The sequence below is a fragment of the Myodes glareolus genome, chromosome 1 (genome assembly GCF_982192425.1).
Source record: "Myodes glareolus chromosome 1, mMyoGla1.1, whole genome shotgun sequence".
In the NCBI taxonomy this organism is placed as follows: domain Eukaryota; kingdom Metazoa; phylum Chordata; class Mammalia; order Rodentia; family Cricetidae; genus Myodes; species Myodes glareolus.
In genome coordinates, this window is record NC_142026.1 from 139,632,905 (window position 1) to 139,699,858 (window position 66,954).

The 66,954-nt window shown below is 48.4% G+C and overlaps 2 protein-coding genes and 1 non-coding gene across 6 annotated transcripts; all 3 read right to left on the minus strand.

The window, feature by feature from the left end:
• Positions 1-358: 358 nt before the first annotated feature.
• Mpc1 (mitochondrial pyruvate carrier 1) lies at positions 359-13,589 on the minus strand. The gene is made up of 5 exons (XM_085687431.2): positions 13,417-13,589; positions 10,843-10,846; positions 1,810-1,906; positions 1,103-1,235; positions 359-863 (listed from the first exon to the last, which is right to left on the minus strand). Exons 1-5 carry the CDS (start codon positions 13,485-13,487, stop codon positions 839-841), a joined length of 330 nt encoding a protein of 109 aa, XP_085543557.1. The 5' UTR covers positions 13,488-13,589; the 3' UTR covers positions 359-838.
• Positions 13,590-28,979: 15,390 nt separating this feature from the next.
• Positions 28,980-29,086, minus strand: LOC125392437 (U6 spliceosomal RNA). The gene has a single exon (XR_007229516.3). It is a non-coding gene; the product is annotated as a U6 spliceosomal RNA (small nuclear RNA).
• A 4,915-nt stretch (positions 29,087-34,001) lies between these two features.
• On the minus strand, positions 34,002-56,851 carry Ccr6 (C-C motif chemokine receptor 6). Of its 4 annotated transcripts, none has more exons than XM_048421046.3 (3): positions 56,561-56,851; positions 36,857-36,976; positions 34,002-36,759 (listed from the first exon to the last, which is right to left on the minus strand). In XM_048421046.3, exon 3 carries the CDS (start codon positions 36,751-36,753, stop codon positions 35,632-35,634), a length of 1,122 nt encoding a protein of 373 aa, XP_048277003.3. In that variant the 5' UTR covers positions 36,754-36,759; positions 36,857-36,976; positions 56,561-56,851; the 3' UTR covers positions 34,002-35,631. The 4 variants fall into 4 exon arrangements, with proteins under 4 accessions (XP_048277003.3, XP_087752045.1, XP_048276970.3 ...); XM_087895919.1 differs by lacking the exon at positions 56,561-56,851 and adding an exon at positions 48,455-48,624; XM_048421013.3 differs by lacking the exon at positions 36,857-36,976.
• Positions 56,852-66,954: the final 10,103 nt, after the last annotated feature.

Below are 66,954 nucleotides of genomic sequence, written 5' to 3' on the forward strand. Positions count from 1 at the left end.
TCATGACAGCCATGCACTGGTCCATTCCCAGGGGGCTGCCTGGGCTGTGGCAGCAGATGCAGCTTAGCAGGGGAGAGCCTAGCATGAGGCCTCTGGTCCTGCCAGGTTATCAGTGATTCGCAACGTCTGATCCACCATCACCCACCCCACCCTCGCCAATTCAGAAGACTGAGAATAACGGCTCAGGCGTGAGCAGTGGACGGCTGGGCTGGACTCCAAAGGAACAGCCCTCCGGGGCTCCATTTCGTGAAGCCACAGCAACAGCTCTCAGAGAATGCTATCTCTCCTCTGAAACTATCCCTTTAGATGGTTTCCGTGCAGTTTCCTAACCACAGCAAGATACACAGCCACACTCGAATAGCAAATATTTAAATCATTTATTGCCATTAAGTTACAGATCTGAACCTGCACACTATGGGAAACACTTGTTACCACTGGAAAGAATGTGTAGACGTGTGGCCAACTGAGGGATACACTATAATCATTAAAGAAAAGTCAAGAATGTGAGTAAGTGCTTATAGTTATAAAACTTTGTTCCTTAGATTTTTATTACACAAATCCCAATAGATAATATACACATTACTACAGATAAAATCATCATTCAAAATTATTAAATTAGTTGCATATTTTGAACTACTCTTGATGAAGACAAATTTTAGCATTGATAAGGCAGCAGAGAGTTGGTTGAGGGACTCTCGGCTTTTCTATAATGTTGGCGTGGTAATTAAAGATAGCATTCCGTGTTTTCCCCTCAGCAAGATCATCGATGCCGATGCGACCTGTGGCGTGGCAGCAGTGGCTGGGGCTCTGTCCCTTTCCAGAGCAGATCCTCGCACTGCTACGCAGATGCCTTCTTACTCATCCTGGAAATAGAGAGAATTTCAATAGAAACAAAAGCCTGCCAGTCTCAGAGGCCCTGCATGCTTCAAGAGATATATGTCTGTAACATGGTTTTCTAACAATGGCACATGCATGCTTCGAGAGATACATGTCTGTAACATGGTTTTCTAACAATGGCACATTCCATTTCACATTAGTTTTCATGTTTTGTTAATCAAGTTTTTCACTAATTCCTCAAAGCAATGTATTAAAATTTGCTTACTGGTAGTTGATGAGCCGTCCTCCCTGAATGAGCTGGGCCACTTCGTTTGTTACATGGCATGCAAATAGAAGCCAGTTTCGAGGCTGTACCTTGTAGGCAAATCTCATGAATGTCAAAGAATAGCAACAGAGGGCTGTAAAAACACCAAAACAAAAGAGCGTGAATATCTCCGAGAGCAGGCTGAAGGCTGCCCAGTGAAGAAAAGAAGCTCTTCCACACACTCCTCAGGTTGTGAACCTAAGGCTGGGGCTCGTGGAGAGTGCACTGTATCGCAGGCACGTCTGCTGTTACTACCGACACATTCAGGAACATGTATTAGCAGAAACAAGTGGAATTCAGTTCTTGCCATTTTCGCTGTGTGTCAGACCTTTTTATAGCAATCCTTTGAAAGAACTGCTATCTACACTTTCCCCTTTATCTGTATGTTCAAATATTGGCGTCACGTAAACATGTGACACCTTGCCAGATCAAGTTTATAATAAAACCTGTTGGCTATGAGGATGACGAAAAGGACGCAGACTTGAACTAGGCAGACTAAATCTGAAGCAAATAGCTTTCCCATTCCCCAACACTTCAAGTGACTATCTCAGAGCAGCACTCTTCCACGCCCTCACACTCCTCATGTGACTTCCTCAGACCACAACATGTGGTGACACGTGCAGGACCTACATCCCGTCACAGCCTCCTTCACCTCCGCGTGTTCTTACCGAAGGTCATCGGTCCACTGATGATCTCCGGAGACTTCTTCATGTCATTGATAGCAGCAATGGGGAGACCCCAATTGGCAACTGGACCCCAGAAGTGCTGCAATAAACAAGAGGGAGAAAGGAGGAGTCAGAGTGAAGCTGTGAACACCCACCTTCCCACCACCTCTGCCCAGTCACAGTCCACGGCCTTGGATTGTTCATTGTTTCCCTGGTCAGTTCTTCAGGGTGAGCCCAGAACTAAGAGCGGCCCGGCTGTTTATTCAAGCTACTCCCCAGTTTCCACACTACAAGTCAGTGATCTCTGAATATCCAGCTAGAGAAGGGAGATGATACTTCTGACAGAGTCTATCCTTATACAGAACGTAAGCCTTGTTACAACCACTGTTAACATCCATAATATTTAAATCTATCAAAATGTTTTCCCTCAAATTTTCATTAAGTTATCTACTAATAAAATGCAGAACATAAACTGGACACTTTTTCTAAAGAAAGGTTAATAGTACGAAGGAAAGAATAACTTTTTTAAAGATTGACTTTTTTGTTTTTTTAAGACAGAGTTTCTCTGTGTGGCCCTGGTTGTCCTGGAACTTACTCTCTAGACCAGGCTGGCCTTGAACTCGGAGATCTGCCCGCATCTGCCCCTGAGTGCTGGATTAAAGGCGTGCACCACCACTGGCTTCATTTTGGTTTTTTGAGATATAGTCTCACTATGTAGTACAAAAGACAACTCATAGAGATCTGTCTACTTCTGCTGGGGTTAAAGGAATGCACGACCATGCCTGGCTTAAAAGATTTTTTAAATTATGTGTATATGTGTTAGTGTATTTATGTGTGTGGGGGGTTATCTACAGGTCTAAGTATAGGTGATCCTGGAGTTCAGAAGAGGGCACCAGATACCTTGGAAACGAGTTACAAGTGGTTGTGGACCATCCAATCCATCATGGGTATTGGGAACAGAGCTCAGGTTCTTTGCAAGAACAGTACTTATACTTAACTGCTGAGCTATCTCTTCAGCTCAAGTAAAGAAATATTTTCCAGCCTGTACATGAACCATATTAAGATCAAAGAACTTGAAAATCTACAGAGTCCTCCACCTTAGGAAATGACATCTGTTTGAAAATACTTTTGAAGTAATTTAAAAAAAGCAGATAATCTGATAATCTTTCATTCTAAAACTATATCTAAAGTAACCAAAATTAAACTGTTCAATAGCAGCCATGTCTAATTTATTTTAATTTCTGAGGCAAAAAAATGTACTAAGCCCAATATTTTTGTCACCCGAATTACAACTGTGCATAGAGTCTGAACACACTAACTGGTGAAAGTGGCTCTCACTGGACTCCCAGCTGAACGGCCATGGTGAGGAACAGAGACTTAAATTCTAGACTCTGCTTTGAGAAGAGGTCATTACAATCTTAAAATATTCCAGGAAAACAAGGGCAACACAAGAAAAATAATCTAGGTCCACATTTGGCATGCTAGGAGAATACGCTGGAATGCTAACCCAATAAGCCTAAATGTAAGTACTGAGGTTCATGCTTTAATAATTATGATAAAATTTCTATTCAGCCAGCATAAGGACTGCCCAACTTAACGTGAGTTATAATCTCTATGGTCAGGCCTTGTTGGTTTCTCTGGGTGAATCTCTGGATGTCTGTGTCGAACAACCAGTCTTCATGCAGTCAAACTCCTATTACCTAGGTAAGCTGTTCACTGCTCGTGTCTTAGACACTAACTCTCATTTCCCTACACCCCCAGACCTTCGTAAGGGGAAGTACTCACTCCTTGATTAGCCTTTGGATTTCTTTCCTACCTGTCTCCTTATTAGATGTTGCTTCATCCTCAACTCTATTGCTCCACAATAATGTTGCTTTTCCTCCTTTCTTTCTCCACTTGGTCTATTTCCATCTCTTTCCCGTTAATCTCTTCCCACTGCTTTGCACTGGATGGTTGTCTTGATTTGATATCTACATTATGACGCACAGATTGTTATGTCCGTAACAAAGCCTGGAGCATTACTCTATGAGGGACGTACAGCCCTCTCTACCAGATATAACCTGCCTTCTGCCCAAGGGGGACAGACAGTGGAATACATCCAAAGCTGTCCAGGTGCCTGAAAGATTTCTAGTTAAGCTAAGAAACACACAGAGAACTATGGCACTGAGCTACATTTAATATATTCCTTAAAACACAGGATGCTAGATGTGATGACTCAGTCTACGTCCCAACACTTCGCATCTATGGCAGGAAGACACTGAGTTCAATTTGACCTAGCCAGGTATGGCAGTACACACATTTAGTCCCAGCTTTGGGTGGTAGAGGTAGGGGAGTCAGTTTGAGGTTAGCCTGGTTTAACATATCAAGCTCCAGACCAGCCAAGGCTACTTGGAGAGACCCTGTCTCACAAACAAAGGAATGAATGAAAGGTAAGTTAGCCTGGTCTACAAGGCAAGTCTCTGTTACTAACAGACAGACAAACATACATACAGCACAAATCATTTCAACAAAGAAAGCTTTCAATGCATATTCTTTATCTGGTATGAAACTGTAATTCTCTCTTCCCTGCTCTGAAATGTGTGTCTGGTTTAAGTTGCCAGAAATTGCAGTTAATTTATAGAAAAACAAGGAATTTTGTGATTAACATTTATCAATTATATGCAAAAATGTTAAAAGGAACAAGCTCATGTTGTGGGATCTGTCACATGGAAAGCAAGCCATGGAGACCACCTCAGTCTGCCTCCCCACCCCCTTGTCAACAGCTGCCAGTTCTAAAGGGACTCTAGGTACTGAAGCATTGCAGGCTGTGGTCTAGAGAGGCGGGCCCAGGAGAATGCTTCACTACAGCTTACCATCGAGCGTGGGAGTCAGGCCACCCCAACATGCCTGGTGTCTGTAACTCTATTAAGCAGAAAGTCCACAAGTGCCCAGAATGGATACAATTTTCTTACCGTACTATTTTGTGTAGTCACCAAGGTTCAGACAGAGAAGACATGGAGGGAACAAAACAAAGAGAAAAAGAATCAGATACTTCCAAACAGTTCTAGTCCATTCAACTCACATGCATTTAAGTTTTAGTCACATGCTAGCAACACAGTGTAAGTTGGGGCTGGCCAGATGGCCCAGGAAGTGGTGCCTGTCACCAAGTCTAACAACTGAGCTTGATTCTCAGGACCTACATTGTAAGGAGGGAGTGAGTGAATCCCATGTTGTTCTCTGACCTTCACAAGTGAGCTATGACAATCGAACCTCCTCACATAGAGTAAGTGAAAAATAACTTTTTAAGGAATCATATGTAATAACAAGTGAAATAAAAATCTTTGCTCTATGAAAATAAGTTTCATCTTTAGCACTGAGCTGCCCAATAGAAATACAATGTGAATGCTGAGCAGCGGTGGTGCACGCCTTTCCTGCCTCGAGAAGTAGAGGCAGGAAGATCTCTGTGAATTTGAGGCAATCTAGTCTACAGAATGAGTTCCAGAACAGTTAGGACTAAATAGAAAGAAACCCTGTCTCAAAACAAAACAGTCTGGGTGGTAGTGGCAGACACATTTAATCCCAGCACTCAGGAGGCAGAGGCAGGAGGATCTCTGTGAGTTGGAGGCCAGCCTGGTCTACAAAAGCTAGTTCCAGAACAGGCTCCAAAACTACAGAGAAACCCTGTCTCGAAACCACCCCACATACACAGAAAAACCCCCACAAAACAAAAAAGACTTTTAAAATAAAAGTTTTGTGGGGCTGGAGCAGAGATGGTTTACTTAGGAGCATCTAACAGAGCTCTGTCTTGCAAAGGACCTAGGCTCCATTCCCAGCACACACGGCGGCTTACAACTATCTATACATTCAGTTCCATAGGCTGCTATGCCTTTTCTTTGCCTCCGTGGGCAACTGCATGCAGGTGGTGCAGATATGCAGGTTCACAAAAATACACATTAAAAACAAAACACAAAAATCTGCAAAGTGAGGGCTAGAGAGATAGATCAGCTATTCTTCTAGAGAACTTGAGCTCTCTTGCGTTGGGCAGCTCATAACTGCTGATAATTCTAGTTCCAGGGGATCTAACACCCTCTTCCGCCCTCCACAAGCACCCACACATTTAATATACACCCATACAAGCCCATATGTAATAAAACAATGTAAAAAGCAATGCTTCATGCCTTAGGCACATGCATTCTATGTGTTTAAAAATATATGAAAAGCACACTTGTGCAGAGCCACACTAGAAAGAACTGTGTTCCCCATTATGTAACAGTACATGCTCCAAACAAAGGTAAATTTACAAGCAACATACAAGTTACAGCTTGACACCGATGGCAAGTGTGGCTATTTTCAACTGTAACTTGGGGGCAGTAATGTAATGTTTCATTTTCTCTTTATTTGGTCATCTGCTGTATTTCAGTTGACTATGAAAACATTACATTTGGGTTGACATGGGGGACTCCAGCTGTCGCGTTGGGCTGGGTGGCACATGCCACATACTGACATACCAGACAAGGCCACCGGAGTCCCACTGCCCTAAAAACCCTTGCACTCTGCCTTGTCATCCTTCTCTTGCTCTTTGTCTTTTCCAGAATGTCACATGGTTAGAATTTGTCTCCATTTGCTTTCTGTTGCTGTGATAAAGACCACAGCCAAAAGCAACTTGAAGAGGAAAGGGTTTGTTTTATCTTATGGCCTACAGCCCATCATGAAGGGAAGTCAGAGCAAAAACTCAAGGCAGGAACTGAGGCAGACAGAACAATGGAACACTAGTTACTGGCTAACCTTCCATGGCTTGCTCAGCCTAGGACTATGTGCCCAGGGGTAGCACTGCCCACACTGGGCTGAGCCTATTGTATCATCAAAAGTAGTAAGAAAATCAGGGCAGTCTGATGAGAGAATTCTTCAAATGATATTCTCTTTTCCCAGATAACCCTAGTTTGTGTCAAGTTAGGCCTGACTCAGAGTCCCAGCAGACCAGATTTGGCTATTCATGGTACTATTAGGAGGTGAGGCAATGTGGAATAGGTGTAGTCTTGTTGGAGGAAGTGTGTCATTGTAGGGGCAGGCTTTGAAGTCTCTTGTGCTCAAGCTTTACTCAGTGTGATATTCAGGTCACTTACTGTTGCCTTCTGATTAAAGTGTAGCCAGCACCATGATAGCCTGCATGCCACCATGTTTCCTGCCATGCTGATAATGGACATTACTTTTGAACTGTAAGCTGCCACCTCAATTAGATGTTTTTCCTTTATAAGAGCTGCCATGGTCACGGTATCTCTTCTCTTCACAGCAATAGAAATCCTAACTAAGGCACAGCTCCAAGAGTCCAATCAAAGACATAGCCATGAAGCAGTTTGTTCAATATGGTCACAAAATGGGAACAGGGGAATAATATTCTAAGAGCTACCTTTAAGGTACTGGCAACAGCTGGAAGATTACAGTAGGGAAGGAACAAAAGCAGAGACAAGAAGTATGCATAGTAAGCAGTGGTGGTCAGTGCGTTCTGGTTGGTCATTTCTCAGGTCTGCTTCTGTGTAGTCTTGCTGTGGAAAATTACTGTGTGTGTGAATGTGGGTGGATGAGTGGGTAGACGAGGGGCGGGGTGCTTCTCATGAAATAATTTTTCCCACTTAAGGGGAGCCTCAGTCCCATCACTGGGTGATCTGCCTCCAAGTCTCATTGTTCCTGGATTTTGAAAATACCTTAGCTACCCTCATGGTGGTATCCTCGGACTTCAGAGGGGAAGAAGATGACTAGGTCACTTTAGGATGGAGCAGCTTTGCATTACCAGTTTTAGACTAATGCTCCTTAAATAATTAACATGTTTACTTGCAGAACTGGGCAGGAATCTGACCTCAAGTTTAAGGCAGCAGAGAAGACGGATGCAGAATGAAGGCAAAGATGCTTTTCTGTGTGTCCATACTGATGTGCACATAAATGATGGAGGCCAGAAGACAACCTCAGCTGTTATTCTTTTCAGGAGATACCCAGCTTAGTTTTTGTTTGTTTGTATTGTCCTGGAGTTTGCAAATTAGATTAGGCATACTGGCCAGCAAACCCCAGGGATCTGCCTGTCTCCACTGCCCTGGTGCTGGGGTTACAGGTGCCACCACACCCAGTCCCTTCCCCCCTTTCAGACGGGGTCTCATTGTGTATCCCTGTCTGGTTAAAATTCACAGTTGCTATGTAGACCAGGCTAGCTCTGAACTTGAAGAGACGCACCTGCCTCTGTCTCCCAAGTGCCAGGTTTAAGGGAATATACCTCCACACCCGGCTTCATGTCAGCTCTTTTTAACATGTTCTAGACAGCAAATCCGTCTTAGTTAGCATTTCTATTTCTATATTAAGTGATAAAACACCAAGACCAAAAAGCAACTTGGGAAGGAAAGGATTTATTTGGAGTACACTTCAAGGTAATGGCCCAGCATCTGAGGTCGTCAGGACAGGAACTCAAGGGACGCGGGAACCTTTACACAAGGGAGGAACTAGGCTGTGCATTAGCTTGTATCCTGGTTTGCTCAGCCTGCTTCCCGTTAGAATCCAGGGCACCAAACAACGAGCTGGGCCTCCCGCATTATCACTAGTTAGGATGCTGTTGTACAGGACCGCCCACAGTCCAATTTTGTGGAGACATTTTCTCAATAAAGGTTCTCTCCTCTCAGAAGTCAGCACAAAACTGAATGCTCACCCCCAGGCAAATGTGAAGTTTTAATTCTGCTTTTAGTTGCCCACCAGAGATCCTTTTGCAGGCTCAGAGCTTTTGACAAAAGCCTGAATCCTGATTACAGCATCTTGAACTATATTTATTTTCAAGTTGACTTATTTCATTTAGTGATGTGAACTTAAGTTTCCTTTATATCTTTTTATGATTTTGTAACTGATTTTCTTTTGGCCCTAAACAATATTCTACTGTCTGGATATTCCACTAACCACTCGTTCACTGAAAGACAACTTGTTTGATGCCAAGTTTGAACAATTATGCATAGAGCTGCTATAAAAGGCCATATGTAGGACCCTGTGTGGAAATAAATTTAAGTCCTCTGTTTCTATCAGGAGTATGATTTCTGATATATAGCAGGAGGAGGTCAAGTTTTATAAGAAAGGCTGAACTGTACTCCAGAGTGGGTCCATTTGTATTTCTACCAGTAGTGAAGAGTTCCCATAGCTCCAAAGCAGCTCCGGAACTGTCAGAGATGCGTGTTTGGGTGACATGTTTCTGTGATTTTTCACTGACTTCTGTGCATTTCTTCCTATGATGACAGGGCTGAGGAGCAACTTTCATAGGCTGACTTGCCGTCTGGTGTCTTCATTCGATCTGTTATGATGCTCAGCCAGCTTCAGTTCAGTTATCTCAGGAACTTGGTATATTTCAGGTAACAGTGCTCAAATGCCTTTAGGTCTGTTTTCTGTTTCACACAGCAGACATTTTAGCATTGTTTTCTGAGGCAGGGTCTCCTTGTGTAGCCCAGGCTGGTTTGGAAGTCTCAATCCTCATGCCTCCACATCCTATGTACAGCACTTACAGGCATGAACCACCATGCTCAGCTGAAAATTTTAGTCTTAAAGAAGGTTAGTTCGCCCATTCTTTCTTTGATGGATCATGTCTTTGGTACTGTATCTAAAAAGTCATTGCCAACCCCAGGTAATTTAATTTTTCTCCCATAGTCTATAGTTTGCACTTTATGTTTAGATCTATAAATGTAAATTGAGAAAACATTTTGCTAAAGACATAGGACATGTCTAAATTTTTTTTTTTTAAAATGTGGATGGCCACTTGCTGGCATCATTTGTCGAAGACTGTCTTTGCTACATTATTTTGCCTTTGCTCCTTGGCCAAAGTTCAGTTGACTGTACTGTGTTTACTTATGGCCTGTCTAGGCGGTGCCACTGATCTGTTTGTTTAGCCCTGTGTTAGGAGCACAGGTTTGGTGACTGTAAAACTGGGCAGTGTCAGCCTCCCCACTCTGTTCTTCCGCAGTACGTATGGGTTACACTGGGGCTTCTGCCTCCTATATTAGCTACTCATCTACTAATTTACTGTTTTACCTCTTGGTGTTACTGGGCACCAAACTGTACATAAAGTCCAGAATCCGTTTGTTGGTTGGCAGTGCACTGATTCTGCAAATTAAGCTGGGAAGAACGGAATCTTGGACACCTAGCCTTTCCCTCTGTGGACTTGGGGTAGCTCCGCTCCATTACTTGTCTCTTTGGTTATCTTTCACAGCTGTTTTCTTAGATAGCTCTCATGTATAACTTTGCTAGATTTTTTATCTACATCTATTTCATTTAGGGCTAGGAATATGGCTTAGTGGTAGACTGTGTGTTTAATACACACAGGCCCTGGATCCAATCCCAGCACCCAACACCAATGAGGCTTCAGCATTTGAGTAAATGCTGATGATGTAAAGGACAGCACATTTTAATTGCAAGTTGCACTTATTAGTTGGAAGTAAATAGAAAAGCAACAGACCTTTAGATATTAATGTTGTACACTAACTATTATCTTATTACCTTGCTATTATCCCTTGTTAGTTCCATAGAGTTTTGGTCCTTTGGGATTGTCTATATAGACAATTATATCATCTTTACGTTCTGTTCCATTCTTCCCAGTATACACGGCTATTTTAGGGAACATAGTTAACTGTAAACTCATTTATAACTTAAATACTTTCATCATATGAAGAGGATCCAATCAACAGCCTAAAAGTCTTATTTATAACACTATTTAAATGGGATTTTTTTTTTAAAATAAAGTACACTTTTTCATTTATTTTATATCCCGACCACATGGGATGAGATTTTAAGGTTGTCTGGATTATAATTACGTATTTTGCTAAAAATGCTCACCTATATTTCAATTTTTAAAAATATTTTAGTTGTAATTTAACAATCAGAACCTGTGTAAAATGGTAAAGACCTCAGTAAACTGGATAAACTGGACTTTCCAGCTATCCAGACACTCTCTATGGCTAGGTCAACATTTTCATCGTCATTAATTCTGAAGGTCAATAATAGAACAAGAAAGTGCTGAGAGTCCAAAGGCCGAATGTGAGAAACAGTGCTGCATGCAGAAAGAAGGGTGGTACGGGCAGAAGGCACCAGGCTGGCTATGGTGGCACACACCTTTACTGCCAGCACTTGGGAGGCAGAGGCAGGCAGGTCTCTGGCCACACAATGAAAGCTTGCCTCAACCCCCAGTTCCCCTAAAGAACCCAAACCCTGCTCTCTTCCACGGCCATTTTTATGCCCCATTCTTCCTTCCATTCTGGCTTCACAAGCTGGGTGTTCAGAGGACCAAGTTTTCTGCTTGGTCTAAATATTAGTTTTCCCCAGTGGCAGGTGAAGTTCTGGGTTCTTTTCACTCTAACTCCATGTTTAGGACATGTTCTGCTATTTCCACCACAACTTTCTTAGGAAAATAATATAAACTCTTCTTTTTTTTGGTTTCTCTGTAATTTGGAGCCTGTCCTGGAACTAGCTCTTGTCTGGGATTAAAGGTGTGCACCACCACCGCCCAGCACCACCACTGCCCAGCTGATATAAAGCTTTCCAGGGAACACAAAAGTTAAAGTCAACTTAGAATATTCACTGCCAAGAGCTCATTAACCTCAGAGTTGTGAGCGTGTGAGTGGCTGTGTGTGTGTGGTGTGTGCGCACACGCGCATGTGTACAGTCACCTCTGTTCTAATATATAATAAACTCGAAAATAAACCTCTAATCTGTACATGTAGTCCTTAAACTACAAGTCTTACTCGCTCATTCTAATTTAACCAAAAATCTAAGAAGACTGAAAGAGAATAAAGGGCTGTTTTATTGTCAGTAAGGTACATAAGGAAATAGCTGCTTAAGAAAAAGACTTTGAAGCCAGGTATAGTGGTGGCACCCACCTTTAATCCCAGCACTCAGGAGGCAGAAGCAAATAAATCTCAGCCTAGTCTACATAGTAAATTCTGGGACAGCCAGAGATATGTAGAGACCTTGTCTCAAACACAAAACAGAACTAAAAATAAAAATAATAAGGGGTGGGGAGGTGACTCAGCAGTTTGAGTACAGCTGCTCTTACAGGCTGGGTGGTGGGGTGCACACAAGCCTGGTGGTAGGGCGCACACCTTTCATCCCAGCACCCAGGAGGCGGGGAAAGTAGGATCTCTGTGAGTTCCAGGCCAGCAAGGGCTACCATAGAAATTTGACTCATAAATAAATAAAATCATGTTTGTCCAGCATTGCAGCCACTAAAGCACACATACAACTTCACAAAGCGAGGAGGCACCAGGACTGGCTGGCCTAGCAGGGGAGGCAAAAGGATCACAAATTCAAGATCACCCCGAGCTATATAGCGAGCTGGGAGGCCAGCCTGCATTAAATGAGACCTGTCTCAAAAAATGAAAAAAAGTTTTTCGAATTCTAGAAGGGCTTCAGTCTAGACAATGTGAACCGTCGGCAGGCTGCAAACTCACGGGAGCTTTAGTTGGCGATGGCCGCAATGAAGTCATTCACAGAATACAAAGGACTAGAGTCGCATCTCCACACAGCACAGAGTCAGAATTAATTCTCTATTTATAATGTATTCTCCCTTCCTAAAGTCAAGCAAAGTCGTTGAGAGGGTGGCGTCTAGAAGAAATAACTGAGAATATATATATCACCAGGGTTAAGTTCTAGAAAGAAAAGTATTTTCCTAGGGAAAAAAAGAGCTAAAAGTTAAACAGCAGCCTTCCACTTAATGGAGGTTTAACAATCACAAGAAAATAAAATTATGCTTGGAAATATTTTAAACTGTTTCTAAGTCTTATGAAATACTTATAAATAGAAGCAGGCAGCAGAAGATTTTACGTGAAAATGAGTTCTAGAAAGTGCCCTCTTCAATCGCTCAATGTCAAGTCCCCCCGACACACAACTGCAAGGAAAAGCCCGCGGCTCTCAGGCTGCTTGGCTGCAGTTCACACACACTGGTCGGAAGGAAAAACGACCTGGATGCGGCGAATTCTAGCACCCATCACCCAGCTCGGCGCGTCCGGGAACATTCCAGCACCGCTTCCGCCAAGTCCCAGGCCCGTGACGATGGGGACACGAGGAAGGGGGTGGTGGCACCCAGTGTCCCCACGTCAACACACACAAGGGCACCTCGACTGCCTGCCCAGGGGCGGCGTTCGCCCGCCCGGTCACGAGCGGGAGCGGCGTCCCTACAGTCACCCTACGTCTTTCAACTCTTGTCTGCTGTCTGTCACCTGCCAGCCCCTAGGTCGCCCTGCCCGGGAGCGCCGTCCCCTCGGTCACCTGCAGTCGTCCCCTTGGTCAAGGGAGAGAGCAGAGTCCCTTCCTTTCCTTTGGTCACGGGTGGGAGCAGCGTCCCCTTGGTCACGGCTGGGGGCAGAGTCCCTTCCGTCCCTTTGGTCACGGGTGAAGCGGCGTCCTCCCGGTCACCTGCAGTCGTCCCCTTGGTCACGGCTGGGAGCAGAGTCCCTTCCGTCCCTTTGGTCACGGGTGAAGCGGCGTCCCCTCGGTCACCCGCAGTCAGCCCCCTGGTCACGGGTGGGCACACGGTTCGCGCGCGCGCGGCTCGCCCACCTCGGCACTGCGCCGCAGGGTTGTCCCGTGGCGCGCGGCTCTCCCATAGCCTACCCCGAGGCTCACCTCATGAGATAGTCCCGGAATTCCTTGCTCCGGACATAGTCGGCCGCTTTGCGCACCAGCGTCCCAGCCATGGCCCTGCGTTCGGCGGTGAAGCCGCTACCCACACGGATGACACTGGCGTCGACCCGGCAGGAGCCCTCGGCGTTCTCACCCTGCGCCCGCTTCACGACACCCGGGGACGCCTTACGGCCGTCCGGCGCTTCGTCAATCAGAACGCGCTACGCTAGAGCGCGCGGCCCGGATTGGCTGGCGCGGCCCACACACCTCCTGCCTGCCCCCCGGGCGGCGCGCGCCTGCGGCTGCGGTCGTAAAAGAGGCCGGCGGCGAGGGCTGGCTGACGGTTGCTAGGGACCGTGAAGTGACACTTCTCCGCCCGCCGGCCCGAGCCGGTCTGCGTGGGCCAAGGGGGTACAACGGGTAGGTCGGGTCCCCGTCCTCCTGCTCCTGTCTCTCTGCCCAGCCGGCGACCGCCGAGATCCTGCAAGGCGGCGGCGACCGGCTCGGGCTGGAGTCACAGAGAGCAGAGGAGGAAGGCAGTTAAAAATAGCACGAAGCCTCGGTCTCCAGCTGGGTGGCTGCCCACGTGTGCAAAAGGGAAGGTTACGTAAGTCTCTCCGTGTGCACACTGGATGAGCGTTGGCTGGGACACCCACCTTAGCCAGGCTTGGGGCTCAGGGCCACGCCCTAGTCATGGCAAGCGCCGGAGTGCAGAGCAATTGGGCTGAAGCAAATGGAAAGGCCTGGGGACGTTTGCTCCCGTCTCTCCCACCCTTCCTAACGTCAGGGAAGGCTCTCGAATCTCCTCTGCTTTAAACCGGGTCGCACAAAGAACACCACTGCCTTCAATCCTCGCCCAACAATCTCATTATCTCAGGTGGTAGGACCGCTCCCAGCCACACCTGACAGCCTCCCGGGTTCATTCAGTGTTTGTTTACTAAAAGCAGACTGAAGAGGACCTTCTTGTCCTCTCTAAAGAGGGCTGGGACTCTACATTCTTGCCTGGTACTTGTTGGAAACCTTGGCTGGGTTCCACCTCCAGCTTTGTTCGTGAACCAGGTGGGGTGGTGAATTAGGAAGGTGGAGGCAGGACTATCAGAAGTTCAAGGTCACCACTGCCTGGGTTCTCTAGGTAGGGAATTGGGTTGAATCCAGTCTTGAGATATTTCCTCAATTGCGGTTCCCTCCCTAGCCTGGGTTGTAGGCAAGCCTGTAGGACATTTTTTTAATTTGTGATTGGTGGGAGAAGGCCCAACTGCTTGTGGGAGGTGCCACCTCCCCCTGACCGGTGGCCCTGGGTTCTATAAGAAGGCAGGCTAAGCAGGTCCCCATGAGGAACAAGCCAGTAAGCAGCAACCTTCCATGGCCTCTGAGTCAGTTCCTGCCTCCAGGTTCCTGCCCTGCTCAAGTTCCTGCCCTGACTTCCTTCAGTGACGAGCAGTGATGTGGAAGAGTTGGCTGAATAAACCCTTTCCTCCCCAGTGAGTTTATATATAAGGTTGTGGTGTTTCATCACAGCAGTAGAATTCTAACAGACACAGAGGATTCGTAGGGAAAATGGCTGAGAGTCTTCTTTTATCACACGAGTGTGATCTGCCAGGTTCCAAACACTTGTATTTATGGCTACAGGTTACTACGGCCAGTTCCATTTGGATGTTTTCCACCCCTGCCCCTACTCCTTTTTATAATTAGACTACCTCTAGAACCACCAGAGATCATTGAGGGATCATGGAGAGGGCCGAGGGTACATACCCTGTTGGAAGTACAGGAGACTAGTTCAGCATCTGTGTACCCTTCCGAAGCTCGGGGAACATCAGGGGAAGGGGGTGGGACAGAAAGAATATAAGAACCGAAGGAAGGGGTGGGTGTTGTGGGGTACTGTCCTCCGAACAAAACAGCCACCGTTTTCATCTGATCAGCTGTGACTGCCTGCAAGGCAACATCACCTGCTGACTGGACCTGCTGACTGTGGACATTTCCTCAGAGGAGGATGGGGTCAAGAGGGTCACTGGACCCTCACCCGAGACTCCCCCTGCTCCTTCCTTCCTTCAGCCTTTTGTGTGCGGTCCTGCCTTCACTGGACTTGCTCTCCAGGTCTCAGAGGTGCTAGACTGTGCAGGCTGGAGAAAGGGGATTGGAAGAGGAACTCCGCCTCTGCCACTGTGGGAAAGCCGCCATCCCTGCCACTGCTCTGAGGTCTCCCACCCTGCTGTAAGCCAGCCTTCGCCCAGGCTTTGTAAATAAGCCCAACAAACTCCTTGATTTCCTAGGTTGAACTTCAGTGGGATTATCCTTTGGATTGTCTCGGGGCTCTCCCCAGGGAAGAGATTCTCATGGGCACTGACCTAATTTTCTTTTAACTGGGTCTCACCCCTAAAGAGTCTACCCCCTCCCGAAACATACACAGCAGAAAGTTGGGGTTCAAGCTGTCAGCATATGGACCTCTGGGACATTCCTGATCCATGCTATAGCACCAATTAACGCCAAAAACCAGGAGACAAAAGCTTAGTGACGTTACACATAGAAAACACATTTGAGAATAACTATAACAAGGGTTTGATGGGACCACATGCATTTTCTGTGACTTTAAGCTGTGAGCGTATATGGACACACAGTATAGCAAACTCATGGTGTGGGGGAGGGCAGGAATATGCAAACTATGAAACAAGGGTCCTTGATTAGTAGTAGTATTTTTGAGACAGGGTCTTGGGCTGACATCCAGCTCACTGTAACCAGGACAACCTGGAGCTCCTGTCTTCATCTGAACTACAGGTATTTACTGCTACGCCCAGATGACACAAAGCTGAGAACTAACGTAGGATTTTGTTCATGTCTAGCAAGCACACTACCCACTGAGACACCCCAGCTAGGCTTCCATCACCAATAACATTTAAACAGCTCTGGGTGCTCCCCAACACCGGGCATACATTATTTCTCCCCATCATGACATCTCAAAGATGGCCATAAACAAAAGTCATGGCCTCTTCAGTGAAACTGAACTTCTGTGAGGACCAGTGCAGAGTCTTCCCTGTGAGGGCTCTTGGACTGAAAGCTGCTCAGCCTTATCTTCTCTGGTTTCTTTTGCTAATGAGCAGGGCTTCCAAGTGAGCTGTGGGAGTAGCCTGCTGTGGAACAATGTTTCTACACACTAAGTATGTATTACTCTCACTGGCTCATAAAGAATTGACTGGCTGATAGGCAGAATTTTCATGGTGGAGAGAATGCTGGGAGGAAAAAGGGCAGAGGCACAGGAGTCTGAGGAGGCACCATGAGACGAAAAAGAACATGCCTTGCTGAAAGAAGGTGCCACTGTGTGGCAGAGGGTAGAAATATGGGTTAATTTAAATCATAAGAGCTATTTAGAAACAAGCATAAGCTATCAGGAGAGCATTTATAATTAAGTCTCTGTGTGGTTATTTGGGAATTGGCTGGCAGGACAGAAAAGTCTGCCTACACTGGCCCTCTACAGAGAGCCAAACTGGAGAGCTGGTGTGGGCCCCAGAACGTCTAGCTCCTGCCCCGCAGAGAATTTGAAGAGACTGCAGAGGCCTTTCTCCCGCTGTCTCATTGCCACCACCAGGGCAACGATAGGACGTGTTTCCTACTCAGGGTCACTTCTGGACGCGGAGCTTCCCATTAGCTCACGCCTGTGGAACAGAGTGACATGGTATGTCGAGGTAAAGGAGTAGTATCCCGAAGCCCCGCTCTACTAGGGAGCTTGCCTAGAATGTGAACCCAGCTTTCCTGCACACCGTAAGCCACACTTTCCCACTGACGACACTTTCCCACTGACGCATGTTGGGAAAAAACATCCCTGTGATGACATGCATCTGCCTGAAGGAGGATTTGGGCTGTTCAGGTCAAAGCCCAAGAGACTGTGACAGCAGGCACACTGTGCTGATGATCTCCTGGAAGTTTAGAAGGCCAACTCCACATGCTCGTGCATGTTTGGACAGTGTGTAGAACTGGCTACTTTGAGTCCACTGTGCAGGGCAAGTGTGAAGAGTCAGAAGGCAGCCCACCTCCCGAGCCCATGGATACCCTGAAGGACAGCCACAGGAGGGTCTACAGCCAGCTTCCTGCCCACTGGGAGGCTCAGCATCTGTGATGTGAGACACATGTCTAAGGCTCAGCATCTGTGACGTGGGACACATGTCTAAGGCTAGAGGCTTTCCTCGCGCAGCAGCCCCTCAGCCAGCACCTATAGGCAGCAGGTGATCTTAGACCTGCTCTGCGTCTGAGGCTCTGTTCCGCATGCAGGGGCATCTGAGTCCTATGCACAGAGCTTCAGCACCTACTGCATTTCAGGAGGGCTGCTGAGAGCACAGCCTCCTTCCCAATCCCTAATGCCAGGCAGCTGTGTGTCTGCCGCTGCCACCATGTCCACCTTCCACCAACACCCACCACCAATACTACCTCCCACCACCAACGCCACTTCCCACCAACACTACCACCTAACCCACCACGGCGCCAGCCTGAGCAGCTTCCTATTTCTTGCAGAGCCGTTGCTTCTTTCATCAATTAAGGAGATGGATGTTTAAGACAATTCTTTTCCTTTCCCATATTCTATATTAACTGACTTGGCCAATCTTGTTTTTTCATGGTGGAATTCATTATTTCATGGCCAATTTGATAAAACTTAAATAATGTTTTGATATTTTTACTTTTAATCAGTATATAATTGAACATTTTAATGAGTTGTAACTTTTTGGGGTTTTTTTTCTTTTGGTAGTTGGAATTGAATCCAGGACCTTGTGCATACTAAATATATACTGTTTCAGTAAGTTACATGCCATCCTCAGCATCTCCATATATGTATCTGATGTTTATTGATAAGATCGCTGGCATGTCCATCACTCAAACACTTTGTGCTGAGCCCTGAAAACAAGTGTCACGGTGCATTCCAGCACTGGGAAGGCAGAATCAGAACTCTGTAAAGCTGAGGTCAGTCTGGTCTTTACAGTGAGCTTTGGACCAGCCAATGTGGCATGAAATAAAGTGTTCATGGTGCTGAGCCATAGCTTGAAGTCTAGTGTATTACTTCTGCCGTTGCTGTGATAAAATACCTCACATGTTTTGGCTCATGATTTTGGGAGTTTTCATTCCATAGCAGCATAAACAGCACAGTGCGTGCATAGCCGGGGAGGCCTGGAGCAGGAGCTTCTCACATGGCTGTGGACTGGGATGCGGAGAGAGGAACTGGAACCAGGACCAGGCTGTAAGTCAAAGGCTTCCAAGCAGAGACTCACCTGTGGCGCCCAGGCCCTGCCTCCTGGTCGTTTTATAAATGCCACAACGCATCCCCATCACCAGCCCTGGAGACCAGGCTTCGAGCTCATGATCCTGTGGGAGACATTTGAATGTTTCCCACTCAAATCATAACAGCTCATGTGCAAGCTCTGGCTTTGATCTCTAGCACACACAGAAATGTTGGCTGAGGTCTCTGTCTCACCAGGTCCCAAAGCCGTTCAGTCCCAAATAAACACACAGAGGTCTACATTAGTTATAAACTGATTGGCCCATTAACTCAGGCTTTTTATTAACTCTTATAACTTATATTAGCCCATAATTCTTGTCAGTGTTAACCACATGGTTTGGTACCTTTATTGGCGAGGCAGTCACATCTTGCTTGCTCTGTATCTGGGTGACAACTGCAGAATGAAACTTCCCTCTTCCCAGAATTCTTGTCGCCCCGCCTCTACTTCCTGCCTGACTACTGGCCAATCAGCATTTTATTAAACTACAATTGACATGATACAGACCATTGTCCCACAACACAGAAAGAATGTTGAACTGGAAAGAAATAAAAATAACCTGTCAGGCACAGCCACAGGCCTGCCACTGCAGCACATGGGATGCCGACAGGGAAAGATGCCAAGTTTGAGGTCAGTATCAAGTTACATAGGAGTTCCAGCTCAGCTCGGCCATTACAGCAAAACCCTGTCCCAAACAAAGCAGGGACACCTCTGATGGCTTGCCTGCAGCCCCATGGTTATGATTTTCCTTTGTCTGCACAGCATATTCATAATGGTCTCGCTAATTTCTGCATCGTGTTGCTATGTCCCCACCCTTCGACCACGTGCACTCCATTCCCTTTCCCTTCATCTTTTTATTTTCAGGTTTTGATTCTTGAGACTTGTTCTTACTGAACAGCCAGCTTGAGACCTGCAATCCCGCTTCAGGGTCTGAGTGCTGGGGTTACAGACCTGAGCAACCATACCCTGTGCGTTTTCTGTCCTATCAGTCAGTGCGGGGTGGGGGGGGGGAAGGGATGAGGCCGAGGAGTTCTGCATCTGAGCTGAAATCCTTCACTCTCCAATCAGCTCTTATTCAAGTGTTGGGTGAACCCGGGGATGGTGGGAGTCAGCTGCCTCTTAGCAGTGATGTTGCACTGTGTCTGAGAACTAGGAATTCAGATCTTTCAGGACTACCGTGCTAGCCATGAAAACGGCCACCCTAGAGCCCTGGCCCAGGAGAAAGAGTTATCTACCGGAAGAAACCTCTCCTAGGCTGATAACTGGGACCCCCAGTTCATCTACACACAGCTTCTGCTTCAGCTCTGGTGTCAGTCACTACATAACTATAGCCACGCGCAGCAGAGAGCTTCTGAATCCAGTTTTGACCCAAAGTATAAATAAATCCTATCTCCCATCTCAGACCCAGTTCTCAGCTCTGAGTCCTGAGGTAATGTAGAAGAGGCAGTTTCCCAGACTCCTGACAGTGACATCACTTTCTAAATACATAGGTGCTGGTTTGGTCTAGGTGTGAGCTGTTCTTTGGGCTCAGTACCCACCCTTGCAGGCCCTGGTGATGCAGCACAAGTCGGTCTCATTGATTATAATAGAAAGAATGTGTGTGTATGTGTGTGTGTGTGTGTGTGTGTGTGTGTGTGTGTGACAGCCCTGGGTCCATCCTCCACACTGATAGTAAAACTGGGCCCCAAGCAAGCACCCTCTGCCCCAAACCAAACATGACTGCGAAATAATTTCTATACCTGATGAAATCCCTGTGCCAGTAGGGCTTGGTGTGTCCTGCATCTAAGCAGTGTCCCCTCTGGGTTCCTCTCTCAGTTCTAAACTATGCTAACAAAGGACTTTCTGTTGGCTTAGCAGTCTTCTCCAGGGGATGCCCCAGGGTACTCATTAGCCAGCACAATGGCCACATTTCCCCACAGCTCCCAGCACAGCCAGCAGTCAGCACTGGCCTCAGAGACCCCCACCCTTTAGTGTGCATCCTCACGGTCCTGTTTCAGGCAAGTCCAGAGTGTCTATGTTGTGGTGGAAGCCATCTGTCCACCTGCAGCTGACACATTGAAAGGTCCTGGAGTGCCTGTCCTACCTCTTCAGGTGTTAGGCTGTCATTGCAAGGTTTCTCTCCATGCCCGAGACACAGCATGTGCCCAGGGAGGGTCTAGCCCGAGTTTTCTTTATCCTCTTCAGATCTAATTAAGTGCTGTAGCTTAGGTGTGCTTGAGATCTTTGCATCTGCTTGATGCCCCAAGCAGACACAAGGTAACCTTCCATACTCCAAAGGCCTGGAGGCTTGACTCAGCCCCCTGCCGTGCTGTCTCCTTAGACCAAGGCTTTAGCCCCTGCCCAGCCATGCACCAGCTGTGTGCTGGTCTCTCTATAGTGCTCCCTAAGTTTGTGTTCTCAGATTTTGTTCTGTTTGAAACGGGTGTTACACAGCACAACTGGCCCCCAGCTCCCAGCCTCCTGCCCCCTCTCCCTAAGTGCAGGGACTATTACAGGTGTGCACCGCCACACCTGGGATTTTCCAGGGATACCTCCTTATTGCAATGGCTGTGTCTTCTTCCTCTTGCTCAGATTTGCCGTAGTTCAAGCCTGTGTCTCTGTGGCAGGAAGCCACAGGGCCAGCCTCAGTGGGACTGTTTTCTGAAGGTGGCAAAATCAAGGCGGTTGACGTTTGCCAGCGGAACTCTCTGATGTAGGAGGGTGACTGACCTGGCCAGTTGACCCCATGCCTGGAAGTTAAGGCTGGACTATTGCAGCACCGTCCACACTAGGTGACCCACTCACACGAGAACATGGCAGTCTTAGCCTGTTGTTCTCACTCAGAGAGCAGATTCAAGACCAACTGGGTTAGCTTTGCTTACTCAATCTCAGAGACACTGCCACGTGGACCGCGGCAACTAGCTCTGATGACCGGAGCAGCTTATCTGAAAGCCAATGTTTGTTGTATGCTCATCATCTATCCAAGGGGAAGCCGACAGACAGCAGCCACATTCCAACATTTCAGCAGCAGAGAAAGGAGTGGAGATAGCTATGTACCCGGCTGCTCGTGCCTTTCCCTTGTCCCCTGGTCCCCACAGTTTTGAGAAAGCCATGTGACTATGCCACAGCCCACCTCCCCAAAGCACCTAAGGCAAGATTTCATCCTTACAAACCCTAGGCTTTAGCCTGAGACACCTGCCCCAGCACACACGTTTTCTCTCAACATGGCGTTAGATTTCCCAGGGATTCTGGGGCGTGAGACAGGAGCTGAAGATGGCAAGGGGGTTTGCTCCCAGCACACTAACTTCAGATCAGAACCGCGGATGACTTGGGTCCTCATCCAATTTTTCTTATCTATCTCATTCATCTTTAGTTCTTCCTACAGGTGTCACCGAACACCAAAGACTGGTGTCAATTGGTGGTGCCCGGCGACAGATGAGGATTCTCCAGTGCTCACATTCCCACAGAAATGCAGAAACGGGATTGGTGCCTCTGTCCCAGGCTCTGCTGCATGCCAGGAGGGGGTGACCGAATAGATTCCTGGGAGACAGACAGGACGATTGTCATACTTCCTTGAGAAGGTGAGGCTCAAACCTTGAGGGATGCTGTGCTCAGAGACAGGGGAAGGTCAGCTAAATAGATGGCAGAGCCCTGGACCACAGGACCAGGCATCCCAGTATCAGGAGGGGGTTCTGGGAGGGTTCCAGTCAGGGATGCAGGGCAAGCAAGCACAGAACTAGCCGGCAGGGGCCCTGGCACCCACAGGACAACGGTGCTACTAGTATCCCCATGGGTCGGGTCCTAGAGGCCACACTCAACCCCTGAGGCTACAGAAAAATACAATGTTTCCTTCAGCAAACTGTTTTCTGTAAAAATAAAATAAAATAAGATTTATGGTGTATGTCTATTGTACATGATGCTATTACAAAAGGGAATTGCTTCTCTCTCTCTCTCTCTCTCTCTCTCTCTCTCTCTCTCTCTCTCTTTGTCTTTCAAGACAGGGTTCCTCTGGAACTTGCTCTGTAGACCAGGCTGGCCTCAAGCTCATTGAGAGTCATCCGCCTCTACCTCCCAGTGCTGGCGTGCACTAAAAAAGAACATTTTCATACAGGTCTCTATTGTATACCAGGCAGATTTCTTTCACGGCCCCTTCTTTCTTCTTTTTCTCTTTTTGAAAAAAAAAAATAGCTTCTGGGTTTCCCCTAGGTCCCAGTAGACTCTAAAAACCTGGTCCAACAAAGCCTGGCAGTTTACAGAAGACAGAGAGCACCCTTGGATTTGGATGTGCCTAGCAGGAGCACCTCACGACTTTGGCGTGGGTATCTTTTTATCGGGCTGGCCAGGTCCTCAAGCACAGTGACCTGCTGTGAGAAATAGCCTGTGCTTGGGAACCTTGCCTGCCCGAGGCCTCTGGAGGGGAGGGTGCTCTCTGACTAGCGAGTCTGATGCAGGCCAGCTCTGCACAGTGAGCACCTGAAGGTGCTGAGCTACACTCCGGGCTCTCCACCGTAGGGATGAGGAGAGGTCCCTCCCTGAACTGCCTGGCCTCATAGTAAGTTATTATCAGTGGCGTCCCCAGCACCGGGCACAGGTAACTGCCCAGGGCATGGGCAGGCAGGCACGGCTAGAAAATGGGAAATTCCAAGGAAAGTTTCTGCTGTTCTCTGGATCTGGAATTCCCTGCGGGCTGAAGTTCTAAAGGCCTTTAGTTCTTAGCTAGAAGCTTTAGGAGATAGGGTGGGGTGGAGGGGTTATTGGAGGCACGCCTTGAAATAGGGTGGCGAGACTCACAGCCTTTCGTTCCCCCATGTTCTAACCGTGAACTTTCCGTGTCCCAGGAACTCATGTGGGGGCTATGCTACCACAGAGCAGCGGGACTGTCATAGACCTCTACTGTTTTTAACACAACGATTTGTTCTTTTCTCACAGTAACAGAAAGCTAATACAAACAAGTGATAAGGGAAAAGGAACACGGCACACTAGATCGGGTGGGAAAACCAGCAGGCCCTACTTGGGGCGTAAGGACTACCTATGTTCGAGCTCCCTAGGGCTGCTACAGCCAACTCCTACAGTGAATGGCTGAAACAGACACAGTTGTCACAGTCGTGGGGGCTGCGTGTCCGTGACCGAGGTGTCAGTGGGAGTATAGTTACTTTTCAGTCAACCTGTTCATAATACCTAAAGGGAACAAAGGAGAAAGACCCCTCTCAGCTCATGGCTGAGTCCATCATGGCTGGGAAGGTGAAGTAGAAGGGTTCATGCACAGAGACTAGAGCGTGGAGCAGGGTGATCACAGATGACAGAGAGACAGCCCAGGTCCAGGACAAGGTGTCACTTTCAAAGACCTGCCTTTCCTGACCAACTTTAGCCAGGCAGCCCCCACCCCCCAAAGGCTTCAGGACTCCCACAGGGAACACAACACGAAACTGTGAAGGCCCATTCACAGCAGCAGGGTCAGTTCCTCAGAGACACCTTTTCTTTAGATTCCAGATGGTATCTGTCTTTGCAGTCCATATCCACACAGCATCTCCCTCTGTAGAGCGGCTGCTGTGTCCAAACCTCTGAAATGATTTAAACATTTATGCGTATGTGTGCACGTGCAGGTCTGGGTGCGTATGCACATGCGTGGAAGCCAGACGAGGGCCCAGAGCAGCCTCCTGTAACTCTGCTTACTCCCAGGAGGCAGGGGCTCTCCCTGAACGTAGGTGTGGGTTTCTTGTTATGCTCAGCTAATTCTCCTGTCTGCTCCCCTGCAGAGCTGGGGTTGCAAATGTGCACCTAATATCCGGTTTAGGTACATGTATGTATCCGGTACATGTGTGCTGGGATCCAGCTCCGTCCTTACTGCCAGCAAGTGCCCCCAAGCCTCCCCTTTAAATAAGGACACTGGTTATGCTTGATTAGAGCCACCCCCATATGACCTCATCTTGACTTGATGGCCTCTGTGAAGGCCCCATCTCCAACTACAGTCATACCCTTAGGTCCTGGGGGTCAGGACTTCAATAGGAGAGAATTTGGAAGGAGCCAGGGATGCGATCACACCAACAGTAGACATCTAGATTTTCCTCCTGGTTTGCTCCTCGGTCGTCCTCCCACCTCACCCCCGGTCATCCAGCATGCACTGACCATCACCAACTTTCCTAATGCGACTACATTGGAAGATGGAAGTCAGCAGCACCATTTGGAGAGGCTACTGAGCATGTGGTTCCTGCTGGGAATGGTGTGCACTTGGAAGTTTGTGTGGAGGGGCTGTGCTGTGCTAGGGGGCCCTGCTTTGCTGCTGTCATTAGGGCTGTGGTGGTAAGTGGGAGAGGAGGAAGGGGGACACTGTGAGGATGTCCAGAGGCTACAAAACAGACTTAGTGGCCTGTGACCAACAGGTCTTACACTTTTTTGTTTGTTTGTTTGTTTTTTGAGACAGAGTTCCTCTGTGTAGCCATAGCTGTCCTGGAACTTGCTTTGTAGAGCAGGCTGGCCTTGAACTCACAGAGATCAGCCTGCCTCTGCCTCACCAGTGTTGGTATTAAAGGTGTGCACCACCTTTTATACCTTTAATCCAAGAGTTTTCTAGCTGTGGTGTGGCTCAGCTCTAGCACACGACTTCAATCCAAGAGCTTTATACTTAAATATTGTAAACAGGATTAAATAAAGTCAACCATAGGTCAAGAGGCAGAACTAGCAGCCAGTTGGAAAGAAGTGAACATAGCTTGATTAAGGAAAAAACCATAGAGAGTAAGAGGGAGTCAGGAGGATGGATAGAGAGGCTCACAAGAAGTAGAATGGAGGAACGCTGCGCAGCAAGAGACTTGTTTGAGACTGTGGGAGAAGGAAGTTGTGGACAGCAGCTGAGGAAGAAGGTCAGCTGGTGCTCTCTCTGCTCTCTGAGCTAGCAGACTTTGGTCCCAGCATCTGGCTCTCAAGTCTATTGAAAAACCAAATGATTGAGATTTCATTAAAAACAATAGGGGGCAGCAGCCACACATGGGAATGCCATCTGCTTGCATTGGATAGAGATGATGGTTCTGTCAGAGGGCTGTAGCAGACATGACCACTGAGGCTCTGCTGATGGGCCTGCGTGGTTTACAAGGTAGAGAGTCCTAAAGGCTGAGCCTCAAGTGGCCTTGTTCTTCACAGCCACGTGGCCCCCAGACCTGATCTCCTGCTCTCTGTAAGTTTTACAAACTACCTGTACCCTTCCACCATTCCTCTTCTGGAACTTGCTGAAGCTATCCCCTCATCTGTAAACCTGAACCAGAGGATTTGGTAGAGCCTTTTAGGAAACATCACTGATGTTACTGTGTGATGATGTCCCTGGACTGACAGATACTACCGTGTGTAACTGGAGGTTTCTCTCCCACCCACCAGTTCCCAAATAACCATTCTGAGGCTTAATATCAGTTACAAACTGTTTGGCCTATTAGCTCAGGCTTATTATTAACTAGCTCTTACAACTTTAATTAACCCATTTCTATTATTCTATATTTTATCATGAGGCTCGTGGCTTGTTACCTCACATTTTGATGCAACTGCTGGCATCTCCCTGACTCTGCCCTTCTTCTCCCTATAGTTTTGCTTGGCTTTCTCACCTAGCTATAACCTGCTTGGCTATTGGCCAAATCAACTTCTTGATTAACCAATGGCAATAAAACATATTCACAGCATTTCAGAGGGGCATCTCACATCAACTGTGCCTTGGCTGTTGAGGTTCAAAAAGGCTAGCAGAATCCAAAAGCTTTTCAGTCCCTCTAAGCAAGAGATTTCTGCCAATATGTTGTCAGAAAGCCCCTAAGCTTAGAGGACAAGAAGCTCAGGACCAAAAATGCCCAAGATTCAGCATCTTATTAGTCCTGCAACACCACTGCAACACATTGTTCTGCAGAAGCACACACTAAGAGGATGTATAACACACTAACACCACTGCCAGCATTGTTCTGCAGAAGCATGCACTAAGACAGTGTACAATACACTAAACTTTGGCCAAGAGAATGAGGGAAACCAAAGAAAATGTCAGGAACAGATAGCTAAGTGTTATAGTCTGTCTTCACTGAGAGTTTCCATTTCTGAGTCCAGTCTAAAATAGAATTTTAAGAGTAACAAAAAGCTGGAGGTGGTAGTGCACACATATAATCTCAGCACTCAGGAGGCAGAGGCAGGCGGATCCCTGAGTTTGAGGCCAGTCTGGTCTATAGAGCGAGTTCCAGGATAGCCAGGGCTACAAAGAGAAACCCTATCTCAAAAAAACAAAACAGGACTGGAGAGATGACTCAATGGTTAAGACCACTGACTGTTCTTCCAGAGGTCCTGAGTTCAATTCCCAGCAACCACATGGTGACTCATAACCACCTGTAACAAGACCTAATGCCGTCTTCTGGCCTTCAGGCATATATGCAGGGAGAACACTGTATCCATAATAAACAAATAAATTTATTTTTTATTTATAAAAAGGAGAATACTCATTCATTTCCCTGCCACCCAGACCCGAATAATCACACAGAAACTATATTAATTACAACACTGTTTGGTCAATGACTCAGGTGTTTTCCTAGCTAGTTCTTATATCTTAAATTAACCCATTTCTGCTAATCTGTGTATCGCCACAATGCTGTGGCTTACTGGTAAGGTTCTGATGACTGTCTCCTTTGGCAGCTACCGAAGTCTCCCTGACTCCACCTACTCTCTCTCTATCTCTCTGTTCGGATTTCCCACCTGACTTTATTCTGCCCTGCCATAGGCCAAAGCAGTTTCTTTATTAGTCAATAGTGATAAAACATGTTCACAGCATACAGAGGGGAATCCCACAGCAGAAGAGGGAGAAGCAACTGACTTTTTATTTGTGCTCTTGCATGCACAAGCTTGCAGGTGCATGTGCACACACACATACACAATGGGATTTCTAATTAATCTTAATAATAAAAACCTAGAGTCAGATATTAGTGGGTGAAAGCTGAAAGATCAGAGAAACAGTTCTTGCAAACTTCTCAGACTGAATCCTGTCTCTACAGAATCTCAGACTGAATGAAGTGAGCTCATGTCTCCTCTTGCCTTATATTCCTCTCTCTGTCCATCCACATTCCTTCCTGTCTTCACCTTCCTAGTGCTAGGAATAAAGGTGTGAGCCACCACTCCCTGGCTCTGTTTCTTTTTTAGACTGAATCAATCTTGTGTAGCCCAGGGCAACCTTGAAATCACAAAGATCCTCCTGCCTCTGCCTCCCAAGTGCTGGGATTACAGGTGTGAGCCACGACTGCCAGACCTCTGTGGCTATCTAGTGGCTAGGTCTGCACTCTGATCTCCAGGCGTGCTTTATTTGTCAAATAATATCAACAAAATATCAACACACACACATTTTAAAAAATGCGCCTTTTTAAAAAAAAGTGAAAGCATTTATGACAGGGCTTGGCAAATGCCTCTAATCCAGTTTTCAGGAGGCTGAGGCAGGAAGATTAGAAGTTCAAGGCTAGTTTGTGCCACACAGGTGAAAGAGACCCTATATGAACAAAAAACAAGAAAGAAAACAGGGTGAGGTGGAGCAGAGCAGGAAGAGGGGTGGGAACAGGGTTGGTATGTAAAATGAATACAATTTTAGAAAAGAAGGAACACAACAAAATGAAACAACTTTCCTCCTAGCCCTCCTTAATATTTATTAAGCAGGCAATTTATTTTATTCTTAATTGTTTTTATTGAGCTATATATTTTTCTCCACTCCTCTCCCTTCCTCTTCCCTACCCTCTCCCATGATCCCCATGCTTCCAGTTTACTCAGGAGATCTTGTCTTTTTCTACTTCCCATGTAGATTGGATCCATTCATATCTCTCTTAGGGTCTTCTTTGTTGTCTAGGTTCTCTGGGATTGTGATTTGTAGGCTGGTTTTCTTTGCTTTATGCCTAAAATCCACTTATGAGTGAGTACATATGATATTTGTCTTTCTCGGTCTGAGTTACCTCACTCAATATGATGTTTTCTAGATCCATCCATTTGCCCGCAATTTCAAGATGTCATTTTTTTTCCTGCTGTGTAGTACTTCATTGTGTAAATTACCACATTTTCCTTATCCATCTTCACTCAAGGGACATTTAGGTTGTTTCCAGGTTCTGGCTACGACAAACAATGCTGCTATGAACATAGTTGAGCACATGTCCTTGTGGCACGATTGAGCATCCTTTGGGTATATACCCCAAAGTGGTATTGCTGGGTCTTGAGGTGGGTTGTTTCCTAATTTTCTGAGAAATAGCCATACTGATTTCCAAAGCAGCTGTACAAGTTTGCACTCCCACCAGCAATGGAGGCGTGTTCCCTTTACCCCACATCCTCTCCAGCATAAGCAGTCATTAGAAAAATATGGAACGCTTCACGAATTTGCGTTTCACCCTTGTGGAAGGGCCAAGTTAATCTTCTCTGTATTGTTTCAATTTTAGTATGTGTGGTGCCGAAGCGAGCACTGAGCAGGCGTTTTAAAGGCGGTATCTACACTCCCTACACGAAGAACAACCCATGTTCACACCTGGGTTCCTACGAAGCCGGCCACACTCTGATCAACACCTTCACCTGTGCGGGTCTAGGGTGGATTTAGGATTCTCAGCGTCTCCCAGTACCATAACAGCACAGACTCCATGTTCTGCCCAGAACTCAGGGCCAGCAGTTGCCAGTCCAGGCTGTAGAAGGAACCAGAAGCAAACTGGACCATCAGTGTCCTCTGGAGGCGTTGTCTGGTGAGGTTCCCTTCTCAGATAGCCATCAAAGGAAACTAGTCTGAGCAGGCAAGTGCCGCTCTGTGGATGTGGGCTTACCGCCCTCTCGTGGAAGATTATAAAATTGCAAACACACAGAATTTGCTGTGAGGTATGGTCAAATTCCAGAAAGAGATTCCAGACAAAGTCCAAGGGAACTTCATCCTCCGGGAACATCAAGGCCCCATTTAGAACTTGTATAGGCACAGACCAGAGATAGAAAAACATGGTTCTGGGACATCCTGCTCCTTGTCTCCCCACCTGCAGGCTGCAGCAGCCAGACCGAGTCCCAGTTACCATCCCGTGGCCAGAAAGCTTCCAACCCCAGGTTCCTTCTCCTGAAATAATGAGAGAGAAGGAGGAGGAGGAGGAGGAGGAGAAGGAGAAGAAGGAGGAGGAGGAATATGAGGAGGAAGAGGAGGAATATGAGGAGGAAGAGGAAGAGGAGGCAGCGCACGGTGGAGGTAATAGCCGTACCATACCATTATAGACCCTACTAGGTCTCTGTGTATTCCAGAATGCAGGACATCCTGGCTGTCGTGAAGGTAAAGAGCACATATGCTTGAACCTGTGTTGTCTGGGACTGAACTTTATACACCTGTGAGCAAAGTTTTCTGAAGGAAACATGAACATTTGTGTTCCTAGAAGGACTGAGAACACTCAGAGACCACAGGTTGCCTTGCCACAGGGCCAGACTTGCTGTTGTAATGTAAATTACCTTGGTAAGTTGTCATACGCTATTAAAACTGATTGAAAATGGACTCTTGGATCAAGGAGACCCTTCCTTGTCTCCTCTAAGTCCTGTGCCAGGCTGTCCAGGAGAGGGAAAATCAGCAAGCAGCTAAGGGCATTGAAAACACTGAGTCTCTGAGAATAGCTGGACCATTTCCAGCAAGGTTTGCCATGGTGCAAAGCACCTGCAGAGGAAACAAGAAAGAGGATGCTCAGCCATCAAGAGAAAGCCCTCATGTGGGAGCCACAGCCAGCTGCCTCTGCCTCAGGTGATTTCTGCGGACTGCCCCTGAGTTTCTGACTTGATGATGTCACCTTTGTTTTCTTTCCTAGTCTCTGTACTCCAGTCAATTCTGATGGGTGTTATTAGCACCCAATTTGATGATGTTTTTCTGTTTATTGCTTCTCTCAATTGGATGTTTATTCTTTTATTTTTCTTGCTCTATCTATCTATGTATCTATCTAGTAACAAACAATCACATATAACACACAGCATGTAAGTAAAATGTAACAATTTTATATAATACATCGCACACATATATATATTCACTCATTCAAAATAGCATGGCTATGCAGCTCACTGTTTGGACTATACAGAACAGCGGCTGGTGCTGGCGTGGCTTTGGCTTTCTGCATGGACTGTGAAAGCAGAAGAGATCAGGCATGGCCCTGAATTAGCAATCCTGCTGTGCTAAAACAGGAAGAGGGAGAGCATTCTCCAGCCTCTGGTTGCAAGGTGGCCCTGTCTAAAGGCAGAGTGGGGACACATGGGAGGTGCTAAGTCACAGGCTCTGCCTGGCAGTCTCTGGCTGCTTCACCTGTGGTTCAGGGACATTGAGGAGAGAGCACTCATGGGGACACAGCTACGTGAGAACGTCACCGGGCAGCTCAAGTCTCCAAATTACTCATTGTCCTGGGTTCAGGTCCCAGCGGCCCTCGGCAGCATTTCCCATCATCCTCTTGGAAGCACTGCCCCAGCAGTCCCGTGGAGGCATCTCTCCACCATCTCCTTTGCTGTTGGTATGACTGTGACGTATGTCTGAGTCATTCTGCAAACCAGGTGTTAGGAACCAGGTGCTCTGAGCAACAGAACAAGCTCATAGAAAAGGAGACTGAAGTGAATTGCCTTTCGGGAACTTGGCTTTATTAAGGGAGTTTTAGGCTCGTTGCTATAGGCAAGGAGACTGTGAAGTCGGGCAGCATTAGGAGGAACAGACACTACAGCACAGAAGGAGGCTCTGAAGGGAAAGAGCCATCAAATCCCTTAGTTCTGGGACATTGGGAGAGTCGCTGGATCATATGACAGACGGTGCCACTGGGTCCTAAAGGCTTTGTAAAGTCCTTCGGCACTGGGAAACTAAGAGGGTTGCTTGCTGTTCCAGAAAGTGTTCCGTGGCAGAGGGTTGCTCTATCAGACAGGACAAGCCTATGCGCTTGAAGTCAGGGAGCCACGGTAAGGACTGGACGTGGCTCCAGACTGACTTGTATTTGGGCAGTGGGGAGGGAGGCAAGTGTCCTGCCAAAGACGGAAGAGAGAATTTGAGGGTGTGTAGAACAAGGTCACAGCAGCCCCTGGCTGTCTTGCTGGGGACTGCAAGAGTTGTGTGGTTTGAGCAAGGGAGCTGAGCTAGAGGGACCTTGAGTTAACAGGAGGGGCAGGACTCCAGCCTGTGTCCAAAGCTTCTGACGCTCTGTCCCAGCCTAAGGCTCGCCAGGCCCTCTGTCTGTGCCTGGAGCCCAGAGTTTCTCATGCTCACAAGCAGCCATTCCCACAGGCTTGCTGCCCCTTAGCTCCCTCCATCCGTTGCTAAGGGGGCCCCCCCTCCACTCTCTGCCAACTCTCTGTCAGGCAGTGTGCCCTGTCCCATAACTGCCCTGCCTGTCACTCACTGCAATACACAGGTGGCAGAACAAAAAGTACATGTTGCCCGCTTGCAGCTATTGACAGAGGGTGAGAGCTGGCCGTCCAGGGGAGAGGGGATGTTGGTCCTGGATCTGCAGGAAAACTCTAGGGATCTGCTGTGAGTTAGCTACCCTGGTCCCTGTGGCATGAAGACATTAAGTGTTGTTAGGGCGTGGAGGAGGGGCCTCCTCAGCAGCAGGTGGAGGGAGCTAAGGGGCAGCAAGCCTGTGGGAATGGCTGCTAGTGAGCAGAATGAGAAACTGGAAGTGAGACACTCGAGACTCCAGGGACTCCCAACACAGAAATTCTCACGCCACAGGCAGGGCTGAAACTCTCGGTGTGACTTTACGGTGAGCCTCTTTGCCGGCTCGTGAGTAACAAGTTTGAGATTTAGTCAGAGGCTGACGTCGTGGACGCTAAAGAACCGCAGCAGCTCCTCAGAGCGGGCAGTCTCTCCCACGGGAGTCAGAGGCTGGGGGTGCAGCTGGGTGGGGTGGGAGGAGAGTGTGTGCCCCGTGCACACACGGCCTGGGGTTCGATACCCAGCCCTGCAACATGAGAAGACAGTCGGGATGCTGGTTTGGGAAGCAGAGGGTCCCCACAGCACAGCACCAGTCGCTAGGTGGTGTGGCTCAGCGTGGCAGTGGGTCCAGGCAGCCTTCATGGGGATGCCCAACAATGCATCATTGACCCTATCACAGCCCATGAAGGCTGAAGGATGGGACCTGTGCAGAACAATGAGTATGCTTTAGTATTATTATTATTATTATTATTATTATTATTATTGATATTACATTTTGAGATAGTCTCACTATGCGGCTCAGGCTGAGTTTGAACTACTGGACTCAGGTAATCCCACTGCCTCAGGCTTACAAGTTGCTGGGACCACAGGTGGGTGCCACTGTCTTAGGTCCTGGTATCTGGCCATGAAGGGGTCAGGCAGGTAAAAGGATAAGTGAGGAGGTGGCTGTGGAAGGAGCAGGTCCAGGACCTGGTTTGTGCATTGGTTCCCCAGCTGCCCCCGTACCCAGAAGCCTCCTCTGCTCTCTGTCCCTCCCCTGCAGGATGGCCACCTCAGCACGCTCTGCACCCTGCGGGCTGCAGTTTCTTCCTCTGCGTGCCACCGGGTGCCCATGTCCTCAGCAATGCATTCTGGGTTTCGGTCCCTTCGTCAAAACTTAGACTCGAAGTCAAAAATCCAGGCTGAAGGCTGTGGGCAGCTGACGGGGGAGGGGGGAAATCCATGCCTGGAGTACCTGAGATTTAAGGGCCTCTGCTTATTTATAGGACGATGGGATCTGTCACCTAAGGCGAGCTACTTTCTTTTCTAGTTATCTAATGAGAAATGAAATAATTCATACCTAAAAACATCAAAATGATTTCAAAGTTATTTCAACCTTGGAACAAAGCATTTTCCATTGAGAAAATACTAAAATTGCTCCCGGGACACCATGTGTGCCTGTTAATTTGAACTGCAATCTTGATCCCATGTGGAGTCATCCGGAAGGAGTGTTGGTACAGCATTATCTAGGTGACGTTGGCCTGTGTGTGTGTGTGTGTGTGTGTGTGTGTGTGTGTGTGTGTGTAGGGGTTGTCTTGTTAGTTGGGTGTGACGACCCTTCCAGAATGTGGGTGGTGGCATTTCATGGATGGGGCCCTGAACTGTATTTTAAAACAGTAAGAAGGCTAGCTGATCATTAGAGCACTAAGTCCACAGGGATCCTTTCTTTCTTTTTTTCTTTCTCTGCTCTTGACTGCGGCTGTGATTTTCCTTCCTTGACTTGCCCACAGCAGTGTTCTGTGTCCTGGAGCTGCAAACTGAAATAGAGACCTGTTCTTCCCAAAACTGCTTCCGGTCAGGATGAGTATTTTATCAGAGCCACAGAAATTAAACCAGGGTTAGGTGAGAGCAGGTGCACAGTCTGTGTCTCCCTCCACCCCTGCTTTCTTTTTCAATGGTTCTCAGAACAAAGCAAACAGAGAGACCCGGGATTGTTAGAGGTTGTGATAAGATTACAGTTTAATGTGCGGAACAGGGAGCATAAGCTAAGGAGCTCTGTTCCGGTGCCGGCCTGGAGAGAGGTTCAGACAGGAAAAGCAACTGCCTTGCAGGCACAAAGACCAGTTCAGTGCCCAGAACCTTTGTAAAAGAGAAAATAAAGAGCTGTGGTGGTGGGTGCTGGGGAGCAGCGGCGGCTGAATCCGGGGCTCCTCTGACCAGCCAGTCTAACCTACTGACTGAGCTCCGAGGTGCTGAGAGACTGTCTTAAACAAGAAAAGAGTCAATGCCTGAGGAATACACCTGAAGTAATCCTCTTGTCTCTCCTCTCAAACACACACACACACACACACACACACACACACACACACACACGTCAGGCATTGCTACAGCTCACTAACCATTCGCCTTCCAAACCACATGTCAGAACTGAGCACGTCAGTATTCCGACACTCGCATCAGCAGCTTTTGGCACGAGCTTTGTGTTTCTGCATTCCCAGTTCAGGTTCACCATCTGCCTCCGCAGCACTTCAAGGACCAGAGTCCTATGAGCTTCTTCCAATGAGGCAGAAGGACTTACTGCTGCTAACCATGACTTTGGGTAAAGCCGCCTAAAGATCAGTCTCAGCGCCAGGCACAGTGGCACAGGCCTGTAATCCCGGATCTTTGTAGAGCTGAGGCAGGAGGATGTCCATGTCAGAAAGGTCTTAGACTACAGCACAGTGGCAGCTCACTTGCAGAGTCTTGTGTGAGACCCCAGGTTCGATTCCCGATTTAAACCAACAACAAATCCACTTGGTCCTGGAGACTGCCCAGGGGCTAACTTGAAGCCCGGGGTGACCACAATCTCCAGCTCCATTTCAGAACAGGAAGAAAAGCACTTTCAACTACAAACCAGTCCAATTTACCCGCCATGGGATGAATGTTGAGCTATGCTAGAAGTTGCCAAGCCCTTCACCCAGCCTGGAACACAACCCCAGCTTTCCCGCTCAGACTCCACCCACCTCAGAGGGGAGGGAAACCGTGGGAAACCACTTCCTGAAGCAGAAGCAAGCTTGCAGGCTGGCAGCAAGACCATGGACCCCACTCCCTGCTTGGTTCCTGCCTCCCAGGTTGCTGTCCCACAGCCTGGCTGGGAGGAGAAGGAACTGGGTACAGGATTTTTGCGATTTGCCACCAAGGATGGTAAACATCCCCCTAGCATCACGCGAGTCCCAGGAGGGCTTCTGTTGCTTTCCCAAGCTGTGTCCTTGTTTTGGGCCATCACTGGGTCTGCGACCCCTTCACGAACATTTCTGAATATGGTTACATTCATAAGTACTTCACTCTAATCCAGCATTCCCCAAAGCTTCTTTTGTGGACCGCCAATCCCAGAATGCAAGCGCCACTAAGGTTTCTTATCAACCACACTGGGGAGAGCTTCGCTATCAGTGCCCACCTGCCCACTGGAAGACTCGCTTAATTTCCATAGTTATTTGGGCCTCCCCCACCTCTCTCTCTCTCTCTCCTCTTTCTCTCTCTCTCTGTATCTCTCTCTCTCTCTCTCTCTCTCACACACACACACACACACATAATAGCAGGTTTCACAAAGGCGGCTGTAGTGTGTGGTTTCATACCCACACGTTACATGGTAAAGGATGAGGCATTGTCGTTGTCCATAATCTCGCTGGTCTGCCGGGAAGCATAGCTTTCTGAGTACGCCCGCGCACAGAGGAAGCCTGGCACCTTGTTCTTTCTTCTCGCACACCACACATCCTTCATGATCTTCACGAAGTAGTTCCTGAATTTCTGTCCAATAAATGCGTACAACACGGGGTTGAGGCAGCAGTGGAGGAAAGCCAGGACCTCAGCCACGTTCCTGGCGTAGGCGAGGCGTATCTCCCCGCTGCAGGGCCGGTCAATTTTGCCCGTGTTTACTGCAGTCATGAGCAGAACCACATTGTGAGGGATCTGACAAGCTAGGAACACGAGGACCACGGCGATGACGACGCGGATGGCTCTGTGCCTTTTAGAGTTCTGGGCCTGCACCAGGGTTTTGATGATGAACAGATAGCAGAACACCATGAACAGCAGAGGGGTGAAGAAGCCGAAAAGCAGCTCGAGCCCCAGCCCCAGCAGCTTCCAGGCGATAGGCTCTGAGACAGACTTGTACTGGGGCTCACAGACCTCGATTCTACCCTGGAACCGGTACTTCTTGTTGAAGATAAAGGTGGGGCTTGAGATGAAGACCGATATGGCCCACACCGCCAAACAGATGACCTTACTGTGTGCCAGCGTTCTGGATCGCACCCGGAAAGATTTGGTGGCCTGGACGATGGCAATGTACCGGTCCAGGCTGATGCAGGCCAGGAGCAGCATCCCGCAGTTAAAGTTCACTGCGTAGATGCCTTTCATCAGTTTGCACAGGGAGTTGCTGAAAACCCAAGTGCCGGTGGCGTGAGTCACTGCCCAGAACGGCAGAGTGAGGACGAACAGTATGTCTGTGATGGCCATGTTCAACAGGTAGACGTCAGTCATGGACCTGGCCTTCTTGTAGAAGGCAAAGGTCATCACTACCATAATATTGCCCAGGAGGCCAAAGACACATATTAGAGAGTAGGCGATGGGCACAAATACCCTGGTGAACTCTCTGACCTCCTTCAAGGAGCACGGCGCGTCGTCTGGAGACACCGATAGGGGCAAGTCATCCGGAGACACAGATAGGATCGAGTCAGAGTACTCCTCGTAACCCTCCGTGGAGTTCATCGTCTCCTGGAAAACAGTGAAAACAGAGTCAGCCGCGGCACACTTTCAAGCGACCGTGTTTATCCGCGCTCCCACTCCCTGCCAATGTAAAGTAGCTTCTCACTTCATGCACGGTGGTCCTGGGTGTCGGTGGGAAATCCAGACCTGGTGTGGTGTGGAAAGTGGAGAGGGCAGTGTCGACCACACACTCGCTAGCACAGGCTTTAGGAGAGCTGAGGCAAAGCTATGGAGGAGAGGAGGCAAAACGTGCTTCAGTTATGCTGTGTTCTGGAACATTCTGCCCCATGGGAACATACTGCGCTGCCCGGATTGTGATGTGAAAACACCCGCTGAAAGGATTTCCGATGCTTTCTGCAGAGCCCTCCGGAGAGTGGGCACGGTGAGCACAGCAGGCTCTGCAGGCCCGGTGGCTTTGCCGTAGTGTCGCAGGCCGTGCTGCTGGCTCGGAGACAGTCACAAAGAGCGCAGAAATGAATGGCCTGACCAGACTTGGCTAGCTATAGACCATGATGTTCCAGCTTCTAAGCTTTAGCTTCAGAAAAGCCATATCAGAAAAAAAAACCCACAGGTTTTGAACTGTGTGAGAACCTCCACCCAAAAAATCCAGTTAAGACTATTCAAGAAAATCTCACAGAATGAAAATCTATAAATATCTCGATGTGGATAGAAAGAAACACGTGATTGATTTGAGGACTGAAGAGATAGTTCAGTGGTTAGGAACACACGCTGCTCTTCTGAGGACCTGGGTTTGATTCCCAGCACCACCATGTCAGGTGGCTTATAGTCAGTTGTAGCAGTTATGTACCAGGAAGGTGAAGCCCTCTCCTGGCCCCTGAAGGCAGCTCTCTGCATGTGGCAGAAGCTTACTGGGATCAACATCATGAATAGACACAGTACAGTCCATATGGATAACGCTATTATGATTCTACCCTAACAAGAAGACTTAGAAACCGAAAGCTGGAAGCCAAGAGTGGTGGTGCATGCTTGTAACCTCAACACTCAGGAGGCTGAGGCAGGAGGCTAGCGAGTTCAAAGCCAATCTGGGATACATAGTGAAACTATTCTGAAAGAAAAAAACAAAAATCAACAACAAACAAAACAAGTAGCAAAGGATAAATTAAGAGAAAAGGAGGGAGGAGGAGAGAGCAGGAGGGGGGAAGAAGGGAAGGGAGGGGAGGAGGGAAAAAGGGGGGAAGGGAGAGAAGAAGAGATTATAAAAAAAAGAAACCACAAAATATTTATGAACAAGGTTTATATGCTGAAAATCCCAATAGCTAAGATAAAAGCAATAGTGTGTAGATTTAGGAGAGAGATAAGGCTGAGTGGGTCTCTATTCAGATACATTGTCCTCAAATTGATACAACAGACACTAAGTCAGAACTCCAGAAGGTTTTCTAAATCGAGAAACTGGCTAACTGATTCTGATTCTACAATGAATTCAAGAAAGAATGAAGTTGGAGGATTCACACAATCTCGTGAGACTTGGGACACTTCAGTGTCAGGGCAGGTGACGCTGGTTAAAGGGAACAGGATTCTGCGGGACGAACACGGAGTCCAGAAATGAACCACGCAGAGATTCACAGTCAGCTGACTTTTAAACGAGGTCCCAGTGTGACTCTGTAGTGTAAAGACTATCTTGAATTTATGCGGAGAAGCTGGTCCCCATCCACCCCTCCTGCCACAAGAAAAGTGAACTCAGATTGGGTGCAGCTCCAAATGCAAGAGCAGAGGCAGAGAGCAGCCAGAGGGGACACAGGAGATCTTTGTGACCCAAGAAATGCAAGAGTTTTCTTAAATAAATTACGAAAAACATATATTGTAAGGTAGTAATAATAAATTGTGCTTAATAAGAATTAAAAATTTTGAAATAAAAAGAATTAAAAACTTTAGCACTTTACAAAAAACACTTCAAAAAATGAAAAAAAAAATTTGAATTGGAAAATAACATTTGTAAAACTTTATCTGTTCACACCCAGAACTCACAAAGAATCCCAGTTACTCGGTGCCTGAAAGACCACAGAAAATATGTGACCGATGCACAGAGGATGCTGAGCTTGATTCACTGTGAGGGAAGCCAGAGCCCAACCCCCCTGAGACGCCACTTCATGGCTACAAGGATGGCCATGGAAGGTGAGAGTGTCAGCAAAGACACGGAGCAGCTGCAGATGTCCTGGTTGGGTGGTGGGAATGGGAAGTCATACGAGCATGTGGACAAAAGCGTGTTCACCTCACACAACAGCAGCTGTATGAACTAGTAACTGGCTTCCAGCATTCACCCAGGTGGGAGGCAAAGACTCTGACTTGTGTCTTTAGAGAAAGTCCCAACAGCTACAAACTGGAAAGAGCCTAAATGTCCATGGAGAGCAGAGTGAATCACAGTGTTCCCATCCTGTGGAATCCTACTTGATATGTGCCTACATGTCTGTCAAAACCCCTGAGCTGTCTGCTTCAATAACTATGTGTAACTGTGCTCTAGTAAGGCTAATTTTAAAATTGTTGCATGTTCTTGTATGTAAATATCCTTGCCTTCACAGTGATGGGGGCAAAGACCAGTTACAGAGAGTGCATGTGCCCAGTAGGACTGAGGTAACCCTGAAGGGTGGTACTGGAACAGACTTGGGGAGGGGGGGAGCATAGAAGGATGTGTAAAGCTTTGGATTTTTTGAGACAGGGTTTCTCTGTAGCTTTGGTGTCTGTCCTGGAATTAGCTCTTGTAGACCAGGCTGGCCTCGAACTCACAGAGATCCACCTGCCTCTGCCTCCCAAGTGCTGGGATTAAAGGCGTGCGTCACCACCACCTAACAAAGAGTGGCATATCTATTGGGAAGACCAAGGCAGGGGAGTGGTCTGTCTGGCTCCTTAGCTAAAAGGGCTAGGGTAGAGATGGGACGGGGTATTTTCTCCCCACACACATTGCGTCGGTGGGGAAAATGCTGTAATTCAAGCCTATGAGTCAGCCAGCTGTACTGCACATCAATGCCCAGTTAGACTTCGCACACAAGCAAAATATTTACCTACACTTTGATAAGTCATGTTTTCCTTATTCAAGTAAAGTCAGTTCAGAGAAAGTTTTATAAAGTCTCTCAAGGCTAGACACTGTCCCATGACATAGAACTCGCATGAGCCCAAGGGTCAGGAGGGTACCTGGCCAGCACACCAGCCCCAAACAATGTCATCTAGACAACGTGTGCAGAAACCCAGGCCTACTCCTGCTGAAGCTGTCCAGCCGTGAGAATTCCTCACAGACAGGAGGATCTGGAATGTGGCCTGCGTCGTCCCCAGGCCAGGCTGGAGGGCCCCGCTAGCAGGGGCGGACAATCATTCAGATGCCCATCATGGTCAAGAGACAGTGTCTTAAATTACATTTACTGATCAGGATGGTGAAGCATTTCCCAAGGACCCAAAATTTGTTCATTGTACCCATCTAGGGACGAATGCTGTGAGCGTGCTGGGCCTAACAGCGAGAAACTCAGCTAACGATGACCTCGGCACTGCTGGGGTTGGCAGTCAGTGCTGTCTGGGAGATGGTAACTGTCACGTTTACTTGAATGCCAGACGCGGTACCTGGAAATACATCAGCTCTCCAAACCACTGCTGTCACCACAAGAATGGTGCACGTTGTTGCTAGGAAATCGCACTTGTCACAGATTGGCATCTGGGCCACCGCAGCACGTAGAGTCCTGAACACAATCGACCTCATCACTCAATCTGAGCGGAGTTAACGCTCTGGAGACGTACCCTATACATTTTCTGTTAGAATTTGTGTTTGATGATAAAGATGTTGGCGAATTCTTTTCTTTTCTTTTTCTGTTTCTTTTGGGGAGGGTTTTTAAAAAATGATTTATTTATTTTTATTTTTATGTACATTTGTGTTCAGCCTGTATGTATGTCTGTGTGAAGGTGTCAGAGATCCCCTAAAACTGCAATTCAGACAGTTGTGAGCTGCCTTGTGGATACCAAGAATTGAACCCAGAACCTCTGGAAGATCAGCCAGTGCTCTTAACCACTGAACCATCTCTCTAGTCCCCATTGGTGAATTTTGGTGGTGGGGTTAGATAGGGCTTCTCTGTGTAGTCCTGACTGCCCTGGAATTCTCTCTGTAGACCAGGCTGGCCTTGAACTCGTAGATCTGCCTGCCTCTGTCTCCCGAGTGCTGGGATTAAAGGCCACTATACCCAGCACCTGGTGGTGAATTCCTAATTAAATGTTTCTGTCTGTCCTTTAAAGAATTTAGAGCAAAATAGACTGTTAGTCTACCAAGAGGAGAGCTGCTGGGGGTAGAGGGCCTACAGTCTGCTTTTCTGTGAGCCGACAACAACAGTCAAGCTAGCACAGTAAGACACTGTCAGTCTTGGTTTCAGGCTCCCAGCATTCTCCCTCACACACGCCCACTCTCTGGGTCTTACTATTGCTTGACTAAATCACTACAAGACCCATGTATGTCCACTGATTCTCAATGCGCAATGTGGTCCCAGGTCCTCAGTTCTCAGACAAGCATGTCTAGAGACATTCTAAAGAACAAATTGATATTAAGAGAATCTATGGAAAACTGCCCCAAATTACCCTTTGGAGGAAACTTCAGGGGTCCTGTGAGGGGAAGGACATGAGGACACCACCTTGCCTGCTCTCAGCTGCCTTAGTAGACTCTCACTCTGACACCCTCCGTCTGCCTTTGGTTGGACGGTTCCCCTTCCAGGCCTCTGACACAGTACGATACTACAGTGAGTGCCAGGACAACATGGAAGTGTTTAGCACCCGAAGTTCTTCCTCATCACCGAGTCTCGGTGAAGTGCGTTACATCTTCAGAACATGAGAGAAAGCCGTTTCTCGGCTTCCGCTTTTTCCTGTCCGCTTTAGACATTTCACAGCTACTCAGAGAATGTTGTTGTTAAGTCTACTCCGTGAGTCCAGGAAGGCAGAGCTGCCGTCAGAACCTTCCAAATGCAGGAGAGGCTTAGAAGGGCTGGCCACGAAGCAAGAGAACAAGAGTCTGGATTCCAGAACCCGTGTAAGTGCCAGATAGGCATGGGAACTTGCCTGCAGTGTCAGACTCCAAAAGTGGAGATGGGAGCCCCAGAGCAAGCTGCTAGTGAGACTAAGCATGCTCCAGGTTTGATTGAGAGACCCTGCCTCAAAGAGAAAGATGGAAGAGCAACTAAAGATTTATGACATCAATCTTGGGCCTACACACATGTGCCCACACAGGTGAACACACATATATGCATATTCCACTCACATACACATGGAAAAGGACAGGGTAAAGGTTTCACAATTTATCTGTAGATACAGAAAAAGTGAACGTCACCACTGAGGTATGGAGTCAGTACGCATCCAAGAATATCATGAAGGACGTACGGTGGTGGCACACGCCTTTAGTCCCAACAGTAGGGAGGCAGAGGCAGGCAGATCTCTATGAGTTCAAGGCTAGCCTGGGCTACAGAGTGAGTTCCAGGACAGCCAGTGCTGTTACACAGAGAAACCCTGTCTCAAAATACACCCCTCCACAAAAAGAATATCATGAAGGACTCTCAGGCCCCTGGCATCGAGTCAGTGCATGAGTTACCATGTGTTTGCTGACATATAGCCATTAGGCCGATCCCAAGCCCTCACAGTCACCAGGCAACAGATAAGGGAAGTGTGACAGACATTGCAAATCTGTGATTAAATCTGAAATCTGAAAGTAATCCTGAGAAGAAACTGGGTACTGGGTGCCAGCACAAAGAGATGGATGGGCTTCCAGCTGGGCAGTGGGCTGGGCTGCCACAGGTTTGAGCTAGCACTCTTTGGGTGTGTTGATAGTCCACGTAGAACCTGTTCCCAGGCACACCAGAACAGACCTTGACTGACACAGGGCCCGTTGAGCATTTCTCATTGTTTTTGTGATGTCAAAGAACAGAAAGAGAGGAGGCAACGCTCCGCCTTTGAAAACGCCAAGAATCGAAGAAGACAGTAAAGTGGATGACCCAGGTCCTCGGCAAGATCAGAAAGTGCTCTCAACAACTGAGCCGTCTCCGATTCTGCCCCCTCGCTTGCCTTCACATAGTGGACAGCTCAGACGAAAACTCCAAGTTCTGCAAGAACATAGCATAAGCATTTCTTTGCTGGGAAATTCACCAAGCCACTCCCACCAGGCACAGGTGTCCAACTGCTGTCCGCTGTCTCCCTCCACTTCAGTCACTCAGCCTTCAGACTTAAAACCAGCTGTTCAGAGTCAGCGGTCTGTCACACCACCAACACAGTGCTCGCCGTTCACCCGTGAGCATGTCAGTTCACCAGGCCAAAGGGGCTGTGCAGACATGAGTAGGTCTGGAGGAGCAGCCACCTGGGATGGATAGACCTGAAGGTGCTTGACCCTCAAGACTCCCCACCTGAGGCAGGAGAAGAGTTGGAGGCTTGGGAGGGAAGCATCCTTTGCTGCTCATATTGAAACCGGTTGAGGAGCCACAAGCCAGGAGGCTGGCAAGGGCCCTCTTTGACAGCTGTTGTAGAAATAGGAATCTGGGTTGTGCCACGGGAACTGAGGTCTGCCCTCAACAGATCCACCTTTAGAGGCCCAGAAGAGACCATGGCACTGTGCCCACTTGCCCTGCAGCTGAGGTCGGTGCTGAGTCCCTGGCTGCAGAACTGAAAACCAGGAAGCTTAGCCGTATGAACTTAGCCCGTCAATCTGGTGGCGGTGATGGCAGACTCGTACAGAACTCAGCAAACGAGCATTTGTGTAACTTTTAGGCCCAAACCACTGAAACCATCAGGCTCAGAATGAGGTCAGCAGCAGTCTCTGCACCTGGCCCTGGCCAGATTTACACAGTGATTAGGAGTTGGGAGGGGGGTACTTGGTGACTGGCAAGCACAGGGAAGTGGTGTTTAGCTTCAGAAGCAGAGGGTCAGCTAGGAAGGACATCCATCACAGCTTGGGAGATTGTGACTCGAAAGAGGGTCTTTGACTCCGCCCCAAAGTAGAACTCTGCTTGGAAGTAGAGATGGCATGAATGCTGGGAATAACGTCAGAGGGTTCAACGACAGCCCAGGCACCCTTGGGACATGCTGACCACTGCCAGTTTGAGTGAATGAGTTGAACCCAGGATGGGCTGGACCTCTCGGACCAGGAGCCCTAGACTGTAGGAGATGGGTGAGCATGAGATGGGGACCCAGGAATTCTACCAACAGGCACTCATTCTCAAAGTACACCCACTAGCCTAGACTGCAGTAAGCCTGTGTGTCTTGAGTTTCCGGGTGATCTGAACGAGGTCTCTTGGAGACAGGAGAGAGCTACATAGGATCTACTGCCTGGTGAGGAGCAGGGATAACGGGGATCTTGAGACGAGTTGTGCATACTAGTCAACTGCACCTGGGGGCTCTGGCTCTGCTCTGGGAAAGGACCGCTTCCTAGGCCAAGTGCCCACTGCTGGCTATGGGTTTCTGGGAAACCTGCTGCCAGGTGAGGCCTGGAGGTCCATTGGATGCGTGCTTTCTCCCTTCCAACCCACAAAGCTTCAGTTTTCAAGGGATTGCACCAGAAACCCCATTAACACGAGAAGGCCGCGTTCTCAACTCTTGGTGCACCCCTAGTGGCTCCTGGCTTAACTTCATCAGATGGTAGCTTCATCTGAGGAATTTTCAGTCACCCCATAATCTCACATATCACAAGAAGAAGAGGGGGGAGATGGACATTTGGGATAGATTCTGGGCGTTCCTTGGGGTGCTGAGGGGGACAACATGGATCTGTGTCCCTTTCCCTTCACCACGGTCAAACCTACTGCTTATGGGACTTTTTCAGCCCATGTTGTCTGAAGAGGGATTCAGAAAATGCTACCCCCCCCAAAAAAAGGCATGAAGGGGCTCCCAGAAGCCTGCCCCCGAGCAGCACCAGGCTGGACTACAGTGGCTTGCGGTCTCCGCAGTGCTGCTCTGCCTGATTTGGACGGGGTGGTGTCACAAGTCACAGTGAAGACCTTTCAGTAGCACACTGACTCCAGCTACATCACATCCAAGCAGATCCTGTTTCTCGGACCCTGGAAAAACCAATCGCTACTCAAGCTGTGTCCTCTCCCCTCACTGGCTTTAGATCAGAAACCAGCTCTTGGTCACAGCATGGCTTTGGGTGGCTTTTCTCCTCTTTCAGAGACACTGTCTCCCCCCTCTGCTCTCCCGCCCTCATTTCTGCTCTCTCTTCTCTCCCTCTTTCTTCTCCCAGCCTCCAATGATAAGCTAAGCTCTTCCATGGCTTTCACATTTAAGGTCTGAAATTCCACAGGCACACTGTCACTTCCCCCTTTCAACGAACGGAGCAGTGCTAGGCACCAAGATGGAGTGTGAGCTCATGTCCTGGGCCAACTCGTTTCTCGCTCTGCATTCTAACATGTCAGAGGCAATTCTTTTAATCACGTAGAAAAAGAAACCACTACTTAGGGAACATTTAATACTAGTAATACTTTCAACACAGTGGAAAACAAATCTTTTGTGTACTGTAGTGTGGTTTCCTAAAGCCTTTCCACTGTGTGCACTGTGCAAGAAAAGCAATTCTGAAGGTGACACGCATCTCACTATCGTGGCAGTTAGTGCCTTAGCTAGTACCAGAGAGTGAAATGATAAGCCTGGGGGGATGGCTGCAACTGGCTTTGAGATGGAGCAGAGACAGGCAGCCCAGAGAGGGAGGGAGGGAGGGAGGGAGGGAGGGAGGGAGGGAGGGAGGGAGGGAGGGAGGGAGGGAGAGAGGGAGATGGAGAAAGAGAGAGAGCCCAGAAGGAGAGAGAGATTTTATACATGTGTCCAGATGTGTATGTGTGTACATGTCTGTATATGGATGTGCATATGCATAGATGCATTGGTGTTCATGTGTGTAGGTATGTAAGCATGAATAGTTGTGTATGCATACACAAATCTATTGCATGTATCTATAGGCCTGCATGTGCTGTCTATGTGTGAGCATTTCTGATGGTGTGTATGCATGTGTTCATGTGTGAGTGTACATGTGTATAAACACGTATAAGCATGCATGGTATACACTGGCATAGGTGTGTATGAATGAGTTCCTATGCAGATGGGTACAGTGGAGTATGCATAAACAGGTGTGTGTGTGTGTGTGTGTGTGTGTGTGTGTGTGTGTGTGTGCACAGCTGTGTGCAGGATGTACATCAAGTTCCAGACACATGCTGGGCGTTGAGATCACTGCTTCCCATCTGTTACTGCTGTAAGCTTACAAAGCTCCTCCCAGCAGACAGCATGCCGGGATCCTAGCCGACAGACCACAGCCTATCTGAGACCATGAGCTGTACTATCACTTCCCCATCGCCTGCCGTCTGACAGCTGGGTCACTTTGCCATGACGTTCCCACAGGCCTTCAACTACATTGGCTTGGTTAATGCTCCTTCCATGGGGTGTTTCCTTGCTACACTGCTGGTGTTGTGTTTGTGTGTGTGTGTGTGTGTGTGTGTTTTAAGTTCACTAGAATCACAGGCTTGCTGGCTTCTCCGCTCTGTCAACCTCAGTGCAGCTGAAAGGCGACTCTGCTTCCTTCCGCTTTTGAGCTGGTGGTTAGGAAGAACCCAGAAGGTATTTTCCAGTGATCTGCTTTCTTTTTTGGCAGCTCACTTCTGTGCTGTGTTGTTGTTGTTTTTAGAGACAAGGTCTCACTATTTGACACACGGTGGAGCTACTGAATTCTGGGAATATAGGCTGGTGCTAAATGCACAGCTAGTATTTTCTTTGTTTATTTGCAGGAATCAAATCTTTAACCACTTCAAGGGTAGCTGTAATACAGGCTTTGTGCCTGTTCTATATTTAGGGTGCTGGTCTCCACAATGTCCCACCCACAGTCTTGCATTGACTAAATCTCTCACTGCCTCTGTCTTACCTTAGCACTTGGCTTCTCAGAATCCTTCTGTGTACTGAGTTAAATAAAGAATTGTGTTTTGGGGTTCAGAGGGATGACTCTGTTGTTAGGAGCAAGTTCCGCTCTTGCACAGGACTGGAGTCTGTTCCCAGCATATACGTTTGCAGCTCCTGACCATATAACTCTGACTTTTGTGGGATCCAACACCTTTAGCCTCCTTGGACACTCACACTGCCGTGTCTATATCCCTTTCCAGACACACATATGTATGCATAATGAAGAATATATAACAAATCTTAAGAGGGCTGGAGACATGGCTCAGAGGTTGAGAGCACGGGCTGTTTCCAGAGGTCCTGAGTTCAATTCCCAGCAACGACATGGTGGCTCACAACCATCTGTATTGAGATATGATGCCCTCTTTTGGCATGCAGACAGAACACCATATACATAGTAAATAAAGAAATATTTTTAAAATCTTCAGGAAAGCATCGCATTGCTAGAATTGGTGTAGCTAAGCGCGAACGGTTCCCTAGCACTTGTGACGTCTGTGCCTCACTTCCAGCACTGCAAAGCAGCAGGCTGGATCCTAGGGTGGCCTAGGGCTGTGATCCTAGCGCTCAGGAGGGTGAGGCAGAAGAATAGCAAGTTCAATGCCTGGGTCACATTGTGAATTTGAAATCAGGCTACACACCCCAGTGAGACCTGTCTCAAAGTAAAAAGTAAACATGTATCTGGGAATAAAGCTCAGTGTGGAGTGTCTGGCTGGCATGCACAACACCTAGGTTCAGTTCCTACACACACAACCACATACACGACACATACACAGACACACATACACAGACACATAGACACACACATGAATACATGACACGTACATGCATACACACACAAACACACACATACATACACGACACATACATATACATACACACATACATACATGACACATACACACAGACACACACACATATACATACACACACACATTCACAGACACAGACACATACACAAAGACACACACATACATGACACACACACAAACACAGACATACACACATACACAGACACACACAGAGACACAGACACACACATATACACACATACATACACAGTCACAAACACATACAGACACACAAACACAGACAAGCATACACACACACACATACACAGACACACACACATACACAGACACATACACACACAGAGACACAGATACCCACAGAGACACAGACACACAGACAGGGACACACACAAACACACACACAGATACAGGCACACACACATGTACACATATACAGAGACACAGACACAGGAATGCACACACACACACAAACACATACACACAGAGAGACAGAGACACAGACACACACACACAGACACATGCACACAGAGAGACACACACACAGACACAAACACACAGAGAGACACAGACATACACACACACACAGACACAGACATACACACACAGACACATATACATAGAGAGACACAGACACACACGCAGACACAGGCACGCACACATAGACACACACACACACACACACACTTTCTTTCTAGACTGATATTTCTCAGATATTTCCCAAAGAAAGAAGCAGTGACCACCCGTCTCCAAAGCTCTGGTGTGAGGCGGTGAGAATGAATCCTCCCAATGGGCCCTGCAGAAAGAACTCTCTTCAGAAAACATGCTCTTCTCTGCTAAAACCACAAGGATTGGTACACAACAAAATTGTAAGGAGTTACTGTGTGAAAGCTTGGCTGGCATGCCACATCCCATAGGAAGCTGTCCCTGCCAGACATCCCAACCATGGGTGAGAATGTCCGAGAAGCTAAGACATGTCTGAAAAAAATTGGGAAGGGATACATGCTTACCCCAGGAAATGCTGAGATCCAATGTGGACAGGTCAGCTACCCCTGCCTCAGTGGTTGTCCAAGCTCCAGATCTAGGAGTGTGAGGACCATTCTGTCAACAGATGTGACCAGCAGTGACCATTAAGAAACGGGTAGCGAGATGCTAGGGTTGCCAGAAAAAAGTCACTAAGTCACTTCCTATTTCAAAGCAACGCCTATCTGCCTGGATGCAAATGGTTAACCATGTACAGTCTGTAGGTTGTAAAAGAATTATGAATCATCATCATCATCATCATCATCATCATCATCATCACCATCATCATCACCATCACTATCAACCACCATCACCCTAAGCTGACTTGGAGTCAAACCAGTGCAAAGTGGAAAGAACTTGGCTTTGTGGTTTTCCAGGAAGAGAGCCTCTGTGCAGTTTTCTATGTGAAGTGTTGGGCTACGTCTCAAAGTCTCCTGGGAGGGAGTGTGCTGGAGCCCCCTGGAGGCAGTGCGAGCATTTGCAGCAGAGTGGCTGTAGGGTCAGGAGCTTTGGCTCTGCCCTGCTCTCCCCCAGAAGTCCTGCAGGCTCAGGAAGGATGCTGCCCCACATTACAGTCAGCTCCATGGTCATCCCTACCTCAAGCACTGGAGAGAGTAGGAGGGCAGGGGGGGGGCACGCTGGACAGAGATGGAGGGAAATGGGCTTCGGCCACGCCGTGAGAGAGGATACACAGGGCAGAGATGGAAGGAAGAAGGCTTCGGTGATGCAGTGAGCGGGGCACACAGGACACACGGATGAAGTGGGCTTCGGCGATGCTAGCTTCCATTCCTGTGCAATGAGATTGAAAGCAGGGATTCCCTAAAGTAGTATTCCTTATCTCTATGAGATGGCTGATGAGGGTTACCATGACTACCCTGTCCTTAGCCAGATGAGGACTCACTTAAAAAACTCATTTTTAGGTACAAGTGCTTGTTGTGTAGCTAGCACCTCCCTCCTGGAGGGAGGCTCAAAAGAGTCCAAAAGTAACAAAATTCACAAGGTTGAGGAAACTTCTAAGGACCCTCTCCAAGGTTATAAATGCAGCGGCAATTGCTGGTGAGAGGAGGCTGTGCCGAGAGCTCCAAGGATGCAGCTACTACGCATTATCGTCAATGCCAGGGGGGGGTTCCAGGACGCAGCTAACCTCTGAGTCAGCCCCTTTAAAAAACAACAAAACTATTTTACATGTGTGAGTGTTTTGCTTGCATGTATGTCTATATACCACGTGTACATGGTGCCTGTGCTCAAAGAAGTCAGAAGAGGGCATCATAGTCCCTGGAACTGAGGCTGTGAATGTTTGCGAGCTGCCGTGTGGATGCTGGGAGTCGAGGCGCAGGTCCCCTGCGAGAGCAAGCGCTCCTGACCCCTGAGCCATCTCTCTGGCTCCATGGGGGTAAAGAGAGTGTCTTCACATCCCCAGTGGTCTTAGTACTAGAGAATCACAGAACCACAGCATTGTGAAGCTGCTCACACTTCAGCGGTCAGGAGGCAAGTCCCAGGAAACGCTGAATGCCAAGCAGCGGAGACACAGCGGTTGATTCCCATCAGGGCTGACTGATCCCCACTCTCACTTCCTAGAGTCGTGGACCACGTGGTCTCGCAACTTGTGGCCTGACCGGCTCAGTCAGGATACGCTTTGTTTTATACCTTTCTGCTCCACGGAACCCTGAACTCAGCTTGTCCCCCAAGCTCGAGTGTGACAGGAAACCTGGAACCTGCCCTACTCGGTTCCTCCAGGGAACCGGCTGTCACAATGGGATCTTTGTTTATCCAGAGTCCTAGCCACTGCCAGCACTGTCCAACTTACCCACCAGAGACGCCATGACTCGGGCTGCATGGGAGGTGAAGTGTCTGCAGACCTTGTGGCCACAGCTGTCCCTGTTCTTTGGACAGACACCTCCTGCCCGAGTCCCACTACTCTGTTCTAAGGTAGAGTTTGGGATTTCCCTCCATTCCAAGTGACCTGGGCCTCTTGCCTGCGGGAGGCCTGTGCTGTGGCAGTATCCTCCCATGTCTAGAACCATCACCCTCAGACAGGAAGGAAAGCTGAAAACGCCCCCTTGTGGCCTTATTCTCCTCTCTCCTCCAGGGCTCCTCGCCTTCTGTTTCTTTCTGTGTAGAAGCTGATATGGGTACCCACCAGGGGGGCCACTGGCCACCCAGAGGAAGATGCTGGGCTCTTAGGATGCTTAGGAATACATGTGGCTGGCCTGGCCTTTCTACCCAGTGCTACCCACTCCTTTCATGACCCTGTTTGTCATGAAGAGGAGACAGGGTCTCACTCTGGAGCCCTGACTGTCCTGGAATTCACTGTGTAGACCAGGCTGGCCTCAGACTCACAGGGTTCCCCTTGACTCTGCCACCTGAGTGCTGGAATTATAGGGGTGTGTGTTAGCACACCCAGCTAGGAAACAGATCTCTTGCAGAGAACTAGTCCCAGAAATGACTCACCTGAAAGAAATAAAAATCAATAAAACAGGTTTAACCTTGTCAAGGACAAGAAAAGACTGTTAAACAGAAAGCCAGCATGCTGGGCCACAGTACTGTGGGACAACCTCCCTGAAGGCCGCAGACCCATCTTCCTTCCCTGAAAACAGGGATCCAGATCTGAACTTCCCAGAGGCTGGAGGGAAAAGGTCCCCAGGACCTGCTCTGACCTCCCTTCTCCACCTACAGGAGTAAAGTGAACCACAGAAAATCCTTCCTCTGCCTTCCAGGGCTCCCAGTCCAGATGGCTTCCACTCAGGTGGCCACTGCTGCCTGGCCTTTGTAGTTATTACAGGGCTCTGTTCTCCCAAACTCTACAGTGCCTGTGTGCTCTCTGCCCTAACATTCCTTCCACATCTCAAAGCAAAACCCAAGTTACATATCACCCCGAGAACACTCAAGTGCGTTTGTTTTTATCTGGGAATGCCCCATGCCAAAGCTCCACCCACAAACGTGAAATAACACTGTGCCTCTGGATACTGTGAGGCACACAGAAAGTAAGCACCCCCATCCCGACAGCATGCAATTTGTATTAACACTTTCCAGTCTGAACACAAGACAGTCAACACGGAAGTTTTGGCTTTAGAAATTCCCTTTAGGACAAAATCCAGAGACAGCTGGGTCAGTTGATGCCTCAGTCATCAGTCTTGAGCCCCCACTTTCTGGCAAGCAGCGGGAGGACTCGAGAGTCCTGGAAGGTTCCTGGGCGGAAGAGCACTCCTGACAGACTAGGCTCACAAAGCCACACACTGCTGGTGTTTCAAGTCTGTCTTTACACAGGTAAAAGGCTGTAAAGAATCAGAGGGACTAGGGTGCCCAAACTCAGTCTGCAGTTATAACTGAGTCCCATGGGGACTACAGGGAGCTGGGGACAGAGAGAGAGAGAGATGCAGGGACAATGGGGCCCAGAGAGGTGCTAACTGGGGTCACAGTGCAAATCAAAGTGAGGGAGAGAAGCCTAATAAGTATCCAGAAGTTCAAATCCCTAAAAAACCAATGAGGGCCAGTGGGGAAGGTGGGAGAGGAAAGTGGTAAAGAGACATCTGCGCCTGGAAACTCAGAGAAGCTCAGACTCAGCAACCTGAGAAGCGCCTCTCAGTATGAGTGTGTGCGCGAAGGAGGGGGCAAATGTTGAAGGTGCCTACAACAGCTGCAGAGAGATCTGAGGACTGGCAGAGACTCAAGCGGGAGACGGAGTCGCGGAGGCGGAAAGCACAAGAGATTTGTTCTAGTCGCTCATCAGGGTCAGCAGCAGAGTCAGTTCTCACTCTTCACATGGTCTCCCGACTCCTTTCCAGCTTCAGCCCCAGCTGCAGAGGACAGACATGTAGAGACTGTCCCAGAGAGTCAGACGAAGATGCAGAAACCATGGGGTGTGGGGAGCAGAGCTCACAAGACCTTGGGGGACAGGGACACGGAGACCGTGGAGGACAGGGACACAGAGAGCATAGGGATGGGGACAGCAGAGACCACAGAGGTTAGACGTTCAGAGACTGCGGGAGATAAAGGCGCAGAGCTGGTGGGACCTGCGTCATGGGGATGGGCACAGAGGCAGTGAGGATGCAGAGACTATGGCGGGTGGGGGAGCAGCCAGCGGGAGATGCCCATACAGAGGCTGTGAGGGAAAGAGGTGAAGTGACCATGGAGAATGGACACGTAGAGTCCACAGGATAAAGGACTTACTAACTCATGATGGACCTCTCTCATGCAACAGGCATCAACCCTTAACCAAAGAGAATGGTTCGACTTTTCTTGGCCGCTTGGCTCTCCTGGCTCTGCTCTTTCTGGGAGCTGACCTCCGAGTGACTACATCCCTGGTTCTCCCGGGATGGGTAAATTTCAGTGTCAAAGATGAGCTGGAAAGTGGTCCCTGTGCCCTCACAGAGGTGTTGGTAGCGAGGACTGGGATACCGGTGCTCTGCTCCTCTGCAGATGAGGAGACACTCGGTTGGGGGGCGGGGAGGATACCAGGAAGTCCAAAGCAGTGCATGCAACTGTTCTGTATGTGAAGGACAGTCCAATTCCCCATGGCACCATGGGAAGGCATGGAATCACCTGACACCCAGAAATGGAGGGTACCCCTTCCTTCTGTCAGCTGCCAGAGGGTCTACAGCGCCCACTCAGTAGCTGGAGCTTTCTGAAGAGAAGGTGAGTAGGGCCTGAAAATTAAAGGGCTGGAGGCCAACTGTGGGGGAGGGGCGCTGGCGGTGCAGGCAGGAAGCCTCAAGGGGCAGCAAGCTGAGTTTGGTATCCTTTCTTCTGAATACTTTTGACAACTCCACTTCTGCGGATGTGTTCTGAGAGCCCCGAGAGACGAGAGACACCGTGGTGGATGCCCTGCAGTGGGTCCAATCTGGTCACTGGTTTTTAATACGGCCTCCTCTAAACCAATAATCGGTTGTCTTTTACTGAATAGAACATTTTGGTTTGATTTTGTGGAAATACCAGTGCCTTTGAGAGAACGTTCTTTTGGGGTCCTGAAATTAAACTTCTCTGGCTGTAGTATCAAACACACGGCTTTGTTCTCATCAAACTGTGTAAATAAAGGTAGAGACTGACAACCCACATCTGAAAGATGGCTGGCAGCCCCTTAGGGTTACAATGGGAGGGACGGTCTAGGAACTTAGGGGCAGCTTCATGCCTACATTTCCACTCTCTGCGTGTCCCTGGATGAGGCGAGTCAGCCGCACAGTGAGTGAGTTAAGTGTCAGAACAGTGAGCAGCCTAGCTGTGCGGTCACCAACACCCACAGCTTGACACAGTCATTGCCCGCCCAGCCACCCCACTGAGGAAAGCTGAGGTGGGTGAAGGGCCTGGGGCCTGCATTGCTTTACTGCAGGACTCGCTAACCCAGTTTTAGGCCCTTCAACTCCACTCTGCTTGCTGGGAAAGACCTCCCCGACTTACAGAGACGGGTCTTGCTCGTGTCTGTGTGCGAGGGCAAACATGTAACAGCAGCAACCATGGCTGCTACCAAACATTAAGACCCCATTGACTGAGAATTTTCTCCCAGTGAGGGCTATCCAGATGGGCCTCTGAATGCATTTCCTTGGTGTGGCATCAAAATGCGAGCAGGCCTGGAGAGGGCAGGGACCCTCCGTGCCTGCTCCTCCATCCCTGCTCCTTCCAGCCCTGTGACGCAGTAGCAGGCCACACTTAGGCACAAAGTGACAAAAGCATCAAGATGTTCTGCTAACTGCTACAGCCAGAGCGCCTGGCCTAGGACCTCAGAGCCAGGCGGTGACGAAGATGCAAATGTGAGTCCTCTGTCCCTGAGCTCCATGGGAAAAAAGGGGACTGGAAGGAGGTCAGAAGTGGCCATGGAGGACACCCTCTCTGAATCCTAGGTTCTCTCGTTCCCCGAGCTATGGGGAGATGCTCTTAGCAGAGCCGTTGTTTGGTGTGGTGAGTTGGCCCAGCCCTCCTGTGGACCTGCCTGGCTCTCCTGACCTACCCACGCACATCTCTGGTTTTTAAGATGAAAGCCTCTTCTTCAACCTGCCTTTTTTTCCTTCCTTGGTTTCCCCTCTCTGCTTTGTCAACTGTAGGCTTTTTACTCCTTACCAAATAGAAACATTGTAACAAGTAGAAGGAAATGTGAGGTTGGCAGACAGTCTTTCCTGCTCTGAAGTCTAGTCTTTTGGTTTGTTTTCTTTGAGGTAGGATCTCATGGGCCTAGGCTGACCTCCCACTCCTTGTGTGACTGAGGATGAGTTTCTGACCCTCTTCCACCTCCCAAGTGTCAGGATGAGAGGTGTGTGCCACCATTTCTGCTTTTGCACAATGCGGGGCTTCAGTCCAGAGCTTCTGCCCAGCTCTCCGTTAGGTTCTGAATTCAGCTTCTTACCATTGTCTCTACCGAGCTCTGAACCCCTGACTGGGAGCTTGCTCTATTACATGTGGCAGCTGCAGTGGTGACTGTCCGTGTCTGGAACTGTCGGTCTCTCCTACTGGAGACATCGATTCCGACCTTGCTTTCAAGGTCGCCTACCCATCTTGAGCATCTCCCACATTTTCGGTGAGATGCCGCAGGAGAAAGTCACGCTGTAACACGGCCCCTGAAGCAGTTCCTGGTGGTGTTCCACTAAGATCATGTCTTCTACCCTTGTCTGGCCTTCCTTGGCTTTCTGCTGAACACAGGGGTGCATCCCCTCTGTGGCAAATGAAGACCCTTCACACTCATGGGACAGGGAGTTTGACTCAGTGGCCCCATGTGAACAGTACGGAGCTGGTGTGACTGTTGCTAACTTCCACCAGCCTTTGCCCGTAACTCAAGGTCTATTGCGCTGTGTTGTGCTGGGTTGGCATTCCTAATAACTCTCTGCTTCTAGAAGTTCCAGGCTGGGAAACACACAGTCCTACTTATCAGAACTGTGCCTAAAATAAGAGTCAGTATATTTGAAGGCACACCTGAGAGCCTCCCCTGGGAGAAGCACCCAGGCTGAGAGCAGGGGCTGTGGTATCTATTTTGGCCTCAGTCTCTTTTTTTTTTTCTGTTCATTTCCTCTTTTGGGGACTGACTGAGAAGGTATTATTAGAGAGGAGATCTCCAGGTAAATCAGCACTCAGGAGGCCTAAGGCACTTAGTGGAAGACAGCCAGGGAAAGCACAACCCTCCGATGCTATCGTGTTCACAACACATCGGCGTCCTTAAATGACACTCACTAACCCACACACAGCGCTGCGAAACTCACTGTTTGACACTTTCACTTGGAAGTTGATGTTATCGGAAGACTGTCTTCCGAGCAATTGCGGCATCCCGTATTCTCCTGAGTGGAGGCACGGGTGGGTGGTCCTCCATGGGTCTGTCTACTCTGCTTGGTGAACTCCAGGCTCACCAGTTGCATCCTTCTTCATTCTTAGCTGTCAGCATGAGGCAGTGGCCCCTCTCTCCATACTGGCCTCGTCCCTCTGCTTTAACTCTTCCCTTCTCTGTCTTCTGGGTTCGTTTTCTTCACTGAGCCTCACCCACCTTAGGTAGGACCACCCTGCGGCTGACGCTGATGCCCAGTGAAGCCCTAGGTGACAAAGACCCCAGAGCTAGTTTGGGTTTATGGAATCTGTATTTTCTCTTCTTTGTTATATCATTACAGATGAATGCTTCTCCAGAGGTGGTCTTGCAAACTGGGCCCTTTGCAAATGTTTCCAAGCTTCTTCGCCAAGGCTATCCTCAATTACATAGCAAGATCAAGGCCAGTGTGGGACATATGAGACCATGTCTCAAAATCACCCAGATGAGAAAATACCATCTTCTATCTTCTTAGGTGATAGAAAGAGAAGAGACCCTGACATTTGACAAAGTGGACCTCAGACTCCTTCCCTACTGGACCCTAGGGCACGACTCCTGCCCTAGCCTACACATGGTTGGAGTGACATTAAATGATAGATATTAAGCCCTGAAGAACACTCACAGTCCTTGAAAGACTGCCAAAGTGAGCATCTGCCTTGCGTCTCTACGGGACCAAAGGAACCCAAGTCCATAAGCATCCCATTAACATAGGACTCAGTAACGTGACCGCTGCAGTATGCTTCTTCCCTCCAAGCCTGACATCAACAATGACATCAGAAACAGCATTTCCCAAAGTCCAGGATGAAGCAGAACTTACCGACAATATTCCGACCCTCAAACCAGCAGCTGCAGTTTTTCTCTTAAATTTCAGAATTTTGAGATCTTTGCTCCCAGGTGTGGAGGCCCTGGTCTCAGGGGACTGAAAGTGATGACTTCGAGTCGCAGGTGGCTAGAACGGTGTGTGTCCTTGCTGTCCTGCTCTGGGCTCAGAGCTCGGCTCCTCGAGGCGGTGTGTGACTTGTTCTTCACCTTCATGGGGTGGGTGGTGAGCTGCCTCACCACAAATGTCTGTCTTCACCACGCTGCAGCCCATATGAAGGTAGCAAAGGTGGAGGCAGGAAGACACCTTATGTAACTAGGTCAATGATTTCACTGTGATGCAAATTTTTTTGTTTCAAAATTATTAGTCTGTGGAATGCTTCTTGATTCTTGGAAATTACATATCAGGTAGGTAAAGTTCTCTGAAAAGGGGTCCTGTCCACCCAAGGGACTATAGTCAGCTACCCACATTTTTGCTTTTGAAGGAAGGAAATCTAAAAACCTCAGCAAGTGTCTACGAGGCTACACATTCCCCAAGACAGTCTTTCTTTGGCCCTTGGTGGAAAACACCGGTGATTTCTGGTAGGTGAGGTGGGTGACAACCCAGGGCTTGGGCACTCATGCCTCTCCTGTCTTTGTGAGTCTTAAACACTGTTAAAGGCCATGTTTGTATGGCCATGTTTGTGTGGCACCAGGCAAGGGTACTTTTCATTTATTTTTGACAAATAATTTTCACAAAATGGATATTATCACCCTCACTTGCCAGGTATGAACAAGCCAGCTCACAGAGGTGTTGGGTCATTTGGAGCCATGGATTCGGTCCATAAGACTCAGAGTGCTGAGGCCCTTTACACTAACCCACATAAACCGGTTTCATCAGCAAACACTCACCGAGTCCCAGCTCTGAGTCCCAGCTCTGTGAGGAAGCTGCATTCCGGGAAGAGCAGAGAAAGCAGGGAACCAAACAAGCTGAAACCCTCGATCTTGAAGGATTTACATGCTCATCACGGGACGGCAAACACCGTGAAATCAAGTGTGCACAGTCTGACAGACTTTACTGTGATGTAGCTAGCTAATGGAGCCTTTACACACATTCACCATATGTGAGAGGGGACTCTGAGGAGGAAGAAAGAAGTGGTTTTCAGGATGTGGTGTCTAACACTGAAAGAGAAGCCTGGCCTAGGAGCTAAGAGTAAGATTAGAAAGCTGGGCCAGAAGCAAGGCAAGCAGTAGGCACAGGGCTCGGGACCCCTCCCACCTCGACACTGGTGCCTGAACTCCCCTTCCCTAGAAAGGGACTGGTGAGCTCACACTGCGTTTGAAGCATGCTCCACATTCACACCCAGCTGGAGACAGCTTTCAGTTCTTCTCATTATTTCAACTTGCTTATGTTTCTGTCATCAGCTGAGTACGTGAATATGAACTGAACTGGCCAGGGTGTGACCCCCGAGACAGTGTGACCCCCTCCCAGAAATCACACTGGTCAGCACCAGTGTCTTTACTGTGGAGTAGAAGTCATGTTTGCCTTGCAAAGATGCAAGGTTCAGAGGAGGGAACAGATGACGCAACGTGAGATGGGCCTTGGTTCTAGATGATTCCAAACCCCACCTCTGGAACTAATTCGGTAAATCACGAAGAAGGCTGAGCTTCTCCCCCTCTGGTTTTGACACACATATTTAGTGGCCTTTTTCTCATCGGCTTACAGAGAGAACCTGATGGAATGTCAGCTTTGAGTGACCTGAGCACAGGTGCAACTCTCCTGAGTAGTCTGGGTTCTAGCACGCACGACTTGGCTCTTCAGCTCGATGGCCTTCGGTCTTCAGGGTCCTGTGTGCTGTGTCTCAAAGGACACAGTTGGGACATCACAGCCCAGGTCTGCAGATGTTGGGGTCAGGCTCCTGCTGCTATTTACAGCCCCTCCACTGACAATCAACAACTGTGATCACCTCGCTACCACATCATCATGGGGTCTCGGTGTTGCCACACCCGACACCACTTCCTCATTCATTCAAAGCAGCCCGTCCAGGCTGGCTTGGAAAAATCAGTAAGCCACCCACGATGTGACTCTTATTTTCAACATGTTTGTCCCTAGCTGAGCCCCACCCCACAGTGTCCCAGCAGCTCCTGGCGGTGATGGACATAGTGGAAAGGCTTTGCTTGTCACAAGTATAGCACCACGCTGGCGGGAGCTGGAAGCAGCTATTGTGGTCCAGCATCAGAGCATCTGAGGTAATTCACAGGGACAGACTCAGCTAAGGTGACATGCTCCACCTGCCAGGGAAGTGACCTCAGGAAGGGTGGAGAAGAGTGGGCTATGGATGCAGGGTATAACCTAACACTCACTAGTCCCCCTTTAGGAAGCACCCCCAGAGCGGTCGGTAAGACTGAGGCGCCTGCTCCAGGGATGGCCAGCCCCTCACATCAGTCCCACCAAGTCCAGTGACTCACTACAAGACACAGGATGAGACAGTCTTTGACTCAATGACACAGACATCTCATCATGGAGGTTGGTTAACATTTCCACCCAGTTTGTCAAACCTGAGCCCCATGCTGTACAGTGGCTTGGGAAATTCCAGACAGTTACCCAGACTCAGACCAGTTAGATCCGTGTTCAGACTCCAAGGGACATAGCTTAGGACTTCACGCTGTTGTCTCTGCTTGTTTATCCATGGCGCTCTCATCCGGATTTCCACCACCTTGACCATAGCTCGCGGAATGAAAAACCCAGCTCACTGAAAAGAGCGAGCCCAGGCTAGATTCATCAGTCTTGTCCTGCATCAGACTGAAGCAGTTGCTACAGCGAGGCTGCAGAGAGGGCTGGGAGAGGCCGGGGTTTCATTAGTTGGAAAGGTTGACTTCCATCTGTGGGGCTCGTGGAGGCACCCCACCCTGCCCACACACGGGCAAAGCAGGTTGACCGTGGGCTGCAGGAATGGCTCTTTGCTGTGAAGGAAGAGACTGGCTTCTCCACAAACAGCTATGAGAGCATTTGTGGAAGCTTGGTGAGGCCCCACAGCACTGCACTGGGGAGATAACTTCAGCCTAATTAGCTGGGCTGACACCTGACAAATAGTGTCCTTTTAGAGATGGAATTTAGTTCAATCATCAGTATTGGCCCTGATCCAGCATGACTTGGTGTCTGCAGTTGCTTGACAAACTTGGCAATCTGATTTGACACTCAGAGCCCGAATGGTAGAAGGAAAGAAATGGTTCCTATAAATCTTCTGATTGCCACAACATGCCCTGGCATGGGTGTCCCTCCCCCCAATAAATAAATGTTAAAGGAAGAAAAACAAAGAGGAAGTGGAGGTTGTATAGGTAGTTCAGTGGTTAAGAACACTGACTGCTCTTCCAGAGGACCGGGGTTTGAATCCCAGCACCCATGTAGTGGCTCACAGCCATCTGTAACTCCATTTTCAAGGGAACAGGTGTTCTCTCCTGGCCTCCACAGGCAGCAGGTAAGCACACAGTGCATAGACATACATGGAGGAAAAACACCCTCACGTCACTTACATACAAATTAAAAAACAAACAAAAAGATGGTGCCATGTTGCTGTGTCCTTCCACAGCACGAGGTTAGGAGGAGCTCTCTGTGTCCCCTTTGATTCATGGGGTTCCACTGTTCTGATTGCCTCCTGTGAATTACTTCCTAAGTCTTGGAGGTGAGGACTCAATACCCAAGTCTGGGGACACAAAGATTACAATGGCAGCATTTGTGCAGACAGTCTCATAGTGCATATGAATCAAGGTTTAGCTTCCCAACAGGCAAAATCCCCTGGCCTACCTCCTCCCTAAGAGGCTGACCGAGGGCCAGAGGAACAGAAACTCATCGGCAGCTACAGAACCGTGGTGACACCCTTCCCTTCCTGACTTGGAGCCAGCAGCCTACATGTGCGCATGCTAGCTGCTCAGGTACTGCCCCTGATGGAAGAACTGACAGGGGCCGCTGTCCTTCGCTGCAGGGATAACTCAGGGCAGAGAAGGAGAAAGGAGGCTTGAGCAACCCTGTGCCACTCCTGCTGGTACATGTAGCTCTGTGCGCAGTCTCCCAAGGCCTGCCTGCTGCCATCCCCGTCTGCACAGACTGCCCTCAGGTCCGCCCTGATGACCGCTGCTTCCACCGTTTCTATGTAGGAGGATGGTCCTCTCCTTCCCCACAAGCCATTGAGATGCTCATCCAGGCAGTTTGCCTTCCAACCTCGGCCATCTGTCTCCCGTTCCTAGGACTGTGGCACAGGACCCTGTCCCCGTGTGCTATGATGGGCTGTGCTGGAGATCACACTCTGCAGAGCATCCCCTCTGGGTGCCCAATGGGCACTGGCATAAATTCCTACTCTTTCCTTTTGCAGTTCTAAAACAAGGCTGAGCTTTCCTGGACTAGCCAGTGAGTCTACTGGGTAGCACTCCCAAATAGAGTTAGACTTCCCTGAATCCCTCCCATGACTGCCTGCATCAACCCTGCATCCATGCACCCCTGCATCCCCACATCCCTGCATCCTTGTATGCCTGCATCCCTGTATCCCTGTACTCCTTCATCACTGCATCCCTGTGTCCCTGCACCCCTACATCCCTGCATCTCTGAATCCTGCACCTCTGTACCCCTGCATCACCCCTGCATCCCTGCACCCCTGCATCCCCACATCCCCGCATCCCTGCATCCCTGCACCCCTGCATCCCTGCGTGCCTGCATCTCTGTATCCCTGTACTCCTTCATCACTGCATCTCTGTGTCCCTGAACCTTACATCCCTGTATCCCTGCACCCCTGCATCCTGTGTCTCTGTATCCCTGCACCCTGCATCCCTCCATCCTGCACCCCTGCATCCCTGTATCCCTGTACTCCTTTATCACTACACCCCTGTGTCCCTGCCCAAGAAGTTTCTTCCTCTACATTGCCAGGAACTGCTTCCAGGTAACATTTACATCTAAACAAAACTTGGGAGACTGTGAACACTTTCATCCAGGGGCAGCATGCCATTTTATTGTTCAAATACATGCATTTAAAATGCCTGCAAGTGTAACATGAGGGCATGCACCATTTGTTGACTGATGTTTTCTGTCCTGCCCGGTTCCCACAGTCGTTAAGTCCCAAAGAAATCACACAGAAGTCTACAAAGTTATAAATTGATTGGCCCATTAGCTCAGGCTTCTTATTAACTCTTATAACTTATATAGTCCATTATTAGTTCATTATTTTTATCTGTGTTAGCCATGTGGCTCGGTACCTTATTCAGCAAGGCAGGTCACATCTTGCTTCTTTGGGGTCTGGACAGGACTGGGGAGGAATGGGTTTCCTTCTTCCCAGAATTCTCCTGTCCTCATTGACCTGCCTCTACTTCTTGTCTGGTTGTTCCACCTATACTTCCTGCCTGGCTACTGGCCAATCAGTGTTTATTTAAAACATAATTGACAGAATATAGAATTGTCCCACAGCATACAAGAAGGATTTACAATAAAAAGTTTTCCTTGATTTGCTGGAATGAGCAGCACTTGGGAGTCCAATTTCTTCCTGCTTGCTAGGGATGGAAGGATCAAAGCGGTTCCAGTTTCTCCTTCTAGAATCTGAAGAAATGACATTGTGGGACTGGATTAATTTTTGCTAAGAACAATCCGTTACTGGTGACATCAAACTGTGGAGACTGGAGAGGGTCACCACGTGTGAAAGATTTGGGTCCGTGTGACTCTAACAGGTAGAAACATACACACTGTGGTTCCTGGAAATGCTTCTCCCTTCAGGTTGTTGAGTCCTAGACACAGTTCTCTCTTTTTTTCTACATGATGATTTACCACAAGTCTGCTTCCTGCTCCTTGGCAGACATATTTCCCATTTTTCTTCTCACCACCATGTCTTACAACCCTCAAGTAGGTGGAACATAAAAAACCAACTCTCTTTGGGCAACTGGTACTTTCTGGCCGGAGAAAGGTCATGAGTCAGGCTCACTGCCCAGCTAAGGCAGGTCCTGAGAGCGCTGCCACAATGCGCCACCTGATCCCAGTGACCATCAGGTCCCATCGGATACCTCACAGCTGACAGCACCCGCCAGACACACATGAAGCAGGCGGCTCCGTCTCTCTCTGATTTTCTGTCTCATTCTGACTTGTGATCTTGATACCCGTGAAGATCGTAAAGCAGGAACAGTTCTTGACGATGTCACACAGCATCTTCACTTCTTCAGGGGGAGTTGCTGCTCTCATTGCTTCCCGCGGGCGATGCGCCCTGGCTTGTGTTGAGTGTGATCATGTGATAAACATTCAGCATCTGCCCTTCTTCACAGTATTAATAAACACTTTACAGAGAAAAGTTGAAATGGTGAGACTGTCTCTTCCTCCTCAGACTTCCATGTGCAGCGCCAGGCACACTTGGCTAGTCCTTGAGTTCCTGCTGAAGGCACAGAGGTTTTTGTGCTCACAGACAGGCACTAGGGAGACCTGGAATGTTCCGTGCAGTGTTGCTTCTTCAAGGGAAGAAATATAATACTTGCTTTCCACCCAGAAGGCTGGAGCAGAAGCATTTTCTAATCTGGTGACCTTTGCGCTATCTGTGTGGCCAGGAACTGCTTTTAACATCATATCTTTATCATAAATTTGTTATTCTCAGTCAATCTACAGAACACAGCTTTATGGACTTTACAAAGAGTTTTAGCATAGTCATGTCTGATCTACATTTAACTGACTTTGTCTTCAAGGAGATTTATGTATGCTTTGTTGTACACACAGAATTGAGTCAATTATCACAGATACAGAACAGTTTTCACCAAATTGTGCTTAAATAAACCTAAAATAAAGCATTCAGAGTTAGACTCCCAAAGTCTGAACCAAGACTGGCTACTGAGTTGCACTGAGCTAATCCATGGAGTGTCTCTTTGCAGCTCCTTAAAGCCACGGAGACCCCCAGATTCCTGATCTCGCCGGCTGTGCACAGGGGGTCTCCCCTCCCCAGCTTTCCACACGGGAGCTCTGTGTTCTGCATCAGATACTTTCTCTTCTCCACCTTTCAGAGGGGCTCATTGACTCTGTCTTAGCCACTTTAAGTCATTTGTGGGGCACCCAGTGCAAACAGACACAGGTACAGAAGGCTAAGGATGGCTCAAAGTCATCTCAAGGTCAGTCTTGGGCAAAACTAAAGGAGAATCTTAGTGATCAGAACATTTAGTTGTGTGTGTGTGTGTGTGTGTGTGTGTGTGTGTGTGTGTGTGTGTGTGAGAGAGAGAGAGAGAGAGAGAGAGAGAGAGAGAGGCAAACATGGTATATGGGAGTGTGCCTACCTTTGAACATATGTGAACAGCCTTGTTTTGTTTTGATTTTGGTTTTCAAGACAGAGTTTCTCTGTGTAACCCTGGTAATCCTGAAATTCATTCTGTAGACCAGGCTGGCCTCGAAATCCCAGAAGTCTGCCTGCCTCTGCCTCCCATGTGCTGGGATTAAGACGTGCTCCACCACTACCCAGCGATGTGGACAACTCTGGAAATTGTTCTTTCGTCCACAGTTGGATTCTAGGGACCAAACTCCAGTCTGGAGCTCGCACACAGCAAGCGCCCCACTCGCTGAGCCATCTTGCTTGTTCCGACAGGGGCTTTTAAGCTTTTGTTTTTATTCATTCTTTGTAGACATGGCTTGTTAAAGTAGGTGCTTCACCCTGGGGACAGCAAATACCACCACAGCAAGAAACATGGAGACTTCAGGAAATGCCCTGACTTCTCTGTTCCTCTTTTTTTTTTTTTCTGCCTGAACTGGACTAGCTTTGTAGTAGTAGGAAGGGGGTTTTGGGCAGGAAAGGGAGGGTTTGTTTTGGGGCACAGTCTTTGGTTTGTTTATTTACTTATTTATTTTTGAGGCAGAGTCTCACTATGTAGCTGTGGCTGGCCTGGGACTCACTCTGTAGACCAGGCGGGTCTCAAACTTAGAGATCTGCTTGCTTCTGCTTCTGAGTGATGGAATTAAAGACATGTGCTACTACGCCTGGCCTATTTATTTTTATTTATTTGGTTTCCATTTTAAATCTTATTTATTTATTTATTTTGTTTTTCAAGACAGAATTTCTTTGTATAACTTTGACTGTCCTGGAACTAGCTCTCTGTAAACCAGGTTGGCATCTAACTCACAGAGATCTGCCTGCCTCTGAGTGCTGGGATTAAAGGCATGTGCCATCATCACCTCGCTATTTTTATTTTTAAAATTATTACCTCCATGCATGTCTGTGTACTGTGTGCTTGCCTGGTGCCCCGGGAAGCCAGAAGAAGGTTATTAATCCCCCGAAAGTATAATTACAGACAGCTGTGAGCCACCGTGCGGGGCTAGGAATAGAACCAGGGCTCCCAGAAAGAGCAGTTAATGCTTTTAACCACTGAACCATCTCTCTTCCTAGAAGCATATTTTGAAAGGTGAAATTTTTGTGGACCTTTGCTGTGTCAGAATGTCCTCAGGCCATATGGCCAGATAGAATGTCAAAATACGTTCTTCAAAATCCCAAAACAGGGGCTGGAGAGATGGCTCAGCGGTTAAGAGCATTGCCTGCTCTTCCAAAGGTCCTGAGTTCAATTCCCAGCGACCATATGGTGGCTCACAACCATCTGTAATGAGGTATGGTGCCCTCTTCTGGCCTCCAGGTATACATGCAGAGGGAATATTGTATACATAATAAATAAATAAAATAAATAAATATTAAAAAAAAATCCCAAAACATCACAATGAGGGTGGCACTGGGGACTCCAGGAGCCAGAAGGCTGGCACCGGGCAGTCTGAGCTGTCATGCTATAGTTATGTCTGTCTTTTAAAGTGGCAGAGGTCAGCCGAGCCAGGGGATGGGCCTGCAAGGCAGTGAAAGGGTAGAGGGTCTGGTCATAGAAGGAAGAAGCAAACCACAAACATGGCAGAAATGTCTGCGTCAGAGGGGGCTAGCAGGCTGACAAGTGGACTATGAACTAGAGGGTCGAACTTCAGCAGGCCTTGGCCTGTGTCATACAAGTAATGCCCGTCAGGTGGCATGGGTGTTCTGGGAGCTGGAAACTGATAGCCCACAGTCCCGCCCGCCCGAGGAACTTCAGACTGGCTGGCCAAAATAGAGAGAAAGGTGGCACAAAGAGGGAGTTCACAGCTTCGGAGGGTTCCCCGGGGCCGGGGCTGGGGCAGGGTACCAAGAAGTTTCCAAGGGTCATGTGAGAGCTTAGCATTAAGGGGAAGCAGGAACATACGTCAAAGGCCATGGACAGAATACTCCAAGTTCAAAGGAACCAAGCACCTGCCCTGGCTAGTTTTGTGTGTCGACTTGACACAAGCTAGAGTCCTCAGAGAGGACGGAGCCTCAGCTGAGGAAAGGCCTCCATGAGCTGTAAGGCATTTCATCATTAGTGATCAGGAGAGAAGGCTCAGCCCATTGTGTGGGGCCATCCTGGACTGGTGGTCCTGGGTGCTATAAGAAAGCAGGATGAGCAAGCCATGAGGAGTAAGTAGCACGCTTCCTTGGCATCTGCATCAGCTCCGGTCTCCATGTTCCTGCCCTGCTTGAGTTCCTGTCCTGACTTCCTGTGGTGATAATCAGCAGTGTGGAAGTGTAAGCTAAATAAACCCTTTCCTCCCCAGTAAAAACCCTAGCCAAGAGAGCGCTCTCCGTGGCAAGGCACGCCAGGGAATCACAGGGCCCTGAGGGAGGGACACCTGGATAGGTCGATGTCACCATCAAGGCAGCAGGTGTTGAGGTTCCCAAAGGGACAGCCAAGCCATCAAGAAGTCAGCCTTCTGGATGAGGCTCTGAGAAAAAGAAAAGGCAGATCTGTGTGTAAAGAACAATAGGAACGATAAAGAGGTACCAAGCCGCACTGAACTGTCCACTGCAATCTTCCCTTTCTCCTTTTTCTTTTCTTTCTTTACTTCTTTTCTTGCTTCATTTTTTTTTTAAAATGTAGCCCAAGGTAGACTCAAACTCGGTATGTATCTGAGGATGACCTTGAACTCCTGATCCTCCCGCCACGTCCTCTAAGTGTTCAGATTATAGACTTGTGATACCAGCTCAGATTTTTTTTTGAAGTGAATAATCAAGAAGCTTCCAGAAGAATGCCACCCAGGCCTTTAATCCCAGCACTTGGGAGGCAGAGGCAGGCGGATCTCTATGAGTTCGAGGCTAGCCTGGTCTACAAGAGCTAGTTCCAGGACAGGCTCCAAAGCTACAGAGAAACCCTGTCTTGAAAAACAAAAAACAAAAAGCAAAAAACAAACAAAAAGCTTCTGTGACTTCACATCTGTTTTTCAGGGTCAGGGTGGCTCTGTGGAGTTCTCCAGACCACACGTTTCTTTGAGGATCTCCTACGCTTCTCACGGGGGTGAGTTTCATGACAGAGATTACACACACAGGACAACTGGGGATGGGCAAGACTTGAAGCTAGACCCAAAGGTCCCAG

Excerpts from the sequence above, each read along its gene's own strand:
- Mpc1 (XM_085687431.2), bottom strand. The coding sequence starts at position 13,487 with ATGGCTGGGACGCTGGTGCGCAAAGCGGCCGACTATGTCCGGAGCAAG. Across the intron at positions 1,236-1,809 it reads CAGTGGACCGATGACCTTCG|CCCTCTGTTGCTATTCTTTG; the intron begins GTAAGAACACGC and ends GTGTTTTTACAG. Across the intron at positions 864-1,102 it reads GGACGGCTCATCAACTACCA|GATGAGTAAGAAGGCATCTG; the intron begins GTAAGCAAATTT and ends CTCTATTTCCAG.
- Ccr6 (XM_048421013.3), bottom strand. The coding sequence starts at position 36,753 with ATGAACTCCACGGAGGGTTACGAGGAGTACTCTGACTCGATCCTATCT.